The sequence below is a fragment of the Garra rufa genome, chromosome 17 (genome assembly GCF_049309525.1).
Source record: "Garra rufa chromosome 17, GarRuf1.0, whole genome shotgun sequence".
In the NCBI taxonomy this organism is placed as follows: domain Eukaryota; kingdom Metazoa; phylum Chordata; class Actinopteri; order Cypriniformes; family Cyprinidae; genus Garra; species Garra rufa.
Window position 1 is genome coordinate 26194832 of NC_133377.1, and position 65151 is coordinate 26259982.

At 36.7% G+C, this 65151-nt stretch overlaps 3 protein-coding genes across 3 annotated transcripts; all 3 read right to left on the bottom strand.

The window, feature by feature from the left end:
- Positions 1 to 37330: 37330 nt before the first annotated feature.
- Positions 37331 to 40340, bottom strand: LOC141289330 (collagenase 3-like). Its single transcript, XM_073821448.1, has 9 exons — positions 40208 to 40340; positions 39882 to 40117; positions 39657 to 39805; positions 38544 to 38672; positions 38270 to 38431; positions 38034 to 38178; positions 37820 to 37950; positions 37557 to 37716; positions 37331 to 37469 (listed from the first exon to the last, which is right to left on the bottom strand). The coding sequence occupies exons 1-9, from the start codon at positions 40307 to 40309 to the stop codon at positions 37331 to 37333; spliced, it is 1353 nt and encodes a 450-aa protein (XP_073677549.1). The 5' UTR covers positions 40310 to 40340.
- Positions 40341 to 46266: 5926 nt separating this feature from the next.
- Positions 46267 to 50231, bottom strand: LOC141289242 (collagenase 3-like). The gene is made up of 10 exons (XM_073821335.1): positions 50095 to 50231; positions 49759 to 50003; positions 49538 to 49686; positions 47833 to 47961; positions 47551 to 47712; positions 47358 to 47466; positions 47147 to 47274; positions 46890 to 47049; positions 46697 to 46800; positions 46267 to 46604 (listed from the first exon to the last, which is right to left on the bottom strand). Exons 1-10 carry the CDS (start codon positions 50203 to 50205, stop codon positions 46471 to 46473), a joined length of 1431 nt encoding a protein of 476 aa, XP_073677436.1. The 5' UTR covers positions 50206 to 50231; the 3' UTR covers positions 46267 to 46470.
- Positions 50232 to 57056: 6825 nt separating this feature from the next.
- LOC141289243 (collagenase 3-like) lies at positions 57057 to 60278 on the bottom strand. Its single transcript, XM_073821336.1, has 6 exons — positions 60148 to 60278; positions 59812 to 60056; positions 59590 to 59738; positions 58119 to 58247; positions 57841 to 58002; positions 57057 to 57749 (listed from the first exon to the last, which is right to left on the bottom strand). The coding sequence occupies exons 1-6, from the start codon at positions 60256 to 60258 to the stop codon at positions 57745 to 57747; spliced, it is 801 nt and encodes a 266-aa protein (XP_073677437.1). The 5' UTR covers positions 60259 to 60278; the 3' UTR covers positions 57057 to 57744.
- Between the last annotated feature and the right edge of the window lie 4873 nt (positions 60279 to 65151).

Below are 65151 nucleotides of genomic sequence, written 5' to 3' on the forward strand. Positions count from 1 at the left end.
ATGGCTTCTCTAAGGTAATCTTCTAACACAGAGTGCGTCTCTTTGAAAGACAAACACATTGTCTGCTCTTTCTCTCACTCTGCACAAAAAGTCTTTTAGGTATTGAGATGTACAAATTTTGGTAGTTTTTTTTTTTCCATTTGTCACACTGTCTCAGCTTGGACACCGGCCCCACTCTTGTGGTGGAACAATGCTGATGTAAGCGCTAGTCCTCTTAGATGCTAAATGGAAGTGGATGTCTAGGAAAAAGCCCTGAAATGTCACCTCATTCCAAGGCTTAATGCCAAATGAGCTTCCCATTTGATAACTTGTACTATGAATCAGCTAAAAGAGCAGTGCGGACATCTCCTTAGTGCTTACAGTTTGGTAAAAAGCGTTTTATCGCTGAGAGTACAAACATAACTTGAAACAGCTATTACACTAAAATGTTTAATACAAGCCTTATTTTTAAACTAATAATTTGATGTTTGTATACTTTTCATTTAGATTGAATAGTTATATAATGTAATGCACTTTTGTATTGGTTAGCGTGAAATGTTACTATTTTTTAACAGTTCATGGTGGTCATTCACACAGAACAAATTTATAATAATTTTCTTTTGACTTGAGTTTATAATGTCATGTCATCTTAAGACACTATAGATATGGAAGCCCGTTTCTACCACTGAATAAAAAATAAAAACGGTAATTGTGACTTTTTATCTCACAATTCTTACTTTTTTTGTTTTTTCTCAATTGCGAGATGTAAACTTGCAGTTTTCACTTTTTCTCTTAGAATTGCGTGATATAAACTTGCAGTTCTGAATTATAAAGTCTGTATCGTGTGATATAAACTTGCAACTGAAAGAAAAAAACTCAGAAACTCAGAAATGTCACTTTTTCTAAGAATTACATGTTTATATCTCACAATTCTGACTTTATAACACATAATTGCAAATTATTAAGTCAGAATTGTGAGAAATAAACTCTGTGAACATCTCTTTCTCCTCAAAACTGGACTTTATAACTCGCAATTGCAAGTTTATATCTCACAGTCCTGAAAAAAAAAGTCAGAGTTGTGAGAAAAAAATCAGATTTGCAAGATATAAACTTGCAGCTGTGGGAAAAAAAAGTCAGAATTGCAAGATACAAGCTCACATTTACTTGAGTTGGTACAGACTTTATTTCTCGCAATTGCAAGTTTATATCTTGCAATTCTGACCTATTCTTGCTATTCAGACTTTATTTCTCACTATTCTGTCTTTATCTGAGTTTAAACCATGCAATTCTGAGAAAAAAGTCGGAATTGTGAGATAAGTCGCAATTACTTTTTTAACTTTTTATTCAGACATTCATGACAAACAGTCAAACCAAAATGTATTCAGACACCTTCAACATTTCACAAATTATCACAGTTTATGTTTTATAGTTTAGAAAACAAATATGAAAATATGACAAGAACTTAGAGTTAAACTGTGTCAGAACAAATTAATATTGATAATGTCAGATGACACTGACAGAAAGGTATGTGATGGATTGCAATCAACCAAAAATTCAGACAACTGTTAGTATGACAGTATTTACACTACTAATACTTTGAATACTTAACTATCAATACTTTGTTAACAAATTACCAAACAATCCTTAATTTTGTTGAGTTTGTGGTGTAAACTGGTTGTATTAGCAATTAAAAAAAACACTTAAGCAAAACATTTAGTCCCAAATTTTCATCAATTCATACTAGGGCTGTCAAAAATAACGCGTTAACGGCGTTAATTATTTTGTTGTTGTTAATTACGTCAAATTTTTTAACGCATTTAACGCATGCGCAGTGTGACGAATTATTTGTCAGGATTGGGGAGCTAGAGGCGAGATGGAGCAAGGTGAGCCTATGGATGGATTCAAATATAAAAAGAATGATAATGGTACAGTTAACAAGTACAAGCCTGGGCGACAGCCCTTCTGCAACTGGAGTGGTTATAGCCAAGCTTAGGCCCGGTTCTACTGGGGTAGACGGTGCTATATAGCCTACCCTCAAACGAAAGCAAAGCAATTGAAGATCTGACAAACAATCCAAGGTTGTTCATCTCCTGACTAAGTGTAGACGCGATGTAAATAAAATATTCATTGTGTAGTTTAGAAAGCTTTATTGATTATAACGGAACGTTGTGAGATCTCTATGAACTAGATTTGTGACGCTTTTAGTGATAATAAAGGGAGTGCGCTTTGCACTTTCCATGCCATAATCCATTCAGAATTTGTATGAAACTTTCGTTTTTCTTATGTTTTGGGAATTACATCTGTACATCGTACAATTGCGTTCATTCTCGAAAGAGACTGACACAGTGACAGAGTGGAGAGTGGAAGATACATAAAGCCGCTTTGCAGGTCATCGAGGCACCAGCTCAATCATTTGCATTTTTTCAGTGGAAGCAATTTCAAATTATCCGTCATTTTTGCTCACAAAGGAAAAAGTAATACACCAAAAAACGTTGCAGTGTAATAAAATAAAGAAAACAAAAATGTTGCGCTTTCTGTCGTCTCGTTCTTGAACAGGAGTGCTTAACAAATATAAAGCTAAATGCATGCCTCACAGACATGATAAACATATCTATAGAAAGCTTTAAATTATTACTTAACGAAATAAAACAAATCGAAAACAAAAACTTGTTTAATATGTAATCCTTAACGATACATTTCTCTTTCAAGGCGCGTCCAAAAATTAGACTGCAGGATCTTTGCGACATTGACTCACATTGAATACACTTTATTAATAAATAATTCAGATATGTCCTTACTCTTTCCCCGACACATTTATTATTTATTTTTGCCGGTATTTTGTGGCAAGTTTCAGCCTACTGCGTGCGATTGAACGCGGATCTCTTCCAGTTGCGCCATCCGAGCCGTTATCGAAAGTAAATGCGAAAGTCTTGTGTTGTTTCCACCAGCGCGATATTATTGATGGATGTCTAAAATATAAAAAATAAGGAGTAGCCTAAAACAGGCTCGATGCGGGCCCTGGCATAATATGAAAATATGAAAATTATGTATCTGTGTCATGTTATTTATATTTTGGTATGCATTTCAGACGAAAAAAATGGTTAGGATTCACGTGTAGTTGCAAATAGTGATTAATCATGATTAATCCACTGAAAAGTCTGATTAATCTGATTAAAAATTTTAATCATTTGACAGCCCTAATTCATACTGGTAGTCCACTGTATGACGAATTTTGGGGTATAATATGTTACAGTTTGTTTTATTTTGCTATTCTTACTTACATAAATGAACTATAGTGTCCTGCACCCACTTGTAAAAAAATATCAAAAATTATATCTGGTGTCTGAATACTTTTTGGTTCCGTCTAGTGAATTTTTACATTGAAAAATTAAAAACAGTGTAGTAGAACACAAAAATGAGTTCTGAAGCATCGTCTGAGTGTGAATATTTAGTCCAACAGCAAAGAGACGTTTTGCATTACTTATGAACGGAGCACTGAAGTTTCATGGTAAAATTCCAAGTGACGATAATTGGTAAATTGGTGAATTGTTGTCTTTGCTCTGTTTCTGAAATGTGTTCCAAATGGCTTCATTATAAAACATAAGATCATGTTTTGACAAACTGTACAAACATACCTGTCCTTTACAAAGCAAACAATTTTAACCCTGTCTGTTGAACTGTGTTAAATTAAAAAACAGCCAAGCCCTTAATGCCAGATTCTATCTGATGGAGCCTTTGTGCTCCAATCCATTGAATGATAGTTTGGTACAACAATGTTCTGACACTTTAATGCCTGGCTTGCCTGGGCTGTCTACTCCAGAAACGTTCACCTGTCAGAGTTTCACCTGCCCACTTTACTCAGCATGTGAAGCTCTTGAAAGGTTATTCTCAAGTTTTATTAATGGCTTTGCTCTTACCTGCTTGGTTTTAAGCACAGAGGGGAGTTTTTGTTAAGTTCTGAAGGTCAGATGCTATCGAACACTGTTGGGTTGATTACAGGTATAGTTTGTTTCCTGTTGTTTTTGTTTATGTGCTTTGCAATTTGATCCTTAATTCTGCACAACAAGGAAGTTAATGTGCTTGCTTTTTTTCATGTGTAATTTCATATGGTAACCCAGACATAATTCAGTGCACCAAAACATAGTTCTTATGAATCCATCATTAAATATTTAAACTCTGCTTTTAGAGATTTAAAAATTGCATACAATATTAAAATACACAAATATGTGTCGTGTGCTGCAGGCTACAAGTAATTGTACAACATTTCTGTTCTTTTCTTTATTTGCTCTTTAAATGAGTCTTTAAATAAAATATGTCTTGAAAACAAATTGATAGCATGATTAGCTTGGTTCATTGTGTATATTATTCATGATAATGCGCCTGCATAGGTGTAATGCATTAAAATATGAAGCAAAACCATGAAAGTCACTGTATAATTGATGAAGCTCAGTAAGAATAAATTAGTAAACACATATAATGAAATTTAATCTGGTTTGGTCAATAAGACAACAGTCTTCTGCTCACATACATACATACAGTATATATGATTTTTGCATTGCATTTAAACAACCCCCATCTCTTAAGTGACTTTGTATGTTTGAAGACGATCACAGCCGTCGACGAGCCATCCGCCTTGATCATCCCTTTACCCCAAGGGCCAGTTAATATGCTGTGCCTAATCCTATCCACAGAAACAACAAGCACAGTGATGAATATTTACTGAGCTGAATGGTGCTTATCTCCTGTTTGGCATGGAGGACAAAGAATTGCAGATCCTGTTTATAGAACTACATTTACATTTTTTCACCACGCTCATGCATAATTGAAGCAACATATTGAGAGATGTCAGATATATAGCCTTTCCCTATAGGCACCGTTAATGTAGTCTTCTGTATTTAAAGAGGGAGGAAATCCTACGCCTTTCAGTCTCTAACTTGTTCACAATTCAGCATACCCTGTTTTGAATCGACTGCTTTATAGACCCTCGTTCTCACATCAAACACTTGTTTATGAGGTGCCTGAGAAATTAAGCACTCAAACACTATGCGTTATTTGAGTTATGTTGTTTAACAAAATTCTCTCATTATCTCCATCTTATGGTAGAATGATTAATCAAATTCAGCTTCATTATTGCCTCTTTTAACATAATTCAATTGCAGCTTTGAGAGCCATTTTGTTTCCAAAATCGTTTGATGAATACAGTTGAAAAATGAATCTCAGAAATCATACCTCAAATAGGATACAGTATAACCAGAGTCCCATATCTTATATATATTAACACTTATCTCATTCAGACCATACTTTTTAACCAAAGCTTTTCAAACCCATCTGAATGGATTAAAATGGATTGCATGATTTTTTTTTCCCTCTATTCATACGCTTGAGACACCATCATCATCTCTATAAAAACCTTGTCAGGAAAAAAGGTGAGAAATGGATTAACTTACAGCTATATCTTTTCATATGGGGCTTTGACTGTTCACCATTAATACATGATGATAACACTCAAAGGCTTTACTGGGACAAAAGACATCAAAAATTCATTCAATGTTTTCTTTTATTTATTATTCCTGAGGAATTCCACCTCATCCATTTTTATGGAGAGTACTATACATGACTGCCATCCCAAAATGTCCATGTTCAATATTCATTTGACTCATCACTTTTAATTGTCATTTTGTCATTCAGCAAGGATGAGGGTCCTGGAATTCAATGCACGAACCAAGCCAATTCAGCATACCATTCATCTTTTTTATCCTGTGCCATTACCGGTTTGGCGAATTACTCTCAGCACCGGGTTTCATAACATCATTGCCATAGTAGATAATAAAAGTGAAGTATGTCATTTTTAAACACTTGAAATGTTAATAACCTTTCTCTCATTCTAGTGCAATATGAAGAGACATTTGTAAGTAACTCATTTTATGTTAATTCACCTGAGAAGTGTAAACAGTGGTGCTTTCTAAACATTTCTATGTTTGTTTGAGAATTCCGACCAGCCTGAGATAGCAACAGTGTCTTAGCCAATTGTGTAAGTTTAGGGGCGGGTTTAGTTGTTTACTTGACCAATTGCAAATGGGGAGAGTTTAGGAAACAGTCATTAACTGACTATTAACCTGCATCTAGAAAAAAATATGAAACTATGAGGTCTAACCAAGGTGGTGTCTGAGTTGAAATGTAGATTGTAATATTTTAAGATATTGTTTATAACTATTTTGAGTAAGCTGAGACAGAACGTTGAGTTTAGTGCTCATTTAATAGGGGTAGCATTGTGATAGACATATTTCGTTATTGAAACGCACCCGGCTTTCGCATGTCAACTTATCACCGAGACATGCTACAATGTCACAACATGTCAGAAAACAAAATGATTTTAAGGACAAGATCCTTGAATGGAATTGTAAAAACTAGAGTATAAAGTTTCATGTTGGTTTGTCACAGAGTAGCCTAGTTTCTCCTCAATATTCAAACATTTCAGACAATACTTGTTAGACCGTGCCTCGGTTATTTTTACTGTCTGAAAGTTTAATGTGAGCCTACAGAGCTATCGAGTAAGGTGAGTTAGACATTTTGACTGGTTAGTATTTATTTAGGTCACAAAATGTCTGAGGGAATTCTGTCTTAAACCCATTGGTTTAACCAATTTTTTTCCTCCTTCTTAATATTATTATTTTAAAACGGTCTTGATATCAAGGATGGGCAACATGCAGAATTAGCTTCCTTTTAAATCACATGGTAAAACGTTAATTAAAATGTGCCAATTCCACATGATACTAAATTGGAGGTTGAATTGAGTGCCTGCAATTCAGAGAAATCCACCACACATTAATAAGACAACAAAATAATTTAATTAGTTCAACACAAAGTCTGTTTTATGTTTGTATGTTATTTTGAAGACTTAAAATGTCAATTAGAGTATTCTGGGTATTTATGTATTTTGCCACGTCTATAAAATGAAAGGTAATTATTTAGTAAAAGGAAATGTATATACAGTTAATCATGGTGACATGTAAAGATTGTGCACATTATATACAGAAATATGTATAAATTATTGCAACACTTACTGTAACAATATGCTAACTATATGAACTAATAATGAAACAATTCTTGCACAGTATTCATTAATGTTTCATTTCAAATTCATTTAAATTTTTACATAATAGATTTTTAATAGACCATTTAAGTTTAAACATGAATTTTAAAAGCATTCACAAATTACCACTGGGCAGTAGTATTTTTATTAATTAACATTACAATAATCAATAAACACTGGATAAAATAAATGCTGTAAAAACTTTTGAAACCTAACATGGTAACTAATATTAACAAGTTGAACCGTATTGTTCAGTATATTTCTTTTAGTGCCATTGCTGGCATTAAGCATTAATATTACTCAGGGTTTTTTTATTTAATTTATTTTTATTTCTGATTTTTTATATTAGAAATACTGTACAATTCTGCATGCTGTCTGTCACCTTAATACAAAATCAGTTCAATTAGAGTTTAAAAGGCATTCTTAATTCAATTTAAAATGCTTTGCAATCCTTCCTGATATGAACATGCTCATAACAGCCTATAGTATTATAAAGAAAAAAAACGTATCCCTTGGGCCTTTTGCTTTATGTTGAAGAATTAACTGTTTTTGATTTCAAGGGCAGAGAGTCATGGAAACAAAATTTCATGCCACAACACATCAAAAGGAAATCTGGCACCCGAAAACATAAGCACATCAACCCAGTGAAAAGCGAAGCACTAATAAGGCACTGATGTAAATGAGGGTTTTGTAAAGTGATCGATCTAGCAGCTCAGAGAACAATAGCAGGTGCCCAGCCTGTGCCAGAGGCTTTTTTCCTTCCTTCCTTCCTTCTTTCCTTCTTTCTTTTTTTCCCCCTGCTGCATGTTTCTAATCCTGTAGTGGTAGTTTGGGGGGGTTTGATTCTGCTCAAGGGTCCTCCTATAGAGCCTGTATGATAATCACTTCAAACCCATCAGCCAGTTATCACATCGAGATATTGACACTTGAATGTGGGAACCATCTCAAATTAAAGGTCTCCCCAGCAAATTAACACGTTTAGAGGAAACACACAATGTACAATCACAAGCTTTTTCTAGAGTTGCACATTGTGCTTTGACAGTAATTGCCTCATGGCATGTCTTACTTTTATTTCTTTCACCATTTGACAGTTTATTTGAACGCCTATCAGACTCTGGACATGTCAGCCAAGGCAAGCTTGATTTTGGTGAAGCAGAAATGGGTGAGTAAAAGAAAAGATAGGAAATGTAAGGAGGAAAGACTTAATGAAAGTAAGAGCTGGAGAGGCATGTTCCCGATCTGAGGCCTGTGATGGCTGTGACAGCTACGTGAGAAGTAATAATAGCAGTGGAGAGGCACAGTCAACAGAGCCGAGGGGTTTCTGAGAGCGGTTTCATGAAGATATATATATAAAAAACAACAGCAACAGAACTCTGATTTTTCTAGTGTTATTTCTAGTTTTCTATGACCTCCTCATGTTGAAATTCTCTGAAGTGTAGCCCACACACTATCGCTGTTTCTCACAGTATCGCTGACTTTTTTTTAACTGGCTGTAAATGCTATTTTCGCCATGTTTTTCTTGCCTTATTTGTGGTGTTAAATGCAGTCTCAGAAAAAAGTACAAAAGCTGTCACTAGGGAGGTATTCTTTCAAATGTTACACTTTTGAACCTTATTTACCCCTAAAGGGTGGATATTAGTCGCTTAAAGGTACATATGAGTAGCCTTTGAAATGGTACCGCTCCAATGACAGCTTTTGTACATGTACCTGAGAGTTTTTGTTTCTGAGAGTGTATGCATGTATATTTGAAATGAATGCCAAATTGTAGAATTAGACATGCTGGCTCGATAGTGCTTATAGTTTGACTAAACTTGGCTTTTTCTTATCAGTTGTATTGGTGCCACCTAGGTCTCACCTCTCTCATCAAAAGATTTGCACAAGCATTCAGCACCGACAATGTGGTTTCCCAGGAGTGATTGTCACATGCCTTCACTTTGTGCTGCCAGCCAGTAGTAGACAATGAGGTTCATCCTCAAAAGTGACAGGAGGCAACAGCTTGCTTATTCTTCACTAGGGTGAGCTGGAGGATGTAGACAGCTGGAGGATGTCTCTATAAGCCAAAGAAGACAAAAGAAAAAGAGAACTGCCTCAGCTCTAGAGGACAAACTTGCAGGATGTAGACAAAATGAAAGGGGATTGCAAAGAGTGAGATTGGAGAATACTTGGTTATGAGCATTCAGTGAGTCTAAAATGAATAGCATAGATTTATTTTGTTTTATTTTATGGTCCCCCTTTATATTAGGTGGCCTTAAAGCGGTCATCGGATACAAAACTCACTTTTACATGTTTGAACATTAATGTCTGTTGGCAGTTTGTGTACACAACCACCCTACAATGATAAAAAGGTCATCAGGTCAATCTCAGCTTCTTGTCGGTGTGACAGCACACTGACAGAGGCCGCTTTCACGATAGTTGATTGACATGAGCGCCTTACCTTAGACCCGCCCTCACCGAGCTGAAACAGTCCGACTCAGATCGCCACTGTGTGACTCAGGTGCAGGGGAATGTGCTTGTTGACAAGTTTTGCCACTAAACGCGACTAAATGTGGCTAAAGTAAACATTACGGCTCATAAACCCACAGCAGAGAGGGGCGGAGCGAGCAGAGCTCATTTGCATTTAAAGGACCATACAATAAAATTAGTTGATTTTGACAGGGTAAAAGGGTTTTTTAAAGGAACACTCCACTTTTTTTGGAAATAGGCTCATTCTCCAACTTCCCCCGAGTTAATAAGTTGAGTTTTACCGTTTTGGAAATCCATTCAGCCGTTTTCCTGTTCTGGCGATATCACTTTTAGCATAGCTTAGCATAGATCATTGAATCATATTAGACCAATAGCATCACGTTCAAAAATGACCAACGAGTTTCGATATTTGTCCTATTTAAAACTTGACTCTTCTGCAGTTATATCGTGTACTAAGACCGGTGGAAATGCAAAGCTTCAATTTTCTAGGTTGATAAGATTAGGAACTACACTCCCATTCAGGCGTAATAGTCAAGGAAGTTTGCTGCCGTAATATGGCTGAAGCAGGCGGAGTAATACCACGCAGCACGTGCAAATGCTAAACTAGCTGGGAACTCATTTCTGATAATACATATCGCCTGCTTCGGCCATATTACGGCAACAAACTTCCTTGACTATTATGCCGGAATGGAAGTGTAGTTCCTAATCTTATCAGCCTAGAAACTCGCAGCTTTGCATTTCCACCAGTCTTAGCACACGATATAACTACAGAAGAGTCAAGTTTTAAATAGGACAAATATGGAAACTCATTGATCATTTTTGAACGCGATGCTATTGGTCTAATAGGATTCAATGATCTATGCTAAGCTATGCTAAAAGTGATATCGCCAGAACAGGAGAACGGCTGAATGGATTTCAAAACGGTAAAAATCAACTTATTAACTTGGGGGGAGTTGGAGAATGAGCCTATTTCCAAAAAAAAAGTGGAGTGTTCCTTTAACACTACTGAGAATTTTTACCAAAGTATATTATAGACTTTTCATTAAGACCCTAAAGAATCATATGAACTTGTGGAAAATGGGAATCCGATGACCCCTTTAACTACTATGTACAGTTGAGATCAAAAGTTTACACCCTCCTTTCAGAATCATTAAAAATTATAATTATTTTATCAAAAAAAAGATCATACAAAATGCATGTTATTGTTAATTTAGTATTGATCTGAATAAAATATTGCACATAAAAGATGTTCATATATAGTCCACAAGAGAAAATAATGATGTTGAATTTAGAAAAATTACCTGGTTCAAAAGTTTACATCCCCTTGATTCTTAACAGCGTGTTGTTACCTGAATGATCCACAGCTATGTTTTTTTTTTTTTTGTTTAGTGATAGTTGTTCATGAGTCCCTTGTTTGTCCTGAACAGTTTAATTGCTTGCTGTTCTTGTGAATTGCATTTTTTTTTTATTCATGTTTTGCAGTATGGACCTACCACTTGCCAAAACATTATGGGTAGAGCTACTGTATATGTTATGAAGTGTACAGGTCTGGGTAAGAAGTCTGAAATGAATGATTAGGCTTCTAAGTGACAGGGGGAGAGAGTGGTTTTAGCTGGGCGTAGTTAGTTTTCACTCAGTTATATTCCTTCTGGCTTGGGCTACCAGTGTGGAAATGAAATGGCTGAGAATATTAGCACAACTCTGAGTTATATTTTGAAACACAAATACACCAAACCATCAAATATTTGGTCCAAAGTCCAAAAATGTTGACCTGTCCATCACTTAAATTGGCTTATACACCATTGTTCCAAAGCGTTTTTTTTTTTTTTTTTTTTTTTAATTCACAGCAGGGGTTTTCCTCATTCCAGTGTTACCTTGAAAGACAATAAGAGCCATCTTGTTTCTAAAGCAGAAGCACATCTCTTTTTTGCAATTAAATTGCGCTGTTTACAGAACTTGACCCAAATGATCCCTAGCTACTGATTTGTTGAAAATACAGCTAATTGGATGCATGCTTCTGTAGGGTAATGACAGATGTTACTTCAGTGAGCCGCAAGCTTTTACTTGCCCACGTACAGTTGCTCCTCACCTCACACACGTGCATAAACTGGAATAAATTAATTTGCAGACAGACTGAACAGTCACGAGGCAAAAGTTCTAGCAATAAAAGACAATGAAATAACCTTGCAGACGCTCCTATACATTGAATTACATTTAGCTGTCAAAGTCTTTAGTCTGATAGGCAGATATTTTCTTTTAGATTCTTTTCAGTTAGGTAGTTTGAGGTTAGATAAATACAATCAATGAAAAGTCTCTTAATGTGTCACTTTGTGGGAAAATTGCAGAGCACAGTGAGAACATTAGAGCAAAAGCTTTTCACATTTAAATAGTATTACATTTTTGTTTTGACATGATTATCATAAAAAATCTGCCTCTCACTTAAGGGCAATTTTCTTTTTTTTCCCCCTTTTCTTTTTTGTAAGTTTGTGATGAAACAGCACTTTAGAGAGAAGTGTTATAATTCACAATCACTGCCTCTCAGGAGAAACTCAGTTTAGCACAGTATGTTGAAAAAGGCTGATTACACATCTGAAAGCATTAATTACCACAATGTCTCTGTGCACTCTCTGTGCATGTGTGTGAGTGTGTGTGCATTTGGAAATGTGTCCCAAAGTAAATTACAGCTGAAAAGGCTTTTTAGAGGGATGTATCAAAGAATGGACAGAAGGCAGACAGCAAGACAAAAGAAAATTACAATATGTATAAATATATAAATGGCAATAGGACTAAAAGTAATGAATATGTAGATATGTGCACTCAGCATTCAGGAAAATTGAATAGATTAACTCCCTGGGGACGACTGTATCGCCGGCGATACCAGCTAATTTTTTTTTAAGATCAGCGCAAAAGACACTAAAAATGCTCTGTCGGTTTCAGTCATACAAATTAGAGATATACATCATTGGAAACTGTAAAGTGTGTACTTTTATTTGTGCACACTCACAAGAACAACAGAAAGTTGTGCTTTTTTTTTTTTTAGAATGAAGAAAACGAACAGGGTGATTTCTGTTTTCTCTGTCTCCGCGAACTGCTTTTAGAAATGCGTCACTTAAATCATTAAAACTCGGTGAATACTCAGCACACAAACAGAAAAGTGGTATCTACAGAAAGCTTGAGATTGATGCTTTTAAACGAAGTAAGTTTTATCGAAAACAAATATTCTGTGATAAAGTATTCTATATGATACCAAGGAGATGTCTAGTCTTTCCAGTTGTAACTAATTATATTTAATGTGACCACGCCCACTAGCGAAATTTCTTTGGTATTCAAATTAGCCATGTGCTACAAGCGCGGCAAGGACTGGAGTATCTGTTCATGAGGAAACTCCCACATCACCGCAACAAAGCAACATGACTTCAAGTTCATCTTGGTTACAGTTTGTTTCTGATTGAAGACGTGCTGTGAGGAATTATATATATTGTTTTGTTTTATTTTTTTTCTCGATGGTGGACCTTCCAATGACATTGTTTTTACTGACCTAATAATATTTACTGTCCACTAACTCTAAACCAACCTGACAATCTAACCTGAACTAACCTAATTAAGCCACTGATTTCATTTTTATCTTGTACAATATAAAAAGAAGTGACTTGGTTGAATTGTTTTCTTAAAGTGCCCCTATTATGCCATTTTAAAGGTAGTTAATATTGTTGTAATAGTCTCTTAAAACAGGTTTACATGTATGCAAGTTCAAAAAACACTTTAGTTTTCTCCAAAATTAGATTTATTTTTACCCCGTTTCTAAATGATTCGTAAACGACTCGTTTGAAGCAGTTAGAAGAATCAGTCTCTCTAAACCCCTCCTTTCAGTGAGCCCTCACTGCTGTGATTGGTCAGATGGTGCAGTCCTTTTGGATTGGTCTACCGCTAAAGCGCAAAACGAAACGCCCATTGGCATAACTGAATGACAGCTGCGGAGACCTGTTAATGCATAGAAAAGATAGCCTCGATTTTACCCTATCAATTCGAGCCGGAGTCTGACGATGAAACTGTTGAAGTGGCACATCGACAAGAAACTGTTTTGCAAGCACGACCGGAGCAGGACGTTTCTCAGTGGTTGTCATATGTTAACTGTGGACAGTGTTTGCAATTTGCTTTTGTAAGCGAACCGGACACATCTCTACGTTGTGAACTTCAACACTGTACAATCCATAACACTGCGTTAAGCCATCGTTTATCATTATCATTACTTAAACTAATAAGGCAGACAGACAATCAAGCTGCATCAATCACAAGACTTTTTAGACTACATTGCACTCACAGCTGAACAACAGAACTACAGAAACGCAAGTTAGCCGGTTACCAAGACATGTGCAGGGTTGTTACACACCATAACGTACACAAAGACGTATTTTGAACGATCGCTAGAAAATACAATTATTAATCATACTTACAGGTAGGAGTTCAGAGGAGCAAGCCGGTCCAAATAAACTGGGCACTGATCCATTTTTTAAAACCAAGCGTTTGGTGAATCCCGTGTTGTAACGTTACTCCCCAAGATTGGAAAAGCAGTCATCAGTAAAATGACGCGAACACAACACAAGATTGGCATTGGACTGCTGAGGTGTTGAAAAAATTAATGTTAACCACTCATTCTTGATAGTTTCATCTTTTGGAAGGGCATATAAAGCAAATTCACTCTCACAGCGCGGGCGTCTTCTTGACATGATGTAATCCACGTGAAAATGGTAGGCCTACTGTTTGTGGGCGGGCAAGTTGTTCGCGAAATTGAATGTGGGCGGACATTACGCAAATGTGTAGCTCGTGACGTGTGGCCGTTACAGAAAAAAGATTCGAATTGCTGACGACTCGTTTAGGCGAATGTGAGCCGACTCTTTTTTTTGTTAGACAAAAACTTTATTTATAGTGCACTATCGGCGTCACAACTTTGCAGATAGTTTATGTTCACATACAGCTACATGACACACTACATGAAATATCATATTTGAAAAGGCATAATAGGGGCACTTTAAAATTTTTAAGGGCAGCAAAATGTCTGGCAGGTAAAGGTCAAAAATGATTATAGTAGTGTACAAATTAAACATTTTTCTTATGCAATAATCTGTAGTTTTTTATTTTAATGAATGTGACCCCGGACCACAAAACTGGTCTTAAGTAGCACAGGTATATTTGTACCAATAGCCAAAAATATGTTGAATGGGTCCAATTATTATTTTATGCCAAAAATCATTAGGATATTTATTAAAGATCATGTTCGATGAAGATATTTTGTAAACCTCCCACCGTAAATATATCAAAACCTAATAATATGCATTGCTAAGAACTTCATTTGGACAACTTTACAGGCGATTTTCTCAATCTTTTTTTTTTTTTTTTTTGCACCCTCAGACTTTCAAATTGTTGCACCTGGGCCAAATATTGTCCTATTCTAACAAACCATTCATTAATACAAATTGACCCTAATGACTGGCCCAGGGTCAAAAATTACTATTGTTTTATTTAATTTTGTTTTATAATATTACATTTTTCCAAAACTAGGATATCCCATATGTCCTCCAAAAAAAGGTTTTGTCTTTCTTAGCTCCCTTCTCTCGTCAAATTTGACCTGAATGTATAGTAAACTTGCACACACATAAACAGCCGTTTGCATTCTGACAGCACCACACCCTGATCAAGAGCTTGTGTTCTCTCTAACTTATCTACACCATTAATCTAATGCATATTTGGACTGATACACCGGCTGTAATGACTGCTGGCACAAACAAAGATTGGAGTTCGATAAATCTCCTAAAAGTCTCAAATTTATTTTACAAGGTTGCATTCCGGGATTCACCAAGGAAACAAGTCTCAATACAAACAAAGAATCGCAGGTGGAACGAGAGGAAATGAGAAAGGAAGAAAAAAAGTCTGAAATCCAATAACAAGCTTTACACTTTGTCAATACCCTCACATCAAGGGCACTCAAATAACATGATTAGCAAGCAGCGGTACAGAATCAACAGCATGCATATATAATTTGCACTGATTCATAGTGCTTGGAGAAGACTGAGAGGCTGAAGGTGACTCTCCGTGGCAGCTGGGAGCAAGACTGGCCTGCAAGGCCTTCAGTATTGATAAGACAGTTTGTGGCCACATTTGAAGGAACGCAGTTTACTGTTGATGATTTGTTTGATTCACATTTAATGTCCTCTATGGTCAGTAAGTGAGTGTATATATCAGAGGTGTTCTGAAATGAGGAGGCAAAGTCTTCAAAGGTTGTTTTGTTTTCAAATGTAAATTCAATCACATTTTATTGGTTATCAGAAAATAAAAGAAGAATCTATTTAATAATTTAACAATAACAATTTAATCAATATTCTGATTAGTAAAGCCATCAAGTTATTATTTTAAAGCAGTTTGCCTTTATTACAAATTAGACAAAGACACAGAGATTTACTTTAACTCTTTCCATTATTTTCCCTGAATTTGATGCTATTTATGAGACAACGTAGACAAGTGTTGATTTAAAAAAAAAAAAAAAAAGCTTGACGCTAGAATAAAACTGATAGAGGCTCTGTTCAGTTTTATTCTGGCGGGGACAAAGTTAAATTTCGCCAAGCTTATTATTCACTAAAAACTCCCAAAAATCATGCTTTCATGCCATTTTAAATCTTATTTTGATGTAACAAGGTGGTTATATCTAAGTGTATGAGTGAGATCACAAGAGGTGGTGTTTATTACGTGAACCAATCACAGCCAAACATAACCAGTCATATCCAATCATATTGCGATGGAGGCATTGCCTTCTCTCATGTGACTTCCCCCCATTCCTTCTCAATTACCCCCACCAAACCCACCGCATACTTTAGGGGTTCTGTTAAAACTCATTGGGCTCAGGGGAGGTCAGAAACACATGGTCTCCTGCTGTAACTTTACCTGCTGATGTCACTGTTGGACAATGTTGCTTTAGAAAAAGTAGTGATTTATACACTTTTTAATGTTATGTTTTGTAATATTAGCATTGATTTATTTTTGTACTACAATTTTGTTCTCATCCAGTATTTTGAAAAGGCACTGCCTCCCTTGCCTCCTTGGAGAAAACGCCCCTAACATATATACAGTCAAGCCCAAAATTATTCATACCCCTGGCAAATTCTGACTTAAAGTTACTTTTATTCAACCAGCAAGTTTTTTTTTTTTTGATTGTAAATGACACAGGCTTCTCCCAAAAGATGGAAATTAATTATAAATTATTCATACCCTTCTCAATAATCAATGGAAAAGCCTTTATTTGCTATTAAAGCAATCAAACACTTCCTATAATTGCTGACCAGCTTTTTGCATGTCTCCACTGTTATTTTTGCCCATTCATCTTTAGCGATGAGCTCCAACTCTTTCAGGTTGGGAGGGTCTCCTTGCCATCACCCTGATCTTTAGCTCCCTCCACAGATTCTCAATTGGATTTAAGTCAGGACTTTGGCTGGGTCACTGCAAAACGTTAATGTTTTTGTCTGCTAACCATTTCTTCACCACTTTTGCTGTGTGTGTTTGGGTCGTTGTTGTGCTGAAATGTCCACTGGTGCCCAAGGCCAAGTTTCTCTGCAGACTGCCTGATGTTGTTGTTGAGAATTTTGATGTATTGCTCCTTTTTCATGGTGCCGTTTACAGTGATTAGGTTCACTGGTCCACCGGCTGAAAAACACCCCCAAAACATTAGGTTCCCACCACTATGTTTGACAGTGTGGATGGTGTTCTTAGGGTTGAAGGCTTCTCCTTTTTTACGCCAAATGAAGGCTACATCATTGTGGCCAAACAATTCAATTTTTGTTTTATCTGACCATAAAACAGAAGACCAGAAGTCTTCATCTTTGACCAGATAAGCATTTGCAAAGGCCAAGTGGGCTTTTGTGTGCCTTATCTGGAGAAGTGATGTCCTCCTTGGTCTGTGTCCGTGGAACCCAGCGGTGTGCAGTGTCCTCTGGACTGTCTGCCTTGAGATGTTGCCACCAGCAGAGCCCAGATTCATCAGGATGGCCTTGGTGGTGATCCTTGGATTCTTTTTTACCTCTCTCACTATCCTCCTGGCCAGCACAGGTGTCACTTTTGGCTTCCGACCACGTCCAGACTTTTCACAGTCCGGAACGTCTTGTATTTTTTAATAATACTTTGCACTGTAGCCACTGGAACTTCAAAACATTTAGATATGGTCTTATATCCCTTTCCTGACTTGTGAGCAGCCACAATGCGCAGCCACAGGTCCTCAGTGAGCTCCTTTATCTGAGCCATGACTGTCCACAAACCAACAGCAGAGAGCTTCTGTTTTTCACCTGTTGAGTTGATTAAAACAGCTGTTCCCAATGAATCAGGGTAATTAGGATGCTTTAGAACAGCTTGGACTATTTGGAATGGTATAGTACTTTGGATTTTCCCATAGACTGTGACAGTTTGCAAAGGGTATGAATAGTTTTGGACATGCCACTTTTTGTTCAAATGTAAATGAAAGCTGAGAAATATTTTTTTCCACAATCATGCCTCTTGTACATTGTCTTATTATCTTTTGGGAGAAGCCTGTGTCATTTCCGGTCAAATAAAAGTAACTTTAAGTCAGAATTTGCCAGGGGTATGAATAATTTCGGGCTTGACTGTATATATGGAATAAATCCTTTCCCATCCCCAACAGCTGGCCAAATGTTCAGTCTTCCAATGGCTTGCGGCCTTGAGCTGTGCACTTTTCCTTATGTGATTGCTTAAGTATAATCTCATGTTTGTAGCCATTATGTGTGTTTATGTCTGCGTGTGTGTGAGCGGCTGATGATTAACACATAGTGATCTAATGGGGTCAAAGAAGCCTCGTGTCAAACTCAAGGTCCTGTGTGTGGTGCATCCACATGTAACTATCTATCATGTGTCTTTTGGGGAATGAAAACTCCTGGCTGCCCCCATTTCCTTGTGCCTCATTACCCTCTGAGTCAGTGCAGTGACCTTTCAAGGGTCCAACCTGCATCCGCCCCACTTCTGCGTATATCAGGCGATGTGCAGGATCATGGCAGGATGAATGGCTGGTTAGGCATGATTAGATTATGACACCATATTTGTGGGATTTTCCAGTAAGTAATTTCAAGGAAAGCCACTTATGCTCAAACAGATTTAGGAGCAGAGAGATATTTTCTATTTTTTTCCCTTCTATTGTCATCAAAAATGTATATCGGATTTTGGCAACTCTTTTCAACCATTTATTCTCAACTCTCTCTTGCGCAAATGATGAACACTATTTTGAAGATCTATTGACTAAAGACCATTGAATCTGCAGTCATAATGAGCGAATGTGGCCAGTTAGCTGTTAAATGGGCCGTGATGGATTACCCAACAATCAATTTAGTTTCCGATCTTAGATGGCTGTGGCTTAGCGTCCATTTTGTGTCTTGTTGGGAAATAGACTTATGATGTGGTCTCGTCTGGATGGCGATAATATTATATACTCATTCCATTGTTATAGACATCAAAAGCTGTCATATAATTTTATAGACTGACCTTAACAGTAACAGGCAATTTAATAGTCGGTCATTTTGATGTACTTCACAAAAGGGGCTGCGTGTTTGAAGTGTTTCATTATTAGAATGATGCAGCATTTTCCAAGCCGTATTATTTAAATCAAAATTTTTCCAAACATGTCATTCCTTCACTGCTCTGTGGGAGAATAATGAATAGACTAAATGCAAAGCTTCCGGATAGGGAAGCTTTTTAACATTGGCTTCTCTCCACAGTCCAGGAGGCACCAGTGAATCGTTGCTGTATCGTTTAATTACTTTAGCGCGGGATGGATCACATTCCTGTCAGACAGGGCTAAGCTTGTAATTAAGTGTGCTAATTAACAGCTGTTGTAGCAGGATCAGGATTTCCAGTGTTTTTGGATTGAAGATGGGTTAAAGCTTTCCAGCACCAAACCACTGTTACTTCGTGGTTAAGAAAAGCAAACAGTGAGGGATATGCTTTGTGCAATAGTTCACCCAGAAATGAAGTTCTGTGAATGATTTGTTTTTCCAAACCTGACAACTTTTTTTCCGTAGAATGCAAAAATATTTTTTGAAAAGGATGCAAAAGCATAATTGAAGAATCATGTGGTATCAAAGTTGTAAATAACGATTATTGAAATGTTTAGAAAATACAATCTCAGTCTTTCTACCTCAAAATGTCATGTTTCATTCAGTGTTACTTGCCATTTCCCTGTTATTCATTGTGAAATTTACTAGCAATTTAGTGAAAAAAATTTTTTTTTATTTGTTTTGTTGAATGAATCATTTAGGGCAGATTTATGAACTTCATCCACTGATTCATCGAAAAACTATTCAAAATATTTACATTACGTTCACGAGAGAAGTACAGTAGTGATGCCTGTTTCACTGAATCTTTCTTTTGAACAACCTTTTTTTGAGTTGAATCTTTTGAACAAATTTATTTAACCTGTTCATAAAAACGGTCTGAATGATTTTCAGAGCTAAGGCAGATGTTTTATATTTTGGTCTATTTTTCAAACAAAGCTGCTGTATGGCCTTAGAAGTCTTTGAAAATAATTCATATTGTCCACTTTTAATGATACTTTTATGTATTTGAAACCCTTTGAAGGGTGGAAAGACTTGAAAGGCTCAGTCCTCAGTCATTGTGATTGCTTGAACAGTGCAGTTTTTCAATTTTTGTGCTCAACAGAAGAAAGTCATAATGCTTTGCAACAACATGAGTAAATCAAAACATCATTTTCTTTTCAGATCAAATATTCCTTAAATTCACCCTTCGCGCAGACAGATGCAGCTCAAGCATGAAATTTCTTGTCATGAGTTTAATTTGCGCTTTACAAAAATATCTAGTATTGGGGGGTATGAGTTATCAGACACACTGTCTCGATGTGTGTAGGACACCTTTGCGCTAAAAGGTCTCTTCTCACAGTCGTTCCTTCGTGAGAGTAAATTTGCACAACACTGCAAGCTCTAATTGCTTTGAATGCTTAGCTCAGTCGCACATTAAGTGCAGTGAATTAATACAAGCCTGAGAACGGAGCTCCCCGCAGGGTCGAGTGACATGTCTGTGTGGGTGTGAGGAGCAGAGATGGCGAGTGACGTCCTCCTCCTCGCCCTTGCAGGTACTCTGAAGCACCACTTTTTCCAGAGCGCATGGGGATTATGCTTAAACTGATCATACGATTACAGTTTTACATGAGCATGCGCTGATGATTAGCACAAGGCCATTTCAGCACCTTCTCAACGGTGTGATTGAAGTGTCAATGATCTTTTGTAAAGCCAGCCAGCCATCCGGTGACTGGCCCGAAACCCACAGCTGCTCTGCTGAGCTAAGTCATTTCTCTATTTAGGAATTATTCTATGATGATGAGTCAGCTGTTTCCTCTGACACGGCACAGCAGAAGCTGCTCTCCAGAATATATTTTGCTAATTTGGTTTTCCCATATATCCAGAGACAAACTGTACGTTTTGAACCCAGTCATTGGCTTACAAAGCCCAGCAGGCTGATTTAAATTCAGGCTAAAGAATAGACTCAGGCTGCATTTGTAACCAGCATGAGCACATAATCAGTGTTATTGAATACAGTTACAAAAATATGATATACACAATGAGAGAGGTAAGGCTGAGAGAAAAATACACCAGCATATATTGTACCAGTGAGTATTGCAGTTGTTTGTGTATTTTAGTGACACATTTGGACCCAGAAACTATCTAAATCTGACAAAAACTTATAAGGACACCTTGTTCATTTGAAAAAAACTTTATCAAAATAAAGCAAAAGTTAAAAGTTATCGTAAGTGTAGTATTTACTAGAACTAGTTCTATATAAAACAGTGGAAGTCTTTAGAATGTACTCATTTAACTTTAACTATGGGCATTTTTGATCACTAGTTTATTTACTTTGTCTGCTAACAACGGAAAATATTCAATACATTAATTTTGTGCAGTTTTAGAAAAACTTTATTAATGATCAAATTAACTAACTAAGGCTGAAAATGCGTTGAAATTGATATTAACAGTGCTGGGCAGTAACGGATTACATGTCATCTGGATTATGTAATTAGATTCCAAAATATGTGTACTTGTAATTAGATTATATTATTACTTAAAATTCTGCCGTGAAACTCTAGAGGACGCAGGCTGACGGGTTGTTAATGCAACTGATGATATCACAGAGTTATACGACTTGGCACAAGCTGATTGGTTCATGTTGTGTATGCAACCAATGAGCTTGCAGCTATTTAAATGGCTGGTAGCATTCACTTGCATTTCGCAGCACGCTTTCAGAATTACTCTAAAACCCTCCACCTTCCCCAGCACCACCTGTATAGATCTGCTACAGGTTAATTTATGCTATTTGTGCAGCAGCAGTATGACTTAAATACTCACAGCACCGTATCGCCATATGCTTTGGCAGCAGCAAGTTCTGTACTTGCTTGCAGCAGCAGCAGCAGCAGCAGCAATAATCTATAACTACAGCAATAACCAACAGCAGCAGCAATTCAGCAGCAGCAGCGTAGCAGATCTATTCTGCCAAGACCAAATACATTAACACTGTTGTATCCATTACCATGCTAAACTTTTCCGTCAGTTGTCATGACAGAAATGCTCATAATTAGATTACAGTTACTTCTTAATGGATTACATTATTACAAAAAATTTTGATATTTGGTGATGCAGGGATTCACAAACTTTTTTGTCTGTCAAACCTTTTGACCTAAAACATTTACTTGAATTCCCCCCTTTTTTTAACATCAATCATTTAACATCACATTTGCTTGTTCACAGTTTTTTGATGTTGGTTAATGGTCACATTGACATGCAGGTAAACAAAATATTTAAAAAGTCCAAATTTAGGTCATGAGTAATCTAAAAGTAACCCAGTAGTCAGAATACATGAGTAATCTAAATTGCATTACTGGCTACAATTTTCATCATGCAATTTGTAATAACAGACTATAATTTGTAAGTAATCTACTCATATAATAAAAATCTCACCTTTTCTTTTAAGTGCTATAATTGGGTACCCGGTAGGGCTGCACGATTAATCGCACGATGTTGTGAGGCGCGTTTAGTCAATGAAGCCGGTACTTTGATTAGTAGTAAATCTCCATCACGTGCGTTTAGCCGGAGCGGCAATTAATACACAGAGACGTAAATCACTGACAAGCTACGCCAAATCGCGCTCAAAATCGCATTCGGCATTTGGTGTAGCTTGTCAGTGATTTACACCTCTGAACGCTCCAGCTGAACGCAGCTGAACGCACGTGATGGAGATTTACTACTAATCAAAATACCGGCTTCATTGACTAAACGCGCCTCACAACATTGTGCGATTAATCGTGGAGCGGTTTTTCTGATATCAGTGAGCAAGGAGTGGAGCGGAGCTGAAGCGGAGTGATTATTAAATGCAAGGAGCGCGGAGGGGAAATTGTTGCCGCTCCACTCCGCTCACATACTCTGCGCCGCATAGAGAATTCCAGCCACGTAGTAAAGTTGTGTTTTTGAAGTTTTCTATATTATTATTTATCCTTTATATATTTGTTCATTATTCGTTTACTTTACCACTGCGACTTTGCATGTTCCGGTTTTGCGAAGCAGAGCTGCCTGCCCTGCTCTCTATTTTTGCTCGAAATGCCTTTGTTCTGAGATGGTGATAATAATCTTTAAATCTAACATTGTGATATATTGATGTTTGTTTTATATCTGTGGATTGTATTGTAGACTAGGTCAAGTGTTGATTTGATATATAGGTTAAATTGAGTAAACTCACTGTGGACCGCTTGGATATCAATGTCACTTAAAAAACTAAAACTTACATTTAAAAAACAAACAAAAAAACTCCAAACATTTCTCTAAATTATTCTGATAAAAAAAACTAAACGAAAAAACATAAACTTTCTATTAAATACAAATCTGGTCTATTTTAATGGCTGTAACAGTATAAGCTGTTTTGCGGAAAAAAAGACGGGCTTCGGGTCGGACTCGGGCCAAATTTTTGATAAGCTGTCGGACAAGGGCCGGGCTACGGCCTGTGCGTCTCGGGCCAGGGCCGGGCTAGGGCTTAGATTTAAGGCCCGTGCAGGGCTCTACTTATTATAATAAAACCGCCCCCTAATCTGCACCTTCGCAAGCGACAGCAGGAAACCAGTTCAAACGTCATGTTCGAGCAAAGCATTCTCACTGTTCTGTTGTTGGCTGCACTGTTGAGCACATAACACTATTTAAAGTCCCAGCCTCAGAGGAGACAAGAGAGCAGTGGATTTATTGAATTATTTACTGTATAATACATTGCTGCCACACAGATCTAATATAAAAATGTGATTTCTTTCACATCTGTTTACCTTCACAAACATAACCGATTGTTTTTGTAACTTGTGTGTTTTTAACATAAAAGTTTGACAGTTTAAGCGCAATAAGACATGAAAGAACTTAGTTTAGTACTCACATGCCATGTGACGGCTGCTTTCTGTGCATGTGCTTCGGATGTGTGTGTTTAGAAAACCCTATATCAAAAGTTTAAATTAATATGGCTTTAAAACACATATTTTGAGCATGATAGACATGATAATCAAAACCAAACATATCTGATTTGGCAGAGTATCTGAGTTATGAGCTGTAAAGGCACAGCCCTCTTCTGGAAAAGGAGGTGGGGAGCAGCAGCTCATTTGCATTTAAAGAGGCATGGACAAAAACAGCGTGTTTCTGCTTACACTCAAAATAGGCATTTTCAAAATGATATAATAAATTATCCGTGGGGTGTTTTAGCTGAGACTTCACAGACACATTCTGGGGACACCTGAGACTTATATTATATATTGTAAAAGGGACATCATAGGTCTCCTTTAATACATTTTCATATGTTTTTGTTAAGTTTTTTATATATATATATATATATATATATATATATATATATATATATATATATATATATTTGATGAAGGCTTATAAAAGCTAAGGTAAAACTGTATAATGTCAAAATTGTGAGACTCAAAAATAAGACTTTTTTATATAACATAAAGAAAAAACTTGAAATATGTTAGTTCTGTAGTTGAAGAAACAGCTATATATGTGCTTGTGCCCACAAGTCTGTGGGCTCTGATATCATAACACTTCATGGTTTTTAGATGTCTTAGGCTTTGTTTTGACATGGCCTGTTGGTGCGAGAAGAGTCCACATCCCCCAAGCAGAGCAGTGATGAATCAAACAGCTCCAGAGCAGATGATTTAGCCACCGCAGTTGCATCAGTGCCCTCGGTAGCTTCTCTATGTAAGTCAGATTGTGATTTGAAGGGACATTCTGGATGGCCATCTTCAGTGTTGCTTATGAGTGTCATATGCAGAATAGAAAAGAATAGATTTAACCAGGAAAAAAACATATATATCATTTGTCTCAGAAATGTCATAAGTGGGTGGTTATACTTTCTGAAAAAAAATGTATGATCATTTTCACAATGTAATTTTTGAATCTGTTTATTTTAATAATAATCAAGTGCCTGAAGTTGAGGGAGAAGTTCACTCCCAGAACAAAAAATATACAGATAATTTACTTACCACCTTGACATCCAAGATGTTCATGTCTTTCTTTCTTCAGTCGTTAAGAAATTATTTTATTTTATATTAGTTTTTTGAGGAAAACATTTCAGGATTTCTCTCCATATAGTGGATATCTATGGTGCCCATGAGTTTAAACTTCCAAAATGCAGTTTAAAAGGGCTCTAAATGGTCCCAGTCAAGGAAGAAAAGTCTTATCTAGCAAAATGATCGGTTATTTAAAAAAAAAATAATAATAACATACACTGCACAGCATTAATGAGTACGCCCCTCTGAATAAATATAAAAGAGTTATTTTCTTAATAATCACTAATATAATCCATGGTAAGATGGCAAAATTTAAATGTATTAAACATTCTTAATAAAAACAAAAAAAAATAAGCCAGTATTTTCTGTAAAATAAGAAAACTAGCCATTTTTTTAAATAAAGGATTGCAGAAATGAGTACACCTCAGATTTAATTCAGCAAATGTATAATTCTCTAGTACTTAATATGTCTTACATAACTCTTAGTACACTGCTCTGACCATTCTTGTCACTGAGTGTACAAGTTCATGACAAATTTTCACATCTGTCCTGTTTAACTCCTGGAGAATGACCTCCTTAAATGCCCTGTTCTTTAATAGGGAGTGTTGCTCAGCTCGTCTCAACGGAATAGCCCACAGCTGCTCAAGAGTGTTAAGACACAATACGTTTCAACTCAAGGATCTTCACCTTGGGAGAATAAATATCTTCATTGTCATGTTGACAAAAAGGCCCAACAATGCAGGAAATGAGGAGAGGGTAGCATCTTCAGTTTCAGGTTTTTATATTACATCATACAGTGGTGTGTGAATTCATAACAGTGTTGATAAACCACAACATTCTCACACCTTCATCACACATGCATCCCAAAATAAGAGCTTTACTACCAATGAACGTCACTTTGGCAACCAGGCACTTCTCACTGTACTCCTCCTCTAGCAACACCATAACATTTTGGATTCTTTTCTTTTTGGATTCTTTCTTTTCAAAATGATTGACTTGGTCACTTGAGACCAGTGTATGGATTCCAAGAAGTGGTTCCATTGCTGCCAGCATTAGGACTGAGTATGATTCAGTGGGGCTATATAACACTTTTAAGGAGTGTGTACTCATTTTTGCAACACACAATTTTATCACTTTGATAAGAAAATCTTATTTTCCTGAATAATGTTGACATTCTCTGGTAATTGATCAAGCAGGCTTGTTTGGAACATTATATCTCCAAAGAACCCTAACATGTCGGCTAAGTAAAGAGTAATTGCCAAATTTGTTAAGTTTTAGAGGGGTTGTACTCATTTATGTCGTGCACTGTACTTTTTAACCCCAAAGGCTCATCTTGTCTAGCTCTGCGTGTACTCTGTGTATTCCCGTTCAAGACAGTTAGGGTATGTCGAAAAACTCCCATCTCATTTTCTCCTCCAACATCAAAATCGCGGTTTTACTTTTTTTTGTAAAGGGTGTTTGATCTTCTTTACATGTTCACTTTGTAAACACTTGGTCGCTACTTTTGCAGCATTGTAGAATGATTTTTAAATTGGAGGAGAAAATGAGATGGGAGTTTTTCGACCTACGCTAACGGTCTTGAACCGGAATACACAGAGTACACACAGAGCTACCCAAGACGAGCATTTGAGGTTAAAAAGTATATAAATTGTAAATTTTTCTAGAAAATAAATGATCGTTTAACTAGATAAGACCCTTTCTTCCTCAGCTGGGGATCGTTTAGAGCCCTTTGAAGCTGCATTTTAGAAGTTCAAACTCACGGGCACTATTGAAGTCTACTATATGGGGTGAAATCCTGAAATGTTTTCCTCAAAAAACAATTTCTTTATGACTGAAGAAAGAAAGAAATGAACATTTTAGATGACTAGTTGGTGAGTAAATCATCTGTAAATTTTTGTTCTGAAAGTGAACCCTATAGAAGGAAGCATCCCTATAGATGATTGGGAATTGTTAGTGGATAGTGGATAGTGGAATTGTTAGTGGATAAAGTTTAGAGTTTGAAAAGAGTTTTAAGTAGTTATTTCCACAAGGCCAAAAAGTGTATATAGTTGAAGAAACACCCAAATATAGAAAAATGTGTGTTATCAGGTACATGGATTCAAATTCAGATGCTTTTATATTCCCAAAGCTCTACACAGGTATCATTTATTATTACATCGCGGTCATTTCAAAGTCTTCTCACAGCAGTTGAGATCAAAAAGTTGAAATAGGTTTGTGCCTCCTGGGGGCTCCAAAGCATGAAAATATGTTTGTATGCCCACATTTGTTGAGGTTGTCAGGACTGACATTTCAAAAATCTCCTCAGAGACTTTATACGGAGGGACTTGCGCAGTCCCGCAGATGGGAACTCACCTGAATCCACACCAGGCTGAGCATTTTCTCATTTCTCTTCAGAGCTTCAAGATATCTTTCAGTGCATTGGCTTCATTTCTTTTGCCCTCCCACAAACATACTTACTACATTTACGGCGGCAGCTCGTTTATCATGTCACTCGCCCTCAGGAAAAAGTGTCAACACAAATATGAATATTTGTGAAAACAAAATATGACACTATCACCACAGAAGGCTCTGGAGGACTGCGGAGATGTCAGTAAGGATGCTGTATAACTGATTGATTTTAGGGCGAGGAGCCCGTAATGCAGCACAGATGTGATTTTAGAACTGAGTGACCAGATGTGACTGTTTGTCAGCAACAGTGTTTTTGAGGCTCAGCGGACTTAGTGGTTACACTGGCTGCATTATATTATGTATTTATTTTAAGTTGTATGGCAATTATATAACAATAATATAAATAATCTTATTTATTTGTTTTGTGTAGATATATTATTCTATAATAATAATAATAATAATAATAATAATAATAATAATAATAATAATAATAATAATAATAATAATAATAGACAAACAAAAACATATACTTTTTCTTTATAAATATATTATATTTATTTATTTATTTCAAATATTTCAAATATTTGGGTTATTATTATTCTACAAAAATAATGATAATAGACAAACAAACAAACAATTATTTATTTATTTATTTCAAACACTTTCATTATATTATTTGGGATATTATTATTATTCTATAAGACTAATACTAACACTAATACTAATAATAAAAGACAAACAAATACATATGAAATTATTTTTTATTTATAAATGTATTTATTTGTTTATTCATTCATTTATTTGTTTGTTTATTCTTCCAGTACTTCCAGTGTATTATTGAAAATATTTGGAATAATAATATTATTTATTATTATTTATTATTATTATTATTAATAATAATAATAATAATAATAATAATAATAGAAAAAGAAACAAATACATATAAAATTAATTGTTATTAATTAATTAATTCATTCATTCATTCATTACTTCATTCATTCATTCATTTATTCAAAAATACTTCCAGTGTAATATTGAACATTATTTGGGATAATGTTATTATTTTATAATAGTAATAATAATAACAATAATAGACAAAAAAAATCAAGCAAAAACATATAAATACATTTTATTTATACATTTGTTTATTTGTTTATTCATATATTTGTTTATTTATTTAAAATATTTCCAGTGTATTATTTAACTTATTATTTGAGTTATTATTTTTATTCTATAATAATAATAATAATAATAAAAACAAACAAATACATGTAAAATGTGTTTATTTATTATTATAATTATTATACTACAAATAATAATTTGTATTATTATTATTATTATTATTATTATTATTATTTTATTATTACTACTACTATTTTTATAATTTATTTATACATGTATTTATTCATTCCAAATAATTAATTGTATAATAATTTGTATTATTATTATTATTATTATTATTATTATTATTATTATTATTATTATTATTATTTTATTATTACTACTACTATTTTTATAATTTATTTATACATGTATTTATTCATTCCAAATACTTAATTGTATTATTTCATAGATTATTATATAATAATAATAATAATAATAATAATAAAAGACAAACAAATACATGTAAAATAATTTTTTTATTAAAATTCATTCATTCATTCATCCATTCATTCATTTATTCATTCCAAACACTTCCATTGTATTATTTAATAGATTATTTAGGATATAATAATAATAATAATAATAATAATAATAATAATAAACAAACAAATACGAGCAAATACATAAAAAAGTTTTATTTATAAATCTATTTATTTATTGATTGATTGATTGATTTCTAAATACTTCCATTGCATTATTTATTTTGTAATGATAATAACAAGAAGAAGAAAAACAGATAATATAATTTTAATAATTTAAAAAAACTAGGTATGTTTAAACTTTACCCTTGCTTTACATACTTTACCTTTACTTTTTGCCTATTCCAGACTGGACTAGTGAATGTCAGTCATAATCCTGCCCCCTTTATATGTAGCATATTTTTCATTTGCTCTTTTTTTTGTCCAATAAAACCAGAATTAGCCTTGTACAATATACCCATACCTATGAATACAGTACATGTCCATTTTAATTGATTTGCATTTGACATTGAGCATGTATGAATAATACACATACAAATGCACTATTCAGCTTAGCGTTCTGCATTCAGGACATGTTCATATTTCTGCTCTTCAATGACTGGATTAGACCAAAGCCCCCAGCGTAGCTCAGTGCAGTTCAATCACCATATCCCACCCCTCTCAACTGTCACATCACATGGATTATACAGAGACTCCATCAAGCTCAGATTCCACCTCCAGTCGCTGACAGGTGCCTCTCCCCCCGAGAACACAATATGTGGGTAGATAGGCCATTGCATGGAAACAGAAAATGAAAGAAATAGGCTTTGTGACAGAATCTGATTTAATGGATCTGGCCAGGTGATAGACTCAGGACATATTGCAAACAAAAAATGGCTTTTTCAATCCAAAGTTGAAGGCAAAAAATCATAAAAAAAAAAAAAAAAACATATCCCAAATTTTCAGTAGTCTCAGACTTTTAGAACCCTCTGTATATCTTAATGGCCCAGTGTACATATATAGTCTAGTCAGGCTGGCTTTTAGCTGATGGACAGGAGAGTGTCAGGTTCCTGACACCACATCTCATCCCATGGGCCTCTGAACAATCATTTGCTAACATGTTTGTGTCTGTGTCTGCCATCATAGCATCAGCCTTTATACCAGTCCTGCATTTCAATCCATAGTCCTGTCCCAGAGCCGTGTCTGGAGTCTAGCTGATGGGCTGAACAAAAAAGATGTGCAGGGGAGTCAGCAACTGAATTTTTAGCATAGCTGAAAAAACAAAAATCATTTTACAGCTTATTCACACAGGAATTTTCTGCAGGATTTTTTTTTTTTTTTTTTTTTTTTTTAATGAAGCTTTTTCTTTTTATATTTGTATATTTGTTTTATAAATGTTGAATAATTAATTTAGTTATCTGAGCTTTTTCAAAAATGTGTTTTTTATTTAATATACTTTATTTTATATTTATGCACTGTAAAAAAATGTGATAAGTGATGGCAACTTGTGTTTTTACATTAATTAATCTCATCAGAATAAATTGAACTTTTTCTAAATAGGTTTAAGGTCATTTAAGAGGAAATGACTTGGGCTTATAAATATTTTACAGTGTGCCTATTTTCATTTAATAATGAATATATGTATAATAGACAAACAAACATATAAAATTAATCTACATTTATTCATTCATTTCAAATCTACTGTATTATGTCATAGATTTTTTTGGGATATTATAATTATTATTCTATAATAGCAATAATAGTAGTAGTAGTAGTAGTAGTAGTAGTAGTAATAATAATAATAATAATAATAATAATAATAATTATTATTATTATTATTATTATTATTATTATTATTTTATTATTACTACTACTATTTTTATAATTTATTTATACATGTATTTATTCATTCCAAATACTTAATTGTATTATTTCATAGATTAAATAATAATAATAATAATAATAATAATAATAATAATAGTCAAACAAACAAACAAATGCATATAAAATATTTTTTTATAGAAATGTAGGTAACACTTTACAATAAGGTTAATTAGTTAAACATTAGTTAATGTACTAACTAACATGAACTAACCATGAGCAATACATATGTTAATGTATTTACTAATCTTTATTAACGTTAGTTAACGGAAATACAGTTGTTCATTGTTTGTTCATGTTAGTTCACACTGCATTAACTAATGTTAACAAAATTTTAATAATGTATTAGTAAATGTTGAAATTAACATTAACAAAGATTAATAAATGCTGTATAAGTCCAGTTCATTATTAGTTCATGTTAACTAATATGGTTAACTAATGTTAACTAATGAACCTTATTGTAAAGTGTTACCGAAATGTATTTTAAAGAAATGTATTTATTTGTTTATTCTTTTTAAATAATTCAGTTGTATTATTTAATAGATTACTTGGGATAATAATAATAATAATAACAATAATAATAATAATAATAATAATAATAATAATAATAAAACAACAACAATAATAATAATAATAATAATAATAATAATAATAATAATAATAAAATGATAATAATAATAATAATAATAATAATAGACAAACAAATAATGTTTTTCCGTGCCTTGTTTCCTAGTTTCTGAGTTTCTTAGTTTCCTAGTCGTTTCCCTGTTTGTTTTCATAGTCCTAGTCTATGTAATGTCTCAGCACTTTATCACGTCCTCCAAGCCACCAGGGGGCGCAGTGGTATTATACTATATACTATACTCCTCAACACTAGATGGCGGTAGAGACTCTTGCTCCTCAAGGCTCACCCGTAATCAGCCTTAATCACCACCACCTGTTCTCTGCTCTATATAAGACTGCTTTGTACCCTGCTCTGTGTTCAGTCCTGAATCCTACCTCAGCGCTACCTTACCCAGTGATCCAGTTAAGTTGTCCTCTAGATCTTTGCCTGCTCTGTTCTATTTTGACTGTTTTGAGACCCTCGTGTCTATTTTATTTTGTCTGTGTTTTTGGAAGCTCGGCTCTCCTATTTTTGTTGTACTTTTTCAACCCTGGCTGTAGAGAGTTATTGCCTCTCCTTTTTTGTTGTCAATTTCTCTTCAGTAAAGACTGTCTTATTTTTGGAACTCATACTTTGTGGATTATTTTTGTTCCTCCTCTGCTCTTGGGCCACCAATCACTGACATAGCTCATTCAGTAAGAACTGCTGCTAGCAACACCGCAGACCCGGGTTCGATCCCCACTCAGACCATTACAGCAGGACTGAACCATGGAAGCTGGCCCAGCGGAGGAGGCTGCACCAGCCTCAAATGCGGATCGCATTCTTGCTGCACTCTCCGAACAAGCCACCGCTATTCAGCGGCATGACCAAGCTTTATCGGAAATCCTTTGCCTCTTGAATCCCCACTCTCAGACCACGATGGCCCAGGTCGCTACATCACAGTCCGCTCCCTTGCCAACACCTGAGCCCAAGTTGCCCCCTCCCCAGCGCTTTGATGGCAGTCCCGAGAACTGCAGGGGATTTATTACTCAGTGCACTCTGATCTTCCAACTACAACCCAGTTGTTTTCCAACTGACAGCAGTAAGGTGGCATATATAATCACACTCCTCACGGGTAAGGCCCTGGATTGGGCCTCAGCATTGTGGGATAAGGAGTCCCCTGTAACCTCCAATTTCCAGTGCTTCCTAGCTGAGATGAAGAGAGTGTTCCTCCATTCAACGGACAGTGGAGAGGCAGGACGCCGACTCCTAAGACTATCCCAGGGTTCCCGCAGTGCTGCTGAGTTTGCCATTGAGTTTCGTACTCTGGCCACCGAAAGTGGGTGGGACGAATCTGCACTGAGAGCGATTTTCCACAATGCATTGTCTTCTAAGCTTAAGGATGAACTGGCCTTCAGAGACTCCCCATCAGACCTTGAGTCCCTCATTGATCTAGCCATTCGGGTGGACCACCGCCTCAAAGAGCGGCAGACTGAGAGACAGCAGGAGACAGTCATGACCCTTCCTGACAATATTGTACATCCCACTCTTGATCCTGAGGAACCCATGCAACTAGGGGCTACTAGGATCTCGCTTTCTGAGAGAACCCGGCGAATGAAGGAGAGGTGCTGCCTTTATTGTGGAAAGCCAGGTCACTTCCGGGCAACCTGCCCAGAGTTGTCGGGAAAAGTCAGATCTCGTTCCGGTGTAGGGGCCCCGGGGCGAGAGTAGGTGTTATTCCCCGTCCCATTTCCTCTGGTCTGACCATCCAGGCAGTCATTTCCCTTAAACAACCCCACCAGGTGGAGATCTTCATTGATTCTGGTGCGGCAGGAAATTTTATGGACCTCAAGTGTGCTCAAGATCTTTCCCTTGATCTTCTATCCCTGCAAATCCCTCTCAAAATCGCAGCAGTAGACGGCAACCCGCTGGGCTTAGGCCAGATCCACCAATGCACCACAGCACTCCAAGTGAGAATTGGAGATCATCAAGAGTACCTCCAGTTTCACATCATTCATTCCCCCAAGATCCCCATAATCCTGGGACACCCTTGGTTAGTCGCCCATAACCCACTTATTGATTGGTCTAAAGGAGTTATATTGAGCTGGGGGTGTAATGGCTCCCGTTTTCACACCATGTCTGGCCAGTCAACCAAGTGTCTCACCCTTTGCCATTATTCTCTTCCCCTTGAGACTCAGACAGACCCCCCCAGGCACACTGAGGCCATCTCCATGGATTTTATGACTATTCCCAAGCCACAGATTGCTTCCAAGTCATCCAGGACTCTTCCCGAGTTATCCCGAGTTCCTCCCGAGTACGCTGACTTAGCTGAGGTCTTCAGTAAGACTCGAGCAGCATCACTGCCCCCTCACAGGCCCTATGATTGCCCCATTGATCTGTTACCTGGAACCTGCCCACCCCGTGGAAGGTTGTATTCCCTCTCTGGGCCTGAAAGAGTCGCTATGGAGAAGTATCTACAAGAATCCCTAGATAGTGGTTTTATCCGCCCCTCCACGTCACCAGCCGGGGCGGGATTCTTCTTCGTTGATAAGAAAGATGGCTCACTTAGGCCCTGCATTGACTATAGAGGTCTCAACAACATTACAATCAAAAATCGCTATCCTCTTCCCCTAATGACAACAGCCTTCGAGATCCTGCAAGGAGCTACCATCTTTACCAAGCTGGATCTCCGTAATGCGTACCATCTCGTCAGGATCAGGCAGGGGGATGAGTGGAAGACAGCGTTTAACACTCCCACTGGCCACTACGAGTACCAAGTTATGCCCTTTGGACTAGCCAACGCCCCAGCTGTCTTCCAGTCGTTTATTAATGATGTGCTTCGAGAGATGCTTAACATCTTTGTTTTTGTCTACTTGGATGACATACTCATCTTCTCTCATAACCACCAGGAACATGTGAAACATGTCCGGAGGGTGTTGGTAGAACTTCTCAAACACGGGCTATTCGTGAAGCTGGAGAAGAGTGAGTTTCATGTCTCCTCTGTTTCCTTTCTTGGATTCATTATTTCTAAGGATAGCCTGCAGATGGACCCCAGCAAGACTAGGGCAGTGCTGGATTGGCCTCAGCCTACCTCTATCAAAGAGGTGCAACGCTTCCTGGGGTTTGCAAATTTTTACAGGAGGTTTATTAGAAACTTCAGTTCTATTGCCGAACCACTAACTTCCCTGACCAAAAAGGCGAATACCCCCTTCACCTGGAACAATAAGGCCAGTACAGCCTTTAACACCCTCAAGCAAAGATTCACCTCAGCACCTATTCTCACCATACCAGATCCTGAGTTGCCTTTTATCCTAGAGGTGGATGCATCAGATATAGGGGTTGGAGCAGTCCTGTCTCAAAGAAGTAAGACAGACAACAAACTTCACCCATGTGCCTTCTATTCCCATAGACTTACGCCGACTCAGGCCAACTATGACATTGGAAACCGGGAACTACTGGCTATAAAGTTAGCTTTGGAGGAGTGGAGGCACTGGCTCGAGGGAGCGTCCCATCCCTTCCTCATTTGGACTGATCACCAGAACCTCACTTACATACAGAATGCCAAGAGACTGAACGCTAGACAAGCTAGATGGTCACTGTTCTTTAACCGGTTCAATTTCACACTCTCCTTCCGCCCAGGGTCCAAGAATGTCAAGCCAGACGCTCTCTCGAGACAGTTCGAACCTTCAGAGAAGATATTGTGCCCCGAACCCATCGTGCCTGGCTCCAGGATAGTGGCCCCAATATTGTGGGATCTGGAATCCTCAATCAGAAAGGCACAGCAACGTCACCCTGATCCAGGTAATGGACCGTCTGGGAGTTTATTTGTCCCTAACTCTGTACGTTCTAATGTCTTACAGTGGGCTCACTCCTCCTCCCCCTTTGGGCACCCCGGTATTAACAGAACCTACAAACTGATTCGGAGAAAGTTCTGGTGGCCAACGATGCGGAAAGACGTGCAGGAGTTTGTTTCTAGTTGTTCCACCTGCGCTCAGAGCAAAGAACCCAGAACTCGACCCCAGGGACTCCTTCACCCACTATCCATCCCGAGTCGCCCCTGGTCCCACATTTCTCTGGACTTTATTACTGGGTTGCCTCCGTCTCAGGGAAATACGGTAATCCTTGTGGTGGTGGACAGGTTCTCTAAGATGTGTCACCTTTTACCATTACCCAAGCTTCCCACTGCAAACCAGACAGCTGAACTGCTAATGAGACATGTTTTTAAGATGCATGGCTTTCCCCAGGATATCGTCTCTGATCGGGGTCCCCAGTTCTCATCCAGGTTCTGGAAGGCGTTTGGGCGGCTCATTGGCTCGTCGATCAGTCTGTCCTCGGGCTACCACCCCCAGTCTAATGGACAGACAGAGAGGGTAAACCAGGAAGTAGAAAAGACGCTAAGGTGCCTGGCAAGAGACAATCATTCCAGCTGGACCTCCCATTTAGTCTGGGTAGAATTCGCTCACAATACTTTGCACCACTCTTCCATTAATATGTCTCCTTTTGAATGTGTCTATGGCTTTCCCCCTCCCCTGTTTCCTGGACAGGAACCACATGTGGAAGTGCCAGCCGCCATCCGGTTTATTCACCGCTGCCGGCGTTCTTGGCAGAAAGCCCGTGTTTCCCTGAGGAGGGCTGTCCACAATCAGCAGAAACAGGCCAACAGGTTTCGCAGGGCAGGACCCTCTCTCCGAACTGGCCAAAGAGTATGGCTCTCGACCCGGAATCTTCCTTTACGGGTAGAGTCACGTAAGCTGGCTCCACGCTATGTTGGCCCTTTTAAGATTATTAAGAAGATCAATCCTGTATCCTACCGGCTCCTACTACCCAGGGCCCTGAAAATACATCCTACCTTTCATGTTTCTCAACTAAAGCCTGTTCTTTGCTCCACCCTGCATCCCAATAGAGCACCCACACCTGCTTTACGCATTGTTGATGGCCATCCTGTCTTCACTGTCCGCAGACTACTTAAGTGTCGCCAGGTACGAGGAAGGACACAGTACTTGGTCGACTGGGAGGGGTTTGGTCCGGAGGAGCGCACCTGGGTCACCGCTAAAGACATTTTAGACCCTTCCCTCATCAAAGAATTCCACCAGGCACAGAGGGAGCACCTAGGGAACGTCAGGAGACGCTCTTAGAGGAGGGGCTCCTGTAATGTCTCAGCACTTTATCACGTCCTCCAAGCCACCAGGGGGCGCAGTGGTATTATACTATATACTATACTCCTCAACACTAGATGGCGGTAGAGACTCTTGCTCCTCAAGGCTCACCCGTAATCAGCCTTAATCACCACCACCTGTTCTCTGCTCTATATAAGACTGCTTTGTACCCTGCTCTGTGTTCAGTCCTGAATCCTACCTCAGCGCTACCTTACCCAGTGATCCAGTTAAGTTGTCCTCTAGATCTTTGCCTGCTCTGTTCTATTTTGACTGTTTTGAGACCCTCGTGTCTATTTTATTTTGTCTGTGTTTTTGGAAGCTCGGCTCTCCTATTTTTGTTGTACTTTTTCAACCCTGGCTGTAGAGAGTTATTGCCTCTCCTTTTTTGTTGTCAATTTCTCTTCAGTAAAGACTGTCTTATTTTTGGAACTCATACTTTGTGGATTATTTTTGTTCCTCCTCTGCTCTTGGGCCACCAATCACTGACATAGCTCATTCAGTAAGAACTGCTGCTAGCAACACCGCAGACCCGGGTTCGATCCCCACTCAGACCATTACAGTATCACTGCACATTTACACTTGTAAAAAAATAAATTTGAAACACCTACCTTTGGAAACGTGGGCTGCTGTAACCTCTTTAGTCAATCCTGGAAATCCACTTTCCACACGTTTAGGATACCCTCTGTCCATCTTCTTTGCCCTCTCATCATAGCTACAAAAAAAGGAGGAATTTAACATTCCAACAGCATTTCAGAGCTAATTTGAATGGTTTTTCTTTTTGATGCAGCATTTCACCCACCTGTAGTAAACGTTGTCAACAAAGAACAGTGTTTTTCCTGAGGTTTTGTCGTGGACAGCAGCATTAACTTTTATCACAGATGATGGCAGACCGAAGCTGCTGAGAGGTTTAGGATAGCCGGGCTCAAAACTGATGCCCTTAAAAGCCCAGACTTGTCTGCCTGTAAACAAAGACAGACTACAATAAGAGTTTTTCTGTGCATGGATATAGAGATTGTAGGTGTGATTGTGGTTTTAGCATTCTCAGATTGTTTGAGAAGATACCTTTGAAAAAGAAAACTCTATCTTGGGCTGGATCCTCATAAGCAGCATCGATATTATCAGGAGCGTTGGACCAGAAATGCTTGATCTGAATTTGCGTCACAGATCTGCTCGGAGGTCTACGCCAGAAAAAGCTGCAGAGAGAGTCGTTTGATTTAAATATTTTAGGTCTACATGTATAAAAATACACTCAGTGCGTATTTGATTTGTGTATTACCTGTCCTTGAAGAACATTGTTTCACCCCTTAGAGTTGTTACTGCATCCAAGATCAGATCAGGGTCACAAGCATTAGGTATTGTTGTTGGCACTTTTGTTGGCACTTCTGGATCAGGTTTGATAGGGGTTCTATCTCTGTTTGGGCCTAAAGGAGATACCACATACAGTAGTAAACAAATGACTGAATATTTTTGACTTAAAGATCATAGACGTGCTCTTTAAGATCATATGCTTACCGTAGAGCGACTGAATCCCTCTGATATCATCAGAGGGCAGAGAGAAACGATCCGGGTCAGTAAAGCTGTATGTGGGAAACATAAGAGCACCAGGAACGTTGGAATGAGAAAGACCCAAAGAGTGACCAAACTCATGGGCGGCCACCAAGAACAGGACAAATCCTATGGAGAAGGTAAGCAGCACGGTTTAGGCACAAATAAAAATCAAATACACATTTTGGAGTAAAACGTAAGTGGTGCTAAAAGTTTATTGCACACAAAAAAAAAACCTCACCTTTAGATGAGCGGAAGGTGAAAAACTCATCATCATCAAAATGTGCATCTCCACCGATTCCAGGAGAGGGAGCGAAAGCATGAGCCAAAGTGCCTTGTGGTCCATCAAACGGGTAAGCATCACCATGATCTGTAGGAAAGAGATTAGTTTTATAGTTAGTATTCAATATGTTTTAATACATGTATATATCCATAAAGAGGTATTCTATTTTATTGGACAGTATTAAAGTTATATAAAAACGTTTATAAATCGCACAACCTGGGATTCTTTTAAAGAAATATTGTACCGTAATTAGGCAGGAAACGATTAATTCGATCTTATATTCATCAATCTTGAAATGTGAGTGCTAAATTGTGAATTTTAAACTATAACCATTTGAATTGCTAAATTTGAGTGAATCTGGGTTCTTTTTAGAAACATATGGGTATCAAATACATTTTTGGCAGTCTATAGTACTCCAAATGTTTTTCCTGGTCTGACCGATTAGTACAGCCCAGAACATGACAATAATTGACCATTTTCAGCAGCGATAATCTGCAAAATATGCAGGTTTTGTTTCGGCTCAGTGGCATGACTGGCAAAGGCTGCGAGCGGAAACCCAAACAGTGTAAGTGATCTCAAAAATGGCGCGTTTGTTGTAATTATGCTTTTAGATATAAGTTTTTCTCGTTTACAGTAAAAAAAAAAAACAACCCAGGTTGCATTTTGGCAATAGTTATCCTTTAACAGATTTGTTCAATGAAACCATATCCATATGATTACTTGCTCTTGATACTAATTACTAATTATTGCTATTATATTGTATTTTAAGTAATTAAGCTATTACTCACTATTTTTATCACTTCAAAAAAAAAAAAAAAAATATATATATATATAATTATCCGATTACTCCGATTACTGTCATTAGTGACAGCCCTAATAGATTAGGCCTATGTGTTGTGATACTTTGATTTAACCCAAATATTCACAGTACACTAACTGCTAAATTATTTGACTAAACAATATTGTAATGACAGTACATGTGGACTTATTAGTCTGCATTTATCATGAGTTACAATTATTAAAACGAATATAATTCAACAAAATATGAACACAGATAGATAGGCAACTTACAGCTTGCACCAAAGGAGATCATGATGTCAGCTGTGCCGCTGTAGATTCGAGTGAATTTCAAAGGAGTGACTTTGGCCCAGACCTGCAGGGCTCTCTCCATAGATTCATCCACTTCAGCTGTTGACATGTCTGGGGTGTAGTTCAAGATTCTGTAAAAAGACAATAGTCTATATTTACTTCTTTCACTCTTGTATGTGATACCAAGAGAACTGTTATTATACACACCTATAGGTGAGCTTGTTGGTCTCCCATTTGAAACCTCCGAATGTGGAGTAAGCAGCAACATCTGGAACTCCACAGCGGGGCTTTTTCATCATCTCCATTGTTTCTTGGTCCATCTTTCCAGTCACCTTAAGCCCAAAAAAGGTCTGCATCTCTTTCATCTTTTCAGTCATTGGACTGGCCTCTCTTTGGACGGCATTTGTTTCATCTCTAAGGTTGTAGAAGCTCTTCAGGTAATGCTGAAGAATAAAAAAAAATGGAACTGTTAGAGAAATTATGAACACAGACACACAAACATGTAGTATATATATATATAAAAAAAAACACACCTCTGCAGTGGCTTCATCTTCAACAGTATGCTTTAAAATCGGTCCAGCGTGAATAACAAGCACCAGACTTGCAAGAAAACACAGCTGGCTGTGAATCCCCATCTTTTGAGTTGCTTCTTACGCTCTTGTGCTTTGCTTCTGACTGACAAAAGTCTGATGGAGGCTTATATATACTCTTAAAACTGTGAGAGTTTGAGCAACAGGTGAAGTCATCAGCCGCAAGTTTCTGTGAGTAAACCATTAATGTGACAGACACCTTAACTACAGGAACCAGCTTCCTTTCAAAAACCCCTTCCTTCTTGCCCAGATACTTCTGATTTCTGTTCCAACATTCCTCGATATTTATATTTATATACACACAAGAGCGAAAATGTAAACACCTTGCTTAAATGAAAAGTAGTAAACCATCAGCTGTGTTTTTTTTTTTTTTGAACTTCCCTGATAAAAAAATACAGAGATAATTCATATAATGTGATCTTATTTTGGTGGCTGTGTTTTACATGACCTAAATTTGTGTGTCTTATAAAATAACTTTCAAATTAAATTTAAATAAATGTGATAGCTAATGAAGGGACTTTTGGAGATGGTCATTAATACTTTTTTTTTTTTTACAAAGTGTATACTCTGCCTAGTTAAATATACATTTAAACCAATGTAACTTACGTTAAAAAAAGCCCCTGTTTTGCAATATATGAAAACATGTGATCTTTATATAGTTTATTAACCATATATGGTAACTTACAGATTACTAGTTTAACTACCCTTTAAAATTGCAACAATTTTGATTGCTAAGACTTAACCACAAAACCTCAAGTGCAGAAGTGAAGTGCTTGACACGAAGTCCACTAAAATAATGCAACCTTTGTTCCCTTATCAGAATGACAACAGCAAGAAATCAATAGACATACATGGACATGTCAGAAATGGTCTCAGAGGAAGTGCCTGATTCATCGTCATCTCTGGTTGTGATTCATTGCCGTGGCGTCAGTCACCCAACAATAACAACTGGACCGTCCATTGTGTTCATGTGTGTGCGTGCAGGTACAGTAAGAGCTAATAGGGGGTTGAAATGCTGATACACCTCTAAAAAAACAAGTGGAATGTGGTGTCTATATTCACTTACGAAATGTCAAAAAAGGAAATCCCCAGATTATGAAACAAGGCTCTGCATGTTCACACTTTTAAGCTTTGAAAATAATACAAAAACACCATGAAATTATCATGAAAGTAGCATTGTGCTACGTCTGAACAGATTGCATTGCTCTATGTATAATCATTTTTACTGTGTTAATTAATTTTAAATAAATTTTTTAAATCATCTTAAATGTTCTTAAATTATCTGTTTTTATTGTTGTGATTATTATTATTCATTTTTATGATTTTTAAGATATGATTTTAATTCCTTTTATGTACAGCATTTTGAATTACCATTGTGTATGAAATGTGCTATATAAATAAACTTGCCTTGCCTTGCCTTGCCTTGAAAGTGGTTCATATGACTCATGCATTGTATTTTAATATGTTAGGGACCGTGTAGTGTATTGCTTTTTCACATGAATTTTGTCCATATATACAATGCCTTTTCTAATGTATTTAAACCCCTTCATTTTTTTTCATGTTTTGTTTTGTTTCAGCCTTATGTTAAACTGCTCTAAACAACCCCCCCCCCCCACCCCCCCCCCACACACACACACACACATTAATCTACACTCAATCCACATAATGACAAAGCAAAAAAAAAATGATTTGTGACAACTTTGCAAATTTACTAGAATTAAAAAAAGTGACATAAGTACGTTGCATAAGTATTCATACCCTTAATGGTGCACTTAGTTGGGGCACCTTTACAACCTCAAGTCTTTTTGGGTATGATGCGACAAGCTTTGCACATCTGCATTTGGCAATTATCTGCAATTCTGCACCTCACTACAGGTACTTCACCTCTCAAGCTCTGTCAGCTTAGAAGTGGGCTTTCAGTCATTTTCAGGTTTCTCCAGAAATGTTTACTTGGGTTCAAGCTCAGGCTCTGGCTGAACCACTCAAGGACATTCTCAGCTGTTCACAGCATGAGGATGCTACCTCCATACTTTACTATTAGGATGGTTATGTGCAGATGATGAGCATTTCCTGGTTTCTTCTAAACATGATGCTTGAAATTGAGGTTCGTCAGACCAGAGAATCTTGTTCCTTAGGTGCTTTGTTGCAAATTCCAAGTGCATTTTCATGTGTCTTCACTGAGGAGAAGATTGAGTTTGGCCACACCACCATAACAACCGGATTTATGTGTTGCAGTGATGTTTGTCCTTCGGTAAGTTTCTCCTGTCTTCACATATGGTCATGGTGCTTAACTAGAGTGACCATCAGCTTCTTGGTCATCATTCTAACCAAGGCCCTTCTCCATCAATTTCTCAGTTTGGCCAGGAGGCCATCCCTAGAAAGAGACATAGTTGTTCTTCCATAATGGAAAATGGAGGCTAAATTCTTCTGTGAATCTTCAATGCAGTAGCTTCCACAGATGTCTGGCTTGACGCAGTCCTGTCTGGCAGTTCTTTTGACCACAGGGTCACATTTTCAGCTGTTAGACCTTTTATTGAGTGGTGTGTGCCTTTCCAAATCATATCCATTCAATTGAATATGCTACAGGTGAAATCCGCTCAAAATAAAGTAACATCTACAAGCAATATTTAAATGGTGCTGAGCTAAATTTCAAGTGCCCTAGAAAATACTTGTGCAATTGAATCATTTCAGTGTTTTATTTCTAAGAAATTTGCAAAGTTGTTACAAACATGTTTTTTAATTTGTCATTATGGTGTATAGAGGGGTGCCCAACCATGTTCCTGGAGATCTACCTTCCTGCAGAGTTTAGTTCCAACCCTGATCAAACACACCTGTCTTTCATTATCAAGTGCTCCTTCAGATCCTAATTAGTTGGTTCAGGTTTGTTTGATCATGATGATCAGGGTTGGAGCTGAACTCTGCAGGAAGGTAGATCTCCAGGAACAGGGTTGAGCACCCCTGGTGTGTAGAGTGTACAGTCGTGGTTAAAAGTTTTGAGAATTACATAAATATTGGAAATTGGAAAAGTTGCTGCTTAAGTTTTTATAATAGCAATTTGCATATACTCCAGAATGTTATGAAGTGTGATCAGATGAATTGCATAGTCCTTCTTTGCCATGAAAATTAACTTAATCCCGAAAAAAAACTTTCCACTGCATTGTTAAGAAGGCTTCAGGGCGTCCAAGAAAGTCCAGCAAGCGCCAGGATCGTCTCCTAAAGAGGATTCAGCTGCGGGATCGGAGTGCTACCAGTGCAGAGCTTGCTCAGGAATGGCAGCAGGCAGGTGTGAGCGCATCTGCACGCACAGTGAGGCCAAGACTTTTGGAAGATGGCCTGGTGTCAAGAAGGGCAGCAAAGAAGCCACTTCTCTCCAAAAAAAACATCAGGGACTAGGGATGTAACGGTATTGTAAATACCGTCGTACTGCAATAGCAAATTTTTTCGATACACCGTGGCCGCATGACTCAATAAAACGATAGGTCTTCTGAGAAAAGTTTGCTCAGGCGAATGGAGCGAACGGGAGGTTGCGGGAACTACAATTCTCATCAGCCCAGGCGTGGCCATCATCCTTTGCGGTCTGTTTTCGCAACAGATCCAATAATGCGTAAATGGAAGGTGCTGCTAGCAGCGGCGAAGGAAAAGAAATGGAAATGGTCGAAACTAACGCCTGTTTCACACATACTCCGTCTGCAGTGCGTATGGGTTGCGTATTTACCCCCACCCATGTTAACGGATTAGAGCGTTTCACACTGCACGCGTTTGCTGTCCGGCAGTGCGTCCCAGAACCGGTGCGTTTGCAGTAAATTGTAAAATGAACATGTATTGACACGGAAATGTGGTGATTACACCATAAATGCATATAAATTAAGTCTACTGTGTTTTACAGTCAACACGTGGCTTTTTGGCTAAGTTTAAAACTAGGAAAAGTGCTGCTTCTGCACCGCATACGTAACACACATGAACTGCACATGCACTGTATACGGAGTATGTGTGAAACAGGCGTAAAAGCGGGTTTTAAATCGGATGTGTGGAAGCATTTCAGTTTCTCTGTCTGAAACCTGTCTCTGTCTGAATAAGTGTGTGTGTGAGTGAATGAGGTGAGTGTTCTCAAATACTTACTCAGCACATGGGCCAGCTGCAATATGTAGGCTGCTATTTTTTTCTGAGTTTTCAAGAATACTAAATTGAAACTTTATTTTTTTACATGGTTTATAATTTTTTTGTTATTAAAATTGAAAAATTGAAGTTCCTGTTTCAAAGTTTACAGATAGATGGCTAATTTGTATGCCATTGATATGTTCAGTGTTCACGTAAACTGTTTAACAAACACTTCTGGCACTTTTTTCGAGTCTCTTCATTAGTTTTGTTTTTCCTGTAAATGATTCAATAAATATCGTACCGTGAAGTTTTAATACCGTTACATCCCTATCAGGGACAGAGTGATCTTCTGCGAAAAGTATGGCGAATGGACTGCTGAGGACTGGGGCAAAGTCATATTCTCCGATGAAGCCTCTTTCCGATTGTTTGGGGCATCTGGAAAAAGGCTTGTCCGGAGAAGAAAAGGTGAGCGCTACCATCAGTCCTGTGTCATGCCAACAGTAAAGCATCCTGACACCATTCATGTGTGGGGTTGCTTCTCATCCAAGGGAGTGGGCTCACTCACAATTTTGCCCAAAAACACAGCCATGAATAAAGAATGGTACCAAAACACCCTCCAACAGCAACTTTTTCCAACAATCCAACAACAGTTTGGTGAAGAACAATGCATTTTCCAGCACAATGGAGCACCGTGCCATAAGGCAAAAGTGATAACTAAGTGGCTCGGGGACCAAAACGTTGATATTTGTGGTCAATCCTCAAGAGGCGGGTGGACAAACAAAACCCCACTAATTCTGACAAACTCCAAGAAGTGATTATGAAAGAATGGGTTGTTATCAGTCAGGATTTGGCCCAGAAGTTGATTGAGAGCATGCCCAGTCGAATTGCAGAGGTCCTGAAAAAGAAGGGCCAACACTGCAAAACTGACTCTTTGCATAAATGTCATGTAATTGTCGATAAAAGCCTTTGAAACGTATGAAGTGCTTGTAATTATATTTCAGTACATCACAGAAACAACTGAAACAAAGATCTAAAAGCAGTTTAGCAGCAAACTTTGAGAAAAATAATATTTGTGTCATTCTCAAAACTTTTGGCCACGACTGTACACTGATGTGAAAAAAGTTATTTAGAGCAGTTTAACATAAGGCTGCAACATAACAAAATGTGAAAAGGGTTGAATACTTTCGCAAGGCACTGTATCTGAGCGGCACATATGTGACAGAAATAATATGCTTGTTTATGTTTTAATGATGGAACACTTGTCAGACGTTCCATCATTATTCCAGTCCCCAAAAAGCCCAAAATCACTGGACTTAATGACTACAGACCTGTCGCTCTCACGTCTGTGGTCATGAAGGCATTTGAGAAACTGGTCCTAGACATCATTGAACCCTTGCTGGATTCTTTTCAGTTTGCCTACAGAGCAAACAGGTCTGTGGATGACACAGTCAACATGGCACTGCATTACATCCTGCATCACCTCGACAGAACTGGGAAATATGCAAGGATCTTATTTGTGGACTTCAGTTCGGCCTTCAATACCATCAGGAAGCTCCTAACACCAAGACAAATTCCTTGTGTGTGTGAACACACTTGGCAATAAAGCTCTTTCTGATTCTGATTCTGATTATTTTACAAACACATGGCGGTAACATAAGTAAGTCACACAGCCTACTTATCCATTTAGTTAAAAGCTCATATATCAACTGCAGAAACACCTCATATTATAATCAATGGCAACTTGTGGTGTGACTTGATAATCTGACATTTTATAAAAGGCTTATGTATTCTTGGGTGTTTAGATGATTTGGTCTTTCAGTTTTTACAAGATTAGTCTGAAAGGCTGAAGTATTTCCCAACCAAATATAATTTGGGCTTTCAAAATGAACACACTTGCTCTTAAATTGAATTAAGCTTTTTATTTGAAAAAAAAAATCAATATGTTCAATTATTCTGTAAATATGCATTCTTTTAAAATCATAACAGCAATAAATTACAAGTATAGTGATAATTGTGAACAATTAATGAACAATTGAGTTTTAAATGTTTATAAGCACATGTATTAAAGTAAGTTCTGTAATTTAAAAAAACCCTGTTATGCTTCATCTTCAACCATGTTTCAGGGAAGCAGGGGCGTTGGACGAACAGGGCCGGAAGAAATCGCTCTTCAGCACACGAAGGAGCCTTCTGTTGCTGGAGCTGAACTCAAACCAATTTTTCCCACTGAAGATATAAATGTTATCTGGAAGAAAATAAGTCAATGTGTACATTAATGCTAGAAAATTTTCTTTGTACTGTTGCAGATCTGTAAAAAAGGAAGTTAGAAACACCTACTGTTGGTCATGTGGGCTGCTGTAACCGCTCCAGTCAACCCTAGAAATACATCTTCTACTCGTTTGGGATACCCTTCATCTATATTTTTCTGCCTTTCATCATAGCTACCAAAAAAAAAAAAACAGTAAATGTTAAATTCTGAAGTCTTTTCAGAATAAATTTTAATTTGTTTATGATACAGCACTTGACCCACCGATAGTAATATCTGTCAGAGAAAAGCAGTGTTTTTCCTGTGTTCATGTTGTGGATGGCAGCATCAATTTTTGTCACAGATGCTGGCAGACCAAAGCTGCTGAGAGGTTTAGGATAGTCAGGCTCAAGATTTTGCCCATTGAAAGCCCAAACTTGTGTACCTATAAATAAATACAGGCCATGATAAGAGTTTTTCTGAGCATACAGATTGTAAATGTGATTGTGGTTTCAACATTCCCAGATTGTTTGAGAAGATACCTTTGAACAGGAAAAGTTTATCTTGCACTGGATCCTCATAAGCAGCATCTATAATTTCAGGAGCATTGGGCCAAAAACTCTTGATCTGACGCGCTGCACTTCTGCTTGAAGAACTACTCCAGAAAGAGCTGTGGAAACAGACATTTGATTTAAATATTTGATGTTTATACTGTATATAAAAACACGTTTTGGATCGGTTTTTATGTATTACCTGTCCTTGAAGAACACTGTTTCTCCCTTAAAAGTCGTCACTGCATCCCAGACTATGTTTTGACAATCTAATTGTGGTGGTGGAGGTGGTTGCAGTGGTGCAGATGAACCTGATGGCATTACATAGTACACATAGTAAAAAAAACAGCTTAATATTTTTGACTCAATGATCATTCTCTTGGTGATCATTTTACCATAGAGCGACCGAATCCCATCAATGTCATCTGAAGTCAGAGGGGAACGATTCGGATCAGTAAAGACGTATGTAGGATACATCAGAGCACCAGGAACGTTGGAATGAAAAAGACCCAAAGAGTGACCAAATTCATGGGCGGCCACCAAGAACAGGACATGACCTGTGGAGAAATTAAGCAGAATAGTTTGGGTACAAAGTAAAAAATTTTATTTTTACTTGAAATCAAAGTGGCGTCAAAGCTGAGGCTTTAAAAAAAAAAGAAAAGAAAGGAAAGACTCACCTTTATTTGAGTTGAATGAGAAAGACTCGTCATCATCAAAATGTGCATCTCCACCGATTCCAGAACCAGGAGCATAAGCATGAGCCAAAATGCCATTTGGTCCATCAAACATCAAACCATCACCATGATCTGTAAGAAAGAGCATAGTTTTACATCTAGTGGTTTTACATTGAATTAGGGGTTCAAGCGTGTAGCGCTAAAACGCTATTGTAATTATTAGAATGGTCACGGATTAGCAATCTCCATGTAAAACTAATCATGCAGACCAAACCGTAAGTCATAGAGACTTGAACCTGGGAGGAATGGTGGTACTCACACCACTGACAACGTGGCCCAGACTTATGCCCCAATCACCCTGACAGGGGCACTACAGCAATCAAAAGTACGAAACTTATAACTTCTAAACCATCAGTCGCAGACTAAAGTGTTTTATGTCATAATTCTTCGTTTCACGTCAGACAAAATGTACTCCTCAGATTCGATCATGATACTGGCAAAATTTTCTGGTATTTTGGCTTTTTTTGCAAAACCTATTTTTGCAAACTAGTCCTAGGTTTTTCGCCCGATCGGAACCAAACCAGTGCAGAAAGATTTCCTGGAGAGTGAAAATCCATAAATATCAAAAAAATTGCACTTTCGAGTACTCACCGTTGCAAAGGGACGCCAAAACGTTCAAAAGGGGCAGGGAAACTTAGTAAAATGCCTATAACTCCTGAACAGAACAAGAAATCTTTGCAAAACACTTATGTCGGAGCTCAAGGTCACAGGGCAAAAATCTCAGAGCTTGACCACTTGGTGGCGCCATAAGAGGAAAAAAACATAAAAATGTCTATAACTGCGCAACCATTTGTCCTATCAACATGAAAATTGGTGTGCACAGACATTTACAAGGACATTTGCGTATCTCAAAAAAATGATGCCCATTGGCAGACAAATTTGAGCACCTGTTAGACAAGGTTAACAGGGGCCGATCAGAATGAAACTTAGTGAGCCTGTTCGACTCACAGCCCCAAAGGTTTGAGAGAAATTGAAAAGAAATCGGCCACTGGGGGGCGTTGACACAATTTTCAAAGTGCGTAAACCAGGGGTGCCCAACCCTGTTCCTGGAGATCTACCATCCTATAAAGCTCAGCTCCAAACCTGATCAAACAGACCTGAACCAGCTAATTCATCACTCAGGTAGCACTTGATAATTACAGACAGCTGTGTTGGAGCAGGGCTGGAACTAACATTCACGCGATATTCGAATCATACAAAAGAACTCTTCGTTCCAGACAACTTTGCCTCTAGAACCACTGCTGTCAATTAAACCATTTGTTAAATGATTGAGAAGATGTTAAAAAACACTGCCATACAGTTCTCTGGACTCTCTAGGCAAATATTTATCAAAAAAATGTTGTAATTCACCCTTTGGGAAGCTATAATGTGGTCGTATAGAAAAGGGGCCTGTCCAAATTTACCCAAAATCCTATAAAGCCTAAAGGAAAACTCAAAACTTCACGAAACCTGGTGAGCACATGTGACAGGCATTTTGAAAAAAAATCTTTGGTATTGAATCAGAACTCAGTGAACTGAATTTACTTGCCTTTACCATGTACATCACCAAAGCACCAAGTTTAAATTTAGTTCAAAAGAATTCATCAAAAATTAATGTTTTGTTGTTAAACAGAATATAAATATAGATAAACTGATAGATGAAACTTACCTTTTATAGCAAAGGAGATCATGATGTCAGCTATGCCTCTCTTGATACGGGTGAATTTCAGTGGAGTGACTGCGGCCCAGACCTGCAGGGCTCTCGCTATGGAATTATCCACTTGAGCTCTTGTCATGTCAGGGGTGTAGTTCACAATTCTGTGAAAAAAGGATCACTCATTTAACCTTGCCTTTTTCCAGTGATGCAGAGAAAACTGTTATTATACACACCTGTAGGTGACCTTGTTGGTCCCCCATTTGGGTCTCTCTGCAAATGTGGAGTATGCGGCAACATCTGGATATCCACAGCGGGGCTTCTTCATCACGTTCAGTGTTTCTGTGTTCAGCCTTCCTGTCACATTAAGCCCAAAAAACTTCTGCATCTCTATCAGTCTCTCGGACGTGGTGTCGTTGCTTGGGCGAAAAGCGGAAGAGCTTTCCAAGCGTTTCAGACTGTAGAAGTTTCTCAGGTAATCCTAAAAGGCAAATAAACAAGGAATTATTGGACAAATGATGGCCAATTGCAAAACAGGCAAATACAAGTTACATATGAAAATAAAAACATACCTTTGCCAAGGCTTTATCTCTGTTAGATGGCTGTGAAGGCATTGTAGTCGGTGCAGCGTGAATAACAAGCAGTATGCTTGCAAGAAAACACAACTGGCAGTGAATCCCCATGTTGAGAGTGGCTTCTTCTGCTTGTGTGCTTCGTTTCTGATTTACAAGTGTCTGATTGTGATTTATATACTCTTAAAACTCTGAGGTGTTGAGCAACAGCTCAAATTAAACCATCACACTGACAGGCAAGAAAATAATAACAGGTTTTTTAGCTTTACACAGTCTCTTCCTCCTCGCCTAGATCTTTGTTTTGTTTCTTTTCCTCATACCTTTATTTAATATTATATAATAACATAATATATATCATAATATCATAATATTATGATAATAATGTAAACGTATATATTAAAAGTACAAACAATTGCTACACAGTTAAAATATATACATTTAACCACTTAAAGTTGTACTACACCAAAATGCTTTTTATTTTCTGAAACAATAAGTGAGCAACAATTAAAAGACCTCTTCATATCCTAAAAAATAGCATTTATAAATAGTACTTATAAAATGGTAAATGTTGCAGGTTTTAGGGTTAGGTTTTCCGTTAGAGTTTGTTTGTATTAATTGTTACTTGCTTCACATCAAAACAAAACAAATCTAGGGAAAGCCCCAATTTAGAAAACAAACTGCAAAGTAAGTGCATAGAGCATGAGGTGTGTTTAGGGCGTTATGAAATATACTGTTGTTACTCTTTATTGTCAGAGGAATGAGTAATAGTTTGTAATGACCGAGTCTTTCGAGCTTTTGAACAGACACAAACAGACATACATTTATGATAGCTTTGTGTGGAAAAATAGACCGAAATGTCAGTCATTCATCAAGTAGTTACTCTAACAGGGTGTCACAATTTCAATTTGACATTTTTGTACACATTAAATGAGGGTTGATGGTTGATGAAGCACGTGAAGACATGGACATCATAGCAAATTACAGATGATGGAATTAGAGAAGAATTCAGATGAGTCAACAAAGAAGAGATTCTGGATATGGGTGACACAGATATAAAGAACATTGCAGGAAACATTGTGAACTGTCATTAAATTAATATTTTCAGTTAACTAATGTAAGGATGGACATCGCCCTTGAAAAACAGTTGATGTGTCCTTTGTTTTTAATGTCTTTTCCCATACATAAGAGTTTTTTCCTTCTTAGGTGTGGAGAAAATATTTGAATACATGTTTGAAGGAAATAAAAGTATTGCATTTACAAATAATAATAATAATAATAATAATAATAATAATAAGAAGAAGAAGAAGAAGAAGAAGAAGAAGAAGAAGAAGAAAGGGATCATGGTCTTCAAAGATTTAGTCTTAAATAAAAAATTTAGCTCTTTTGAAAATACTGAACATTGTTTTGCTCTGCCCAGATCTTATATTTTCAGATTAAATCAGGAGCTTTATTAAGAAATTATTCAACTTCCTTCCAGTGTTACCCCTTCCTCATCATTGAATGTTGCTTGGGACTCATTTAATGTATACACCTTATTCTATAATGCAGAAGAAAGCCTATAGGCAAGACTTATGGTTCATTAGCCGTTATAGGGAGACAACGAGAAGACAGTAAACAGTAAAATCAGTTTACACTACAAACCAGTGTGTTCATAATTAAGATAATAGGCCTACATTAAAACAATATGGTAAGACACACCTATTTGCAAAACAAGCTGTTTTGTACAGCTAAAAACATCTGGACACGGATGAGCCCGGAAGCCAGACCCAAAAAATTTACGAATGGCCATGCCCAGTCTTACGAGAAAAATAAGGTGGACATCCACCATTTTCTTCAATGTGGAAGTAAGCCTATGGCTAAGACTTCTGGTTCATTAGCCACTACAGGGAAATAACAAAAAGAATAACAACAGTGATATGTCAATAATGGATTTGAATTTTACTTTGTATGAAATTAATGTATTTTAAATAAATTATGGCAGAGTTATTTTTTTATTTTATTTTTTATTTTTTATCTCTCCCAACTCTAGCAACGACCCTGGTAAGAAATTAGATTATTGCTCCTTATATTGTAATAATGATTATTTATATCTATTTATTTATATATAGAAAACGATAGAAACGTTTTGGTCTTGCATCAGCGTTTTGGGCCTGTCACATTCTGGCTTCAAAGACAAAATGTCTGTCTATGATGTTAGTCTAGTCTAGCACAATTTATACAAAAACTTCCATTATAATCGCTAAAGCTACAAAGTTAATCTTTTATTTAAATCTTATCTGTTAATTGTGTTGTTTATGATGAGGGAATTCAAGAATTCTATTATTTGATAGTTTTGGCAAAGTGCCATGATTATGTAAATTCAATGCTGTAGAGTGCTGCCTTTATACTTTTGACTGAATTGGCTTGAAACTTTTATGATGGCTGCTGTTGTTGTTATTCCAGAAATAATATTTTATATAAGTAATAGTATTTAATAATAGGGTACCTTTTAAAACGGTACCGGTGCCAAGACGTGAAGCGATACTTAAAAAAAAAAAAAAAGCCACAAAATGGTGGATCACAAGAATATCTTTTTAGTGGACAAAAAAGTTCTTTAAAATAAAAAATCTATTAAAAATTTAGAGTATACATTGATATTTAAGTAAATACAAAACACAACAATAAAACCTAAGCCACCTAACCCAGCTACAATAATTTAACAGCTTCAAATTTCATCAATTGTTTTGCAGAAATATTACCATATTCACCTTCTCTGGCAAAGAGGACATCTCTCCTGACTTATTGCATGTCCTGGTATGAATAAGGCAGGTGGCAGGGTTGTGGCTAGAAGGGATACAGCTCCGACCGGAAACTAACAATGAAATTAATTGTTCTACGTATTAGATTGTGTTTTTTTAATGTCTACACCTACCCCAACCCTAAACTTAGCCCTTACTATAATACAAAAACAGTATTATTGTTGTACATTGTGATAAAAATAACGTTAGATTGATGTGCGCATGCCCAGTGGTCAGATCTGTCTCCCTTCTAGTCTAAACCAGGGGGCAGAGGGGGGGATGCTTTCTTCTCTTCCTACAGGTGGGAGGTTGACCAAACTGTTAGTGTAATCTGTTACGTGTCAAGTCATGAAATGTTTTTAATACGAAAACTGTCTAATGTGATCACAATTTCATAAAAAACATTGTAAGTTGTAATGATTTCATTTCAAACACCTAAAAAAATTATATAGAAAGTGAGCAATGTATAAACAGAGCTTTTTGAAACTATTTGAAACTATTTGCAAATTAGTAAACCACTGCGTCGCAAAATGATTAACTGTTTCGAAGCGCTCCAATAGGATCGCGAACCATTTGATTGAGAACGGAATTCAATGTGCGTATCGCGAATCATTTGATCCAAAATGAAACTTAAAAGCAAGTATGGTGAATCATTTGATCCATAACAGGACTTTAAATCACTGATCGCGAAAATTTTGATTTAGAACGTACGAGAGCTTCACGGGATGCTTTATCCCCACCGGGAATAAAAATAATTCAGCAGTGGCAGGGATGCATAGACTAGAGCCAATCGCGCCCTGCTGATAGTGCCAGATGATGTCCGCAAACTGTACATCCCTCTGCTTTCAAGTTTATTCCATGTGCCCTCAAATGTTTCATTAAGTTACATTTCCTGCATGTCGCGGTGTCTGAATCATTTCTCGTGAAGCCACACTTTAGAACATTTACTTTTTGGAATTTTAAGTTAAGCGTGTTTAATGTGGCTAGCTAAGCTAATGGCAGACCACCTGCTGCAGTCAGAGCAAGAGTAAGGATAGATGCTGCATTCACGCGCTTCTTGGATGGTTTCATTTCCCAACGATTTGTGCTTTTAATTCGAAATGTGAAAATGGACAGTAACTACAAAGATGTCTTGGATTTGCATCATCAAAGCTTTCCGACTATTAGTGAGTTTTCTCATTCAGGTAATAATTTTTCCGATCATTCTGACATCCCAAGAATGCTGTATTTTAATTTAACTAGCGATCATGCGTGTTGACAAATCAATGCTTCTTACATCCATGTCATAGCACCAGAAGACAAATATTTCAATAGACAGCTCAGGCACTTAAAGGTTGTATCAGTGATTTCAAGCCTGAAACATAAAGTGTCAAATTCAGCTGATCTTTCTTCACGATCCGCTCGCTTCCTGCCCCATAAATTGGCTGTAAAAAAAACGTGTCTCTCTGGTCAGCCTAGGGTCCAAGATATGCCAAAAAAACAATCGGTGCTACCAACCTTTCCACAGAAAAACAAACAGTGTTCCAACCAATCAGCGTCAGGGGTTTGGTGTTGTGGACTTTCCTACTGGTGCAGGGATGTGAGGGAGGCGGAGCGAAAGTCCACAACACCAAACCCGACGGTGATTGGTTGGAACACTGTTTGTTTTTCTGTGGAAAGGTTGGTAGCACCGATTGTTTTTTTGGCATATCTCGGACCCTAGGCTGACCAGAGAGACGCAATTTTTTTTACAGTCGATTTATGGGGCAGGCAGCGAGCGAATCGTGAAGAAAGGTCAGCTGAATTTGACACTTATGTTTCAGGCTTGAAATCGCTGATACAACCTTTAAGTGGCACCGAAATGAGGCACCGAAATTTGCGTTCTGTTTCGGTCCGGTACATACCGGTCATTTCGGTACCCAACCCTATTTAATAATAGTGTTTAGTACTGAGAAACTGCGTGCTCAGTCCGTCTCTCTCTCATAATACTTTACATAATACAGTGAGCATTTAATACAGTAATACAATAAGCTTTCAATGAAGCAACCCAACATTCCTTTGTTACTAGTTCTAAAGTGACGTTTTGAAATAAGCAACAGAGGCTTGGGCTCAGCTGTAAAACTGTCAACTATAGATTTGAATTTGTGGCAGAAATAGTTCTGCACAAAAGAGGGCTTTTAAAGACACTGCATTTTTATTTTGTTTATGTGTTTACCCTCGTGCTATAAAACTGTTGCATAAATGCAATATCACACTTATAGACAAGAGATTGCGTGATTATGTGATTATCACAGCAGTGCCAGTATACAGCCATACCTCATGTTGTGATGAGCCCTGTGAATGAGAATGAGCTGAAAAATGAATGCTGTATCAGATGCAGGTAATCACACTCACTCAGTCCATCTCTTTCTCATAATACACTTTTAGTAAGTAATATAATACAATTTTAATGTTCCACCGTTAATAGTTATAAATTGACGTTTTCAAATTAGTAATAGAGGCTTCCGTTCAAATATTGCACAGCAAACATCATTATCATCTTTGACTTGAGCATCTTTGGCTGGCAAATGACAATGGTACAAGCGGGATAATGCATGGCTAGCTGTGAATAAAATTATTTTAATGCATGGCAAAGAACTTGACGCTAGCTGTGCATTATCCGTTACATACATCTTTAGATCCACAAAATGTAGATCATATTTTGACAACCTGGCAGTGTGATATGGGAATAGAATTTTTTTTTTTATATAGTCAATTTTTACCCTGTGCTTTTGTCCAGTTATAGATACTCCATAGACTTAATTTTACTAACTCAAAACTAAGATTTTCCCAATGTTAATTCTGCATGTAGCCTAAAAGGTGGTAGTGCTCACCTGCCACAACAGCTCATATGTTTTGGTCTTGTCCCAGATTGGAGGAATTTTGAAGAGAGATTTTTGAGTCCTATAAAGATATATCTCTGGTATTACTATCGATCCTGACCTCTTAATGGCCATCTTTGACACTAGACCTTATTTTCAACTTGAAAAGAATACATTATAATTTTAGGCTCAAAATGTAAGTTTTATGAAACCTGATAAAAGGTCACAATGTGAAGTCACAGTGAACTAAAGTGTATCCTCATACTAAGGTCATAACATGAGGTCACTGTCTGCGGGAATATTGTGTTAAACTCTCATTCTATTAGTTTAGTGTGATCTAAAATTTCTCTAACATTGGTCACAAACATTGTGTAGAAGTTTATATTTTATTTCCATCAACAAAGCATTTCCAAAATTCAGTTTATTTTCAGCCTGGTAAATGGCATTTGACGCAAATATTTCTATTTGACGGATGCATTCGGATCCGGTGTTGTTTTGGTGACTCTTTCCCACTTCTTTTTCCCCCCTAAAAAGACTTGACACATCTCGAAATACAGAGAGGAATATGTCATTGCAATCAGGTGCTAATATTGCTCTTGATAAACTTCAACTTCTACACTTTCTAAACTTTTCAGGAGCTCACCATTTCTCTACAAATTCACACTGAATCCACAACACAAATGTACAGTTGTACAAATCCTGCAGTATCCACGTTTTCAAGTTCTGAGAAACAGGAAGTAAAATGTTCACCCAGTGACTAAACTGCCTAGCCTAACAACCTGCTCAACATTTTGAATTCACAATAAGCTCATCGGGTGTCAAGTGTTGACTGGGAATGCATTTATTCATTTACTTATTTGTTTCTTGTAGATGAATAACAACACATGACGTATCACACCATGTCATTATTTATTTAACAGAAACTAGGCCAAAATGGAAAAGCAATGGGTGACTAACTTATGGACGCCCTATAATTCAGTTGCTTAGATCTACTTCTAGCAGCAATAATTTGAAGTAATACTTTCTGTATGACTTTATCATAAGGAATTTGGTCCACTTTTTCTTTTTCATGTGACTGTATATATTTAGTTTTGATCTCATTTTCCTTTTTTTTAATGCTGCTGTATTTGGATTGGATATGCGCCATTAAGTGGGTTTTAACCGCCATTAATTGTAAGAGAAGATGCTACAATGTGCGTGTTCACCCGCCATTATAAGAGACAGAAGATGCTGCAGTGTGCGTGTTCACCCGCCATTAAAACCAAAATTAGAAGAAAATAGAAATTTAAGTTCCTCTGATGAAAACATTCTCAGTTTAATGAAAGGGTGACTCTAGAACCTCAGAGCTGGAAACAAAATACTTAAAGGATCACTAAACAAACCCTTAACCCTCCTCCTATCCTTAAAAGGGAAGTGGTGTCTATATTTACTTACAAACTGGCAAAAAGTCGCATTTTTGAGGTTGGTGATTTGTTTAATTTGTACAATTTCAAAACAAGTCAAAGGAAAATCCCCAGTTTATGAAATGATGCACGAGACAGATGTGTCTTTTTTGTATTTTATAACATAGCCTATACACAAATGATGACTGAGACTTTTAAGTTTTGAAAATAATGCGAAAGCACCATGAAGCCATCATGTAGGTGGTTCATATGAGTCATGTACTGTGTTTCAAATACTGTAGGCCTATGTACGACATAGTGTAGTGTTTTATATGCTACAGCTTAATTCTCTTGAATGAAGTGCATTTTTGTTAGTTAATGTTATTTAAAAATAGTCAATAACATTACAATAATTCTGTAAATATGCATTTTTTAAAAATGGTAACAGCAGTAAATTAGAAGTCCAGTGACAATTTTGAACAGCAGCTTGGAGAGATACAATGAATTCATTTTAAATGTTTATAGGCACACATATTAAAGTAAGTCCTTTAGTTCTAAAAATAACTATTTACATCTCCATCCATGTTTCAGGGAAGCTGACCTGGATGTAAACACTTCTGAGCAAACGAAGGAGCCTTCTGTTGCTGGAGGTCAACCTGAAGAGATTACATAGTAAACATAGTTTAAAAAAACAGCGTTATATTTTTGACTAAAAAATGATAGATATTCTCTTGGTGATCATTTTACCATAGAGTGACCGAATCCCATCAATGTCATCTGAAGTCAGAGGGGAACGATTCGGATCAGTAAAGACGTATGTAGGATACATCAGAGCACCAGGAACGTTGGAATGAAAAAGACCCAAAGAGTGACCAAATTCATGGGCGGCCACCAAGAACAGGACATGACCTGTGGAGAAATTAAGCAGAATAGTTTGAGTACAAAGTAAAAAATTAAATTTTTACTTGAAATCAAAGTGGCACCAAAGCTGAGGCTTAAAAAAAGAAAGGAAAGGAAAGACTCACCTCTAGCTGAGTCGAATGTGAAAGACTCATCATCATCGAAATGTGCATCTCCACCGATTCCAGAACCAGGAGGAAAAGCATGAGCCAAAATGCCTTTTGGTCCATCAAACGTAACACCATCACCATGATCTGTAAGAAGGAGCACAGTTTTACATCTAGTGGTTTTACATTGAATTAGGGGTTCAAGCGGGTAGTGCTAAAATGCTATTGCAATTGTGAGAATGGTCACAGATCAGCAATCTTCACGTAAAACTTTCGTCTCACCATTGCAAATGAACGCCAAAATGTTCGAAAGGGGCAGGGCAACTTAGTAAAATGCCTATAACTCCTGAATAAAATAAGATATATTTGCCAAACATTTCAAAGCTCAAGCTGAGGTCACAGGGAAAAATCTCACAGCTTGACCACTTGGCGATGCTATAAGAGGTAAAAAAACATAAAAATGGCTATAACTGTGCATGTCCTATCGACATGAAAATAGGTGTGCACGGTCTTGGTCCAAAGTGCCACAAGTACCTACAAGGAAATTTGCGTATCTCAAAAAAACATGGCGGCCATTGGCCGACAAATTTGAGCCCCTGTTAGACAAGGTTAACAGAGCAGAACAAAACTCAGTGGGCCTGTTTGACTCACAGCCCCAAAGGTCTGAGAGAAATTTGAAAGAAATCAGCCACTGGGGGGGGCGTTAACACATTTTTCAAGGTTGTAAATGATTCAACGCTGCAATTTTTTAACATTCGCGCGATATTCGTATCATACAATATATCATACAACTTAGCTTCTAGAACCACTTCTGTCAAATAAACCATTTGTTAAATGATTGAAAAGATGTATGACAGAACAAGCACTGTCATACAGTTATCTGGACTGTCTAGGCCTTTGGGAAAGTATAATGTGGTCGTATAGAAAGGGGACCTGTCCAAATTTTCCCAAAATCCTATAAAGCCTAAAGGAAAACTCAAAACTTCACGAAACCTGGTGAGCACATGTGACAGGCGATTCTAAACAAGCATGCAACGTTTTAAGGAGATCAGACCACAGCTTGCACGACAACAGTCATAAACGTTACAAAACATAATATTTCTATGGTAAATCACCTGTATTTGCAAAAAAAAGCTTGCTACATAACGTCTTTTTTTAAAAGTGTTTAAATGCCTAAAAGCGCTCGAACTCAGGTAATCGCTGCTTAAAACTATTTATTACTATTGTTGTAATAGGTAGAAGGAATATGTAGAGAATTCTATAAAGATATATATTTTAAAAACACTGAATTGTTGTGCATTGAAATTAACTGAACTATTCTGATTTTGACAAATTTTTCGCCATTGAATTAGAACTCGGTGAACTGAATTTACTTGCTTTTACCATGTACATCACCAAAACACCAAGTTTAAATTTAGTTCAAAAGAATTCATCAAAAACTAATATTTTGTTGTTAAACAAAATATAAAGATAAACTGATTAAACTTACCTTTTATAGCAAAGGAGATCTTGATGTCAGCTGTGCCTCTCCTGATACGGGTGAATTTCAGTGGAGTGACTGCGGCCCAGACCTGCAGGGCTCTCGCTATGGAATTATCCACTTGAGCTCTTGTCATGTCAGGGGTGTAGTTCACAATTCTGTGAAAAAAAGGATCACTCATTTAACCTTGCCCTTTTCTAGTGATGCAGAGAAAACTGTTATTATACACACCTGTAGGTGAGCTTGTTGGTCTCCCATTTGGGTCTCTCTGCAAATGTGGAGTATGCGGCAACATCTGGATTTCCACAGCGGGACTTCTTCATCACGTTCAGTGTTTCTGTGTTCAGCCTTCCAGTCACATTAAGCCCAAAAAACTTCTGCATCTCTTTCAGTCTCTCGGACGTGGTGTCGTTGCTTGGGCGAAAAGCGGAAGAGCTTGCCAAGCGTTTCAGACTGTAGAAGTTTCTCAGGTAATCCTAAAAGGCAAATAAACAAGGAATTATTGGACAAATGATGGCCAATTGCAAAACAGGCAAATACAAGTTACATATGAAAATAAAAACATACCTTTGCCAAGGCTTTATCTTTGTCAGATGGCTGTGAAGGCGTTGTAGTCGGTGCAGCGTGAATAACAAGCAGTATGCTTGCAAGAAAACACAACTGGCAGTGAATCCCCATGTTGAGAGTTGCTTCTTCTGCTCGTGTGCTTCGTTTCTGATTTACAAGTGTCTGATTGTGATTTATATACTCTTAAAACTCTGAAAAAAGGTGTTGAGCAACAGCTCAAATTAAACCATCACACTGACAGGCAAGACAATGATAACAGGTTTTTTTGCTTTACACAACCGCTTCCTTCTCACCTAGATCTTTTCCTCTTGTTCAATATTATAAAATAATTGATAATAATATAAACGTATATATTAAAAGTACAAACAATTGCTACACAGTAATAATTTCAAACTCAAAGTAAGACAAGATTAAAACTTGCAAGTAAAGCAGCAATGACATCACAAACATTACAGGATGGACTTATTTAACTTAAAATATCAAAATAATATAAAATCCAATATAAATCACCCCAGTGCACATAACTACTTACAATCAGAAGGATATTAAATAAAATTTAAATGAATGTGATGGTTTGTGCAGGGAATTTTGGGAATGGCCATTTATACTTTTTACTATATTATTTTACTATATAAATATTAACAATAAACATTGTTTCAATAATATTTTACCTTAAATGTATACATACCACCTTGCCAAATATAATATAAAGTATAAGGTAGCTAAAATTAGGTTACCTTTAAGTTAAAATATAAATATTGTCTATAAAAAATATTCTATGAATTATTATAAATAGTAATGTAACTTTACTACACCAAAGTAAGTTGTACTACACCAAAACGCTTTTATTTTGTGAAGTGCTGAAACAAGAAGTGAGCAACATTTGAAAGACCTCCTCATATCCTGAGAAATAGTATTTTTATTCACTTATAAAATGGTAAATATTGCAGGTTTAAGGGTTAGGTTTTCCGTTAGAGTTTGTTTGTATTAATTGTTACTTGCTTCACATCAAAACAAAACAAATCTAGGGAAAGCCCCAATTTAGAAAACAAACTGCAAAGTAAGTGCATAGAGCATGAGGTGTGTTTAGGGCGTCATGAAATATGCTGTTGTTACTCTTTATTGTCAGAGGAATGAGTAATAGTTTGTAATGAATACACTAATGACCAAGTCTTTCCAGACAGACCGAAATGTATGTCAGTCATTCATTAGTTACTTTAACAGGTTTTCATTGTTTCAACTGTACACGTTTGTACACATAAAAATTAGGGTTGATGGTTGATGAAACACGTGAAGACATGGACATCAGAGCAAATTACAGATGATGGAATTAGAGAAGAATTCAGATGAGTCAACAAAGAAGAGATTCTGGATATGGGTGACACAGATATAAAGAATGTTGCAGGAAAAACAGTCGATGTGTCTTTTGTTTTTGATGTCTTTTCCTATACATCAGAGGTTTTTTTTTCCTTCTTAGGTGTGGAGAAAATGTTTGAATAAAAATTTGAAGGAAACATTAAAATAAAAGTAAATTGCATTTACCAATAATAATAATAAAAAACACTACATTGCCTAAATTATTTTGTTGCATTATTATATTGTGTTTTGCTCAGTTTAAAAACTAAATAAAAAAGGAGGTAAAGAAAAAACAAGACAAGATTATTTATACAGTACTAAAAATACATATATTAAAACTTTACACCAAATATTTATATGATTATTAATTCCATGTAGATTCTCCGTTCCATGTTTGGGAAGAGAAAGGGATCGGGTCTTGAAAGATTTAGTCTTAAATAACACGTTTTGCTCTTTTGAAGAAATTGAACATTGTTTTGCTCTGCCCAGATTTTATATTTTCAGATTCTTACAAATCAGGAGCTTTATTAAGAAAGTATTCAACTTCCTTCCAGTGTTACTCCTTCCTCCCTCATTGAATGCTGCTTGGGACTCATTTAATGTTTCCACCTTATTCTATAATGCAGAAGTAAAATCATAAGACTTACGGTTCATTAGCTGCTATAGGGAGACAACGAGAAGACTAACAACATACGGTAAACGGTAAAATCTGTTTACACTACAAACCAGTGTGTTTATAATTATGATAATAGGCATACATTAAAATAATATGGTAAGACACACCTTTTTGCAATATCAAGCAGCAAAACAAAGCTAAAAATAGCTGGACGCGGATCAGACCGGATGCCAGACCCATACAATTTACCAATGGCCGTGCCCACACTTACGGGAAAAAAAGGTGGATATTTCATTATGTCATGCTTGAATCTGATTGACTGACGAATGTTCTAAGAAATGCAAATATTTTCAGGGAAATGCATATTACTTCACTAAATGATTTCAGTTATTTCAAAAGTCCTTACACCCTAAAACAAGAAAATAACAAAAACCCACAACAATACTGACCAAGCAAATAAATATAGTTAAAACAGAATATAAAAAAGTTTAAACTATTTTCATGTTTTTGCTAAAAAAATTTTTTGACATTTTCTATATTCTATATAAACATATTATGATTTTAATGTGTTTTAAAGAATTCTTATATGCTCATCAAGTCTGCATTTACTTTTATTTAAAATTGATGATGTGAAATATTATTACATTTTAAAATAATGGTGATCTATATTATATATGTATCACATATTATATATATATATATATATATATATATATATATATATATATATATATATAATATGTGATACAAAGCTGAATTTTTATTAGCCATTATTTCTGCTTTAGGTGTTCACTTGACCTTTCAAAAATCATTCTAATATGCTGATTATGCTAATAATTACTGTTATTATCAATGTAGAAAACAGTTGTGCTACTTAAATTTTTTTAGAATCTGTGATTCTTTTTTTCAGGAGTCTTGATGAATAAAAGCTTAAAAACAACAGCATTTATTCAAAAGTCTTTACTATCACTTTTTATCAATTTAACACATCCTTGGTGAATAAAAGTATTCATTTCTTTCAAAATTTACTGACCCCAAACTTTTAGTTTATAATGTTACAAAAGATTTCTATATTAAACAAACGCTGTTCTTTTCAACTTATTTGTGAAAGAATCCTGGGGAAAAAATCACAGGCTCCAACTAAATATTAAGCAGCACAACTGTTTTCAACATGGATAATAAATCAGCATATTAGATTGATTTCGGAAGACATTGAAGACTGGAGTATCGATGCTGAAAATTCAGCTTGTATGACAGGAATAAATTACATTTTAAAATATATTCGCATAGAAAACAGAAAAAAAAATTCACAATATTACAGTACAATAAATGCAGCCTTGATAAGCATAAGAAACATCTTTAAAAACCATTAGAAATCTTACTGATACCAAACTTTTTGTATATAGAAGGTAAGATTCGGATTTGATTCTAATGATAATGATTGTAATCCCTCTTTAATACTACTGTCATTTATTTTAAGAATTTGTGTTTGCCCAGTCAGCAATTTCATCTCACAGTGATCTCACCATTAACTTCCAGGATACTCATGATGTGGTCACAATATGAGGTCACATTGGCCTAAAATAATCAAAATTGACCTATAAGTGTAACCTCATATTAAGTTCAACATGAGGTCACTGTGTGCTCATACTGTGAGTGTGATATTGTGTGTATCTCTCAATCTGTTAGTTTAGTGTGATCTAAAATTTCTCTAATATTGGTCATTGGTACACAAAAATTATGTAGAAGTTTGTATTTGATTTTCATTAACAAAATATTTCCAAAATTCTATTTCATTGTTTATTTTGCATTCTTTCCTGCAGTATCCACTTTTCCAGTGTTGAGAAACAGGAAGTAGAATATTCACCCAGTAACCAATATTTGAACTGCCAAACAACCTGCTCAACATTTTGAATTCACAATGAACTCACATATCCACTGACTGAGCATGCATCTATTTATTTACTTATTTGTGTGTTTGCATGCTTTACCTTGCATTATTTACACTTATTGTTATTACTGTACTTTGTTTCGTGTTTTCAACATTTGAAAAAACTTTTTTGTAATCTTTGTAGTATTAGTGTAATAACTGTTCTCTTAGTTCAGCCTTGCATGCAGAACAACAGCGGATGCAGGACATTTGTATCTTTTGCATTTGTACTGATCACTTGCGGTCATGTGGAAAAAGGACACCCTGTTGAATTTCACGGTTTTCTGTATTAAGACATGATAAAAAAAATCATCTGGTTCTTGGCAGGTTTAAAATGTAAAAAATATAACCTCAGATGAATAACAGCACATGACTTACCGCACCATGTCATTATTTATTTAAAGACAGAATAAAATAACATGCAAATGTAATGAGTACTTTACAAGTTGACATAAAACTGTAAAAGTATTGTTTGTTTTTTCTTTAGAAACGTAATTAAGTAAAAGAAAATCCTTATAAATAGTACTTGAGTAAAGTACAAATCCCTCAAAATAATACTTAAGTACAGTAATCAAGTAACATTTGTTAAGTATTTGACACTCCTGGTAATGCTTGTATTGTTATCACTTTGTTTTACATTGCATATTTTTTAATCATAACATTTAAAAGCATAAACAAATGTTTGCTGTTGTTTGTGTTTATAACACATAGTAATGCTTAAAAATATTGCTGTTAAATAAAGGTATGAGGAAGAGAGAAAAAAATACCTAGGCGAGGAGGAAGAGGCTAAGCTGAAAATCATGTTATTATTGTCTTGCCTGTAAGTTAATTTCACCTGTTGTTTAACGCCTAAGTTTAAGAGTATATAAATCACCGTCAGATGCTTGTCAATCAGAAGCGAAGACGAAGCAACTCCCAACATGGGGATTCACCGCCAGCTGTGTTTTCTTGCAAGCCTGCTGCTTGTTATTCATGCTGCACCGACTACACAGCCATCTACACAGCCATCTGACGAAGATAAAGCAATTGCAGAGGTACAATTAAATATATATATATATATATATATATATATATATATATATATATATATATATATATATAT

Bases quoted from the DNA above. Each gene is read 5' to 3' on its own strand.
- LOC141289330 (XM_073821448.1), bottom strand. From the start codon at position 40,309: ATGGGGATTCACAGCCAGCTGTGTTTTCTTGCAAGTCTGGTGCTTGTT. The intron at 38,179-38,269 runs GTAAGCATATGA...TATCTCCTTTAG, and splicing joins AGGGATTCAGTCGCTCTACG to GCCCAAACAGAGATAGAACC. The intron at 37,951-38,033 runs GTAATACACAAA...CTCTCTCTGCAG, and splicing joins ACAATGTTCTTCAAGGACAG to CTTTTTCTGGCGTAGACCTC.
- LOC141289242 (XM_073821335.1), bottom strand. From the start codon at position 50,205: ATGGGGATTCACTGCCAGTTGTGTTTTCTTGCAAGCATACTGCTTGTT. The intron at 47,962-49,537 runs GTAAGTTTCATC...TCTTTCTTACAG, and splicing joins GATCTCCTTTGCTATAAAAG to ATCATGGTGATGGTTTGATG. The intron at 46,605-46,696 runs GTAGGTGTTTCT...ATTTTCTTCCAG, and splicing joins AGCAGCCCACATGACCAACA to ATAACATTTATATCTTCAGT.
- LOC141289243 (XM_073821336.1), bottom strand. From the start codon at position 60,258: ATGGGGATTCACTGCCAGTTGTGTTTTCTTGCAAGCATACTGCTTGTT. The intron at 59,739-59,811 runs GTGTGTATAATA...TTTTTTTCACAG, and splicing joins ACCAACAAGCTCACCTACAG to AATTGTGAACTACACCCCTG. The intron at 58,003-58,118 runs GTGAGTCTTTCC...ATTTCTCCACAG, and splicing joins CACATTCGACTCAGCTAGAG to GTCATGTCCTGTTCTTGGTG.